At 36.3% G+C, this 72,089-nt stretch overlaps 2 pseudogenes; one reads left to right on the forward strand and one right to left on the reverse strand.

Annotated features, from left to right (window-relative positions):
• The first annotated feature begins 2,380 nt into the window (after window positions 1-2,380).
• On the forward strand, window positions 2,381-2,479 carry LOC132287320 (small nucleolar RNA R71; annotated as a pseudogene).
• A 29,377-nt stretch (window positions 2,480-31,856) lies between these two features.
• On the reverse strand, window positions 31,857-31,954 carry LOC132287502 (small nucleolar RNA R71; annotated as a pseudogene).
• Between the last annotated feature and the right edge of the window lie 40,135 nt (window positions 31,955-72,089).

A 72,089-nucleotide genomic window follows, 5' to 3' on the forward strand; every position in this document is an offset into this window, starting at 1 on the left:
AAAAATGATTTTAGGGTTGGAAACCCAACGGCTAAATCAAGTCTCGGAATTTCAAAAGACGTAATTTCGATCGATCGAGGGGGTCTTCGATTGATCGATCACTTACTTCGATCGAAACTTTACTGGAAATGCATGAAATGCAAGAAACTGCCCGGAAACTGGATTTATCAATTCAAATCATATCTAGACGACGCAGAAAATAACAAAACAAGAAATGAGGGAGGAAGGTTGGAAAACCCGACGAAGCACTAGTCTTTAACGTCTCTAACAAGACGTTGGTCTCTTTTAGCCTGGATCAAAGGATCTTGTTAGACATCCCCTTCTCAATAGGGTGAATAGAACTTTGAACCCCACCCAACAAACTATTACCTAAGGAATTTGTTAGATTTGGTTCAAGTGATTTCAATGGCTCTTGATTAACAAAACTTTTGGGCTTCCATGCCCGTTTAACATTGGAATTCAAGACATCTTTTGAAAAACCTTTCAAAGGCAAACCATTTGAATTTTCAACACAAAGTAAGGATTCATTCTTTTCAAATTCATTTGCAAAATATTTTTCAACAACACAAATGTCTTCATGTTTGTCCATAAAATTGGGGGTTGGATTAAAAATGTTCAACTTCACTTTCATGTGGCCAAAAGAGATCTTCATTATCCCCATCCTACAATTGATGTTGGCATTAGCGGTAGCCAAGAAAGGACGCCAAGGATAACGGAAATTTGGCTCTTAGGATTTGGGACTGGTTCCGTATCGATGACAACGAAATCAACCGGAAAGAAGAACTTATCAATTTTAATCAAAACATCCTCTATAGTACCCCGAGGCTTCTTAATGGATTGGCCGGCTTACAAAACTACCAATGTCGGTTTCAAATCACCTAAGCCCAATTGAACATAAACCGAATAGGGGAGAAGATTCACACTCACCCCTAAATCCAACAGAGGCCGATTGATAACATGGTCACCTAGAGTGCATGAAGTAGTGGGTGAACTGGGGTCCTTGAATTTTAGGAGGGTGTTCTGTTGCAAGATAGAGCTCACTTGCTCGGTAAGAATAACTTTTCTCAGTGCTTGGCTTTTGTTCTTCCTCTTTAAAGTGCAAAGATCTTTTAAAAATTTGGTATAAGCCGGAATTAGTCAAATTACATCCAAGAGAGGAAGATTGATTTTAACTTGCCTAAACACATCAATGATTTCATTAGCTTTGCTTTGTTGCTTTTCAAAAGATGTGGATGCTTTCAAAGCATCCGAAAATGGAGCCTTTGGCTCAAAAGATTTTTCAAAAACATTCTTTAAAACATTTTCAACAATATAGTCTTTTACACTTAATGAAGGAGGAATATGATGTGAAACGGGACGGGTGTCAGCACTAGGTTGCACCGGTTCACTTTTTTCATTAAAAACACCAACTTGGTTGTCAACCAACTTTCCACTTCTCAAAGTGGTCACCACATTCACATGTTCAAGTGTATGACCTTCCGAAGGGGGAGTGGTCTCCACAACAAATTGTTGCTTCGATGGTAGATTGAGAGGCATTTTTCCTTTCACTCTCGCATTCAACGTGCTAGCTATTTGCCCTACTTGGGTTTCTAGCTTTGCAATTGATTGGGAATGAGAATGAAATAATTGAGTATTTGCCTCCAAAGTACCCAAAGTGGATAAAACTTTCTCTTCAAATGCGAGACTTCTTGAATTACATTGAGAATATGATGATTGATTTGGAAAATGAGAGTTTGAAAATTGATTTCCATTTGGTGCTTGGTAAGATGAACGATAACCTTGGGAACCTTGGCTTTGCATAGGGAGTGGAACATACTTGTTTTGGAAACCACTTTGGGGAGGGTTTGAGCCTTCCCCTTGGCTTTTCCAATAGAAATTTGGATGGTTCCTCCACCCGGGATTATAATGAGTGCCATAGGGATTATTCCCTTGATTAACAAAAGCGACATTCACTTGTTCATGGTGTTCACTATGCGCATGTCCATGACGACAATTGGAAGTAGAATGCAACACACTACAACAATTCATGCAAGATTCATTGGAATGATGATGATTATGATTAGCGGAGGAAGATACTTGATGGGCCGAATTTTGGTTAATCAAAAATTAATCAAACCTTTGAGATAGAGACTTCACTTCGGCAACTATGTTATTAGAATTATCAACTTGATATAAGCTTGCATTCTTTCTTCCACCTACATTTTTACCATTTTTAGAAGATAAAAATCAGTGCATTGAGTGTTCACTCATGCTCTCATATAAGCACCACACATCATCTTCATACTTGTCTAAATAGGAACCTCTCATTGAGGCATCAACCATGCCTTTATGGTTATCTGACAAACTTTCAAAGAAATATTGAACTAATTGCCACTTAGGAATGTCATGATATGGACATTTCCTAAGCAAATCATTCAAACGTTCCGATGCCTCATGAAACATTTCCCCATCCCCTTGTGAAAATTCACAAATTGAAGTTTTCATGGCATTGGTTTTAGACATGGGATAGTACTTTCTCAAGAACTCTTGTTGTATTTCCGCCCAAGAAGTTATAGAAAAAGGTCTCAAATTGTTAAACCAATATTTTGCCTTATCTTTTAGGGTGAATGGGAAGAGTTTTAACCTCAAAACTTCTTCCGGCATGTCCATATATTTTATAGTGGAACAAACTTCAAGAAATTCATCCAAATGCTTATATAGTTCTTCATTAGGTAGCCCATGATAATTAGGAAGCATTTGAATAGTTTGTGGCTTGATTTCATAATGATGTGCTCTAAATAGAGGAAGTTGAATGCATATTGGTGCATTATACTCATTAGGCACATAGTGATATCTTAAAGTAATGGGAGGATTCACAATTGGTGGCTCTACATAAGCCCCATGATTTGCTTGAACAACAGGAGGTGGATATGGCACAAAGAATGGCCTTGGTGTTCCAATTGGAACTTGGCCTTGTGGTTGTGGAATAAAAGGTCTAGGCATGCCTAATGGAACTTGCATATTATCATGTTGTTGCTGCACATTAGGGTGAAGAATGCCTTGTTGGTCTATGTGACCAAGGTCTTCCACACGGTCCTCAATATGGTCGCCCATTGTTGAAATGGATTCACTTGAATTAACCCTTCCCCTTGGATTATGAATAATAGATTTAAGATTCAAATTCAATGAGACAAGAGGGTGATTTAGAGATCTACGACCATGCATGCACAATGCAAATTAACACAAACAACAACTCAACAAATAACAAATAGCAAACACTTCTCCTCCGCAACAAATCAATCAACAACAACAAACCTCTATATACATTGATCCCATGCTCCCATGCTTTTCAACAAATGCAAGAAATAAAATGCCTCCACGCGAGCTGATAATAAACAATGAAAATATAAATGCCTCTGTGCGGGCCGACGATTTAACTAAGCAAAAGGAGTTAGAATAGCTCACAATGGGTCCATAAGCAACTTCAAGAAATTTTTAGCTTTTTGCCTTGCTTTGCTTTTGCAATTTTTTTTTTATTTTTAGCTTTTTATGTTTTTTGCTTAGCTTAGCTTGCTTCCTTGCTTTGAAGTTCATTTGCTTTGCTTTTCTTGGCTTCAAGTACCCAGCTAATCAAGAACAAACATAATAAGTAAACTAAATAAAATAAAGTAAAAATAAGAATCAAAGAAGTACTAATTTCTAATCAATTCCAAATACGACGATGCTAATCCCCGGCAACGGCGCCAATACTTGGTCATAGAGTCATCGCTTGCATATGCCAAAATTTGTTTGTGTGATTGTGGCCAGGTTTAAATTTGTAAAATGCCACTACTACTACTAACTACTAACGTAGCAAGAGTGAGTAGGGATCATCCGAAGGGATTTGCAAGGTATTTTGGAATCAATGTTGGATTAGTATGTCAAATGATCAAATAGGGTTTGGTTGGTTGAATTACACTAATGGTTCAATTAAAACAATGCAAATTAACAACAATCTATAAATTAGGGAAAAGAGTATGAGAGAAAGGTCTTGGGGCTTAGAGTTCATCACTAAGCTTCACTTTAGCAATTGTAAATTAAAGAGGAAATTCATGTTGTAAATTGTGTGTGTATGTGTGTCATTAATTGAAAACTAAGCATGGATGACAAATAAGCATAGATTGTCTAATCAATCAAGTGAGTAGCACAACCTATCAAATAAGGCCATTAACCATTAAATGAAACCACAATTAATACACACACAAAAATCTAGAGAAATGTACTACTTGCACTCATAAGTATGGTTCATCAAACAACAAGAATAGATTATCCACCTATCTAGGAAATTAAAGCAATTACAGTAATGACCCGGTCATTTTCTTTCCTTTCCTTTTCTTAGATTTTCACGGATATTTTTTTCCCGTTGAAATTTTTTTTTTCCTTTCTGAGTTCGGTTTCTAGTCACTTAGTATCATCTTGAGTGCTCGGGGATAGTTTCCGAGACTCATTTCCGTGGATTGACGACTTCCTTTGAGGACCGAGTGATTTTCACATTTTCACTTTTGTGACACTATTCACTTTTCGTCTTTTTCTCGGTTGTCACTTTGTTGGCATAACCTCACTTTTCGTATTCGGATTTGATTCTGGTTTTGCATGCATCCACGATATTTAAATTCCATGCTATGTGTATTTTTACTTTTGTAGAAAAGCATGCTAATTGTGTACTTTCTTCCTTAGGGGTGTGATGCACACTTCTTTGGAATTTTCCTTTCTTTTGGGGTCATTTGTGTAATTACTTAAAGTAATTATTTTTTTTCTTAGGGACCATTTTATAATTTAATTTGGAAGATATTTTCAAAAAGGACCTTTTTGCAATTCCCGGAAAGTGTAATAAGTGTCACACTCTCATTGGTCCACTTGTTAACATTTGTGTGGAAACACTTTGAGGCCTTGGATGAGGACATGTGGAGGGTGGAGATTTAACCATTTGTTGGCCTAGGATTGGTGCACTTGTTGGCTTGGATGGTTGACAAGTGTAGATATGAGATTAAGCCTAGGATGGAGCCTTGGATTTGTGACAAGTGTAGGCACCAAATTTTTTCTTGTAATTAATTTTTGGGCCACTTTGGGATTATGGTTTTAAAGAAACGTTTTTGTGCAATTGACCATAGATGTGTGTATTGACCACGATGTAGGACCAGCTAGTGAGTGGGGGATTTCTAATTCCTCCACTCACACTTTTTCACATTATGTCATTAGCTTCCTAACCACAAACCCTAGCCTCCATGGATGAAGCTTAAAGCCTTAAGCTTTGACTTTGATTTTTGAGAGCCTTCCATTGATTTCCAAGCTTGACCTTGGGAATATTTTTTGTTCCCCTCATCCTCCTCTTCATAACCCTTGAAGGGTTTACCATTTTGTGTTGATTTGCCTTGGATTCAAGAGGAACAATCCTCTTGTGAGGTAGGGGGTGTTATAATTTATTTTTCCAATTGATTTTACTTGCTCTTGTATGAAATATAAGTTGTATGCATGACTTTTGTTAATTTGAGAAATTAAAGATTTATCTTAGCTTGCATATAACTCATTTTAGACTTGGTAAATGGCATGGCCATGAGTTGATCTTTGTTATATTTTAAATAGGGATGATTTAAATGAGGTTTCAAATCTAGAGATTAAATGGATTTAATTTGATTTAAATTCTAGTAAATTGTGTTTGGCTTGTATTCCATTTTAGACTTGATATATGGTATGACCATGACTTAGTATTTGATATATATTAATTTGAGATCATTTGAACAACTTTTGAAATCTAGAGATTTAATTGATTTAAATTAATTAAATTATATTTTATGATATCTTGCTCATCTTGCACTTTTGATTTGATATATATAAAGACCATGATATGTTGCTTAACATATATTAATTTGAGGTTATTTGAAATTGATTTGAAATCTAGAGAATTTAATCATCTTGTTTAATTAAATTCTATCTAATGGTTCCATGGATCTATTTGTGTTTTAGAAGTTGTTTCTATATTCAAATCATGAACTTGGACTTATTGTGTATGCACTTGTTTGTGTTTTGAGCATTAGATAACATTGTTGTTATATTTATATTCATGAGAACATGTTTTCTTCATGGAATATATTGTTGCCTTATGTAATGAATTACACACTTTGTATTTGACATTATATATGCCATCTTAGAATTTAAACTCTAAGGCATGGATTGTGTGGTTTCAACCTACTTATGCATGGAAGGTGGTTTCGTGCATTATATAAATTATGTATAAGTTGTGAACTTATTTGGTTTATTTTGAAGTCTCGGTACATTGTTACAAGTGATATGGCTAGAGTTTGGCTCTAGTGCTGGAGGTATGAGTTCTCCCTAATTGAGATAGTGCGCACTAGAGTGGTCTTCCCAACGCGTTAATGCCCGGAATAACCATTTCGATCTTGGTTTAGTCCGACACGTGATGTCCAAGTTTTCCATTATTTGATTTCGCATTCAATTCCAAGTTGACAATCATGTTTAATTGTGACTTGTGGTTTTGGCTATTGGCGAATTGATGTTGTTAAGTGAATCCATACTAAATTGTTATATTTAGTTATTTTTTACACTTTTAGATTTCAAGTCGATAACTTTGAGAATCTATGTCTTGATGCGTTGCGTTAGAAGTTCTAATTATGCTAAATTGTTATATTTGGTTGCTTTCGTATTTTAGATTTCATGTTGATAACCTTGAGAATCTATATCTTGTTGCTTTGTATAGCATATTCTTATGTTGTTTGGAATTGCATGCATGATGTGATTTATGCTAGAAATGTTCAAATGTAGCTTAGGAATGATCCTATAGATTCATTTGGAACATAGACGTTGGGTGGCATGACCCACTTTTGTCATTTTCGTATTTTAGATTCCAAGTTGATTACCTTGAGAATCTATATCTTGTTGCTTTGTATAGCATGTCCTTATGTTGTTTGGAATTGCATGAAGGGTGTGAATTATGCTAGAAATGAGCTAAGGTAGCTTAGGATGCTCCCTGAGTCTCACATTCGACATAGACGTTAGGTGGCATGACCCTTTTGAACTGTTTCATGTTAGTCTAAAAATCTCTAAAGAAATCGAGTCTATGCATGCTCATTCTCTAGGAGTAAACTTGTTTACTCACCCTGAAGTTACTGGAGGGTTGTTTCAGGTATGAAGACTTGGTGCGTGATGTTCATCATTGCTTGGATGATAGTTGACTTGATGGCTTTAATTTTTGAAAAGGTTGGCTTGAAATGCCACTTATAGCATCAGTTGCCAAAATGTGTATATTTGATTCCATATATGTAGTGTGTACATGAGTACACTCTTTACAATGTATTTGACATGTATGAGATGAGGCCAGAGGCCAATGACATGTATTTTGTATCCTATGTAATTTATGACTTCATGAAATATTATGAAATTATTCAAAAATGTTAAGTTATTGTCTCCCTATGTTTGCATCGGGTGTGGGAATTCCATTTTGATTCTTCCGTAGGATCTCATTAGTCATGTATGAGGTGTGGCCAAGGGCCAAATGGTCATTTGATGTCATTCGTTAATTTTGGATTTCAAAATTTCCATTTCAAGTTCATTTTTGCCTTTTTGGCCGTCGGGAGGTTGGATTTTGACTTAGCCATTTTCGGGAGCCGCGGATCATTCCCGCGCACTCAGAATCACTATTTACGTTTGTTTGAATGATCGTTTTCATGAAAAACCCTTTCGTTTGTGTTTTGAGCCTCCTATGGACTCATTTCACCCATTTGTTGAAAAATCTAACCTTAAGGGCATTTTGGGGATTTCCTTTGAGAAATAAATTCTGTTCTCAACTCCATCACATAGAAAATGTGATTTCGAGGGGAGTTTCTTCACGACATTTTTCCGAAAAATGTCGTCTTGGTATTGGAAACCGCGTTGCAAACCCATTTTCTGCTAAAAACACTTTTTCTGCATTTTTGGAAGTTCCAGCCCACGCCACTGCCGCATTTGACGGGCCCCAGCAGCTTTTGGGCTGGCGCCCGTGAGATTCTGCCACATTTGGCGGGCCCTCGCAGCTTTTGGGCGGGCGCTTGCGAGTACTGTTCCTTCTCTAGATACCTTCTTCAACGGGCCATATCTCACTCGTTTTAACTCCGAATTGGTCCGTTCTTGAGTCTAAACTGACCACGTCGAAATAAGCTTTCCAATGGTACTAATTAGAGTTTCATATTCTATTTTTAACTCAAGTTATTCATGTTTTAGTAAGGTAGTGTCAGAATTTGGTTCGAACCAGGATAGGGTTTCCATTCCTTCGACTTCAGGACTTGATATCTTTTCCGTCCGGACTCCGAATCAGGTGATTCTTGAGTCTAACTTTATTAATTTTTTGTTGTCTTTCCAATGGTATGCTTGGTAGCATCCATTTCTATATGGAATCACCATTTTTCCCCCAGGTTCATTCTTATCCGTTTCTGAAATGTCGCTTCCACATTTGTTATCTTTGGGTTTCGTGACCTCATTGAGGATCACATTGGTGTCCTAAAGACGTGTTGCATCTCTAGAGACCATGGTTTTATCTTTTACTTCCATATTCCATATTCGTCAACGGGTCTACGTTTGGTTCGTCACAGGACGCACTGGCCTAAAAACCAGGGTCGTCACAGGTGGTATAAGAGCTCCTGGGTTTGAATACCCTGGACGACGGGTTTTGGGTGCATATCATGCTTATATTGCTATGCTCTATATTTATATGCTTCATGATAACATGTTTTGGTTTGATAACATGTTTATATGCTTATGTGGTATATGTAGTATGCCGTTTGTTTAAGCATAATTTTATTCTAATGTAAAGAGCATGACATATAATGTATGTTGGGTTAGATTTGTATATACATAACTGTGTTGCATATTTGGCATGACATGGGATTGGTCATTGAGGCACGAGTTGAGGTTGATGGTGATTGTAGTCACAATTTTATGGTAATGTAGGTTATTTTTGACCTAGCATTGGTTTTGAGGAAGGTGGATAGTCACCTTTTTGTTTAAACTCTCGTGAGGTGAGTCATTTGGCATTGCTATAGTGCTGGATTTATTGGTTTTGGGCCATGATGAAGTTATGGACCTCTTAAGATCCTTGGTTGATCAGGATGATTCCTCTGGGATTACCATTTTTGTAGGTGGGTGCATGGCACTGTCATGCTACCGTACTGGCGAGCTACAAGTGCAGTTCGGATGGAATCAATGTTGGTTTTGTTTTGATAGGCATTGTCCTTTTTATCGATGATGATGATAGTTGTTTGAGGATCAGTCATAATGATTGATTTGGTTGTTGTTGGTATGGCTATAGTTTCCATTTTCTTTGAGTTTTCCTTGCGTGATGACGCTTTTGGGATCAAGTCGATTGATTGATGTTTTGAGTAGAGAGAACATTGCACTGTTAGTGTCACTTGTAGTGTCACCTCTAGATTCGGAGTTGGATTGTTAGAGTCTTACCATTATGGTAAGGGCTCACGTTTGTTTTGAGATAGGTTGTTGTCGCATTGGTTTTTGGAGTCAGTTTATGGATAGGACTGGTCTTTCCTTTTACCTAGACACTCTATGTCCATATGGTTCATTGTTGCATCATTTTATCTTCTGTAGTTTCGTTTACTACCATGTTAGTAGTATGATTTATGATATTGTGATGCATAAGTAGGTGGAAGTGTATCCACATTTGTTTCCTTGTTGTATGGCATTAGCATAACTTCTTTATATGCTTTAGGATGCCATGTTGTTACTGTGCTTTAGTGATATGATATTGTGCTTACGTGGAGACGTGCTACATGTACCCTTGATTTTTATCTATGTGAGTAGAATTATTTATTTGGTAGTTGCATTCCTTGACATATGTATGACTTCCATCTTTGGTTCTCCCTTTTGTTCCCTTTTCGTGTTTGTCGTGTTGACATTTGTGAGAGAATAGGGTTTCTTCTCTTTCTTGGTTCGAGTAAGGGACTTCACAAGGAGTGAGTCTCTTCTCTTCGTTGCCTTATGCACGGTTTTGGGGTTGGTTGGTCCGTGAGGATCACCATTGTTGTTTTGAGTCCTTGGTGAGGGTTTGGTTGATTTTGGTCGACTTACTTCCATGTAGGGGGTGAAGTTTTTGACCTTGTCGTCTTTTGTTTCAGAGACTGAGTCATGGTGTTGTCCTTTTTAGGACTGGTGGTTCCCTTTCTTTCATATCTTCCCTTGGGGAGTTTTGCCATGGTTGTTGACAGGTTGTGGTGCTCAGTGTGAGTGGATTGGTGTGAGATCATTTTATGGGGACTTGTGTCCATTTGATTGAGGATTTGGTTGACTCATTGTGTGAGTTTGACGCTATTTAGGGATGTCTTTTGGAGACTTGTTTCAGTTTTGGAGACCTTGATGTGGTTGACTCTTAGGAGGAGTTTTGAAGGATCGTTATTGGATATGGCTTATTTGTGGAGTCATCTCATCCTAGTTGTGACTAGGTATAGTTTTGAGGAGTCGTAGTTCCAGTGGTTGTTTATGGATCGATGGAAATTGAGGGATTTTGATTTAGCTTGGTGTTGCCAAGTACGGTTTTGAGAGATTCATTTTGTGACCTTGGTTGTCAGGATTTTAATATGTGTGCCACTTGGGGGACTTGTATTTCGAGGATTTAGTTATCCATGATAGGGATGTGGATCTGATGTTTAACTGCGGTGTGATCTTGTAGTTGATCTGTTTCAGGGAGATATGAAGGACTTTCAATGGAATGTCTTGTAACGAGGTTCGTTTTGATTTCTAGAGGTTTCGATTTGCTTCATCGGCTTTCGATTCTTGATTAATGTTGTTGGTAGTAATATTATGAGACATTGAAGTTATTGGTTTTGTTGTATTGAGGATTGAGACCTTAAGCTGGAAGGTACGTGTAACATTGCCGTCAGGATTTTGAGAATGGCCGGGTTGTCGACGTCTTTAGACCATGTCTCAACTCTTGCAGAATGCTGAGTTACCGGATTGCTTTTGGTAATGATGATTTACGACATTGATGTCATTTGTATCAAGAGGTTTCATGGGTAGACCTAATGGGGAGCAGTTTATGAACTAGTGCCTTATATTGTCATGCTACCATACAAAGTTGTGTGTTGTGGGCGAGTGCTAGTTTCCATCGATGCTACCTTACTGATGAGTAAATGTGGGCGGGCACTAGGTACTGCCATTGCTACCACACATTTGAGTACTCGTGGGTAGGTTCTGGTCGCTATTCGTGCTGCCACGTCGTCTTTGTTCAGTACCTTGATTTGATACGTAGATATCTTGGAGTTCTTTTGGTGGTTGTTTTCAGATCCATATGATAGTTCGTCAGGAGGGATGCTTACGGTTGTGGTCTTCCGTTCCTTTGTTTGACCTTGAGTTCTGTGTGTGAGTTCTAACTTGTTGTGTGGCCGAGTGGTCACTTTTCTTTTAAGAGGTTGTCCTATCATGCGCACGTGGGTGCGAATGATATTTCCGGGTCATTTCAGTTCTGGGATTGCTTTTGTAGCATGTTGTGTAGGATACTCGGAAATATACTCCGTAGTTATCCTGGTTCCGCTTTTTGTTTTGTTGGGGCTAGATTTCGGGGACAAAATCCCTTTTTAGGTGGGAAGGTTGTAATGACCCGGTCATTTTCTTTCCTTTCCTTTTCTCAGATTTTCACGGATATTTTTTTTCCGTTGATTTTTTTTTTTCCCTTTCTGAGTTCAGTTTCTCATCAATTAATGTCATCTTGAGTGCTCGGGGATGGTTTCCGAGACTCTTTTCCATAGATTGACGACTTCCTTTGAGGACCGAGTCATTTTCACATTTTCACTTTTGTGACACTATTCACTTTTCGTCTTTTTCTCGGTTGTCACTTTGTTGGCATAACCTCACTTTTTGTGTTCGGATTTGATTCTAGTTTTGCATGCATCCACGATATTTAAACTCCATGCTATGTGTATTTTTACTTTTGTAGAAAAGTATGCTAGTTGTGTACTTTCTTCTTTAGGGGTGTGGATACACACTTCTTGGGAATTTTCCTTTCTTTTGGGGTCATTTGTGTAATTACTGTAAAGTAATTATTTTTTATCTTAGGGACCATTTTGCAATTTAATTTGGAAGATATTTTCAAAAAGGACCATTTTGCAATTCCCGGAAAGTGTGACAAGTGTCACACTCTCATTGGTCCACTTATTGACATTTGTGTGGAAACACTTTGAGGCCTTGGATGAGGACATGTGGAGGGTGGAGATTTAATCACTTGTTGGCCTAGGATTGGTGCACTTGTAGGCTCTGATGGTTGACAAGTGTAGGTTTGAGATTAAGCCTAGGATGGAGCCTAGGCACCAAATTTTGTCTTGCAATTAATTTTTGGGCCACTTTGGGATTATGGTTTTAAAGAAGGGTTTTTGTGCAATTGACCATAGATGTGTGTGTTGACCATGGTGTAGGATCACCTAGTGAGTGGAGGATTTCTAATTCATCCACTCACACTTTTTCACATTATGTCATTAGCTTCCTCACCACAAACCCTAGCCTCCATGGATGAAGCTTAAAGCCTTAAGCTTTGACTTTGATTTTTGAGAGCCTTCCATTGATTTCCAAGCTTGACCTTGGGAATATTTTTTGTTCCCCTCATCCTCCTCTTCATAACCCTAGAAGGGTTTATCATTTTGTGTTGATTTGCCTTGGATTCAAGAGGAACAATCCTCTTGTGAGGTAGGGGGTGTTATAATTTATTTTTCCAAATGATTTTACTTGCTATTGTATGAAATATAAGTAGTATGCATGACTTTTGTTAATTTGAGAAATTAAAGATTTATCTTAGCTTGCATATAACTCATTTTAGACTTGGTAAATGGCATGGCCATTAGTTGATCTTTGTTATATTTTAAATAGGGATGATTTAAATGAGGTTTCAAATCTAGAGATTAAATAGATTTAATTTGATTTAAATTCTAGTAAATTGTGTTTGGCGTGTATTCCATTTTAGACTTGATATATGGTATGACCATGACTTAGTGCTTGATATATATTAATTTGAGATCATTTGAACAACTTTTAAAATCTAGAGATTTAATTGATTTAAATTAATTAAATTCTATTTGATGATATATTGGTTATCTTGCACTTTTGATTTGATATATGTAAAGACCATGATATGTTGCTTAACATATATTAATTTGAGGTTATTTGAAATTGATTTGAAATCTAGAGAATTTAATCATCTTGTTTAATTAAATTCTATCTAGTGGCTCCATGAATCTATTTGTGTTTTAAAAGTTGTTTCTATATTCAAATTATGGACTTAGACTTATTGTGTATTCACTTGTTTGTGTTTTGAACATTGGATAACATTGTTGTTATATTTATATTCATGAGAACATGTTTTCTTCATGGAATATATTGTTGCTTTATGTAATGAATTGTACACTTTGTATTTGACATTATATATGCCATCTTAGAATTTAAACTCTAAGGCATGGATTGTGTGGTTTCAACCTACTTGTGCATGGAAGGTGGTGTCGTGCATTATATAAATTATGTATAAGTTGTGAACTTATTTGGTTTATTTTAGAGTCTCGGGACATTGTTACAAGTGATATGGCTAGAGTTTGGCTTTAGTGCGGGAGGTATGAGTTCTCTCCAATTGAGATAGTGCGCACTAGGGTGGTCTTCCCAGCGGGTTAATGCCCAGAATCATCATTTTAATCTTGGTTTAGTCCGAGACGTGATGTCCAAGTTTTCCATTATTTGATTTCACATTCAATTCCAAGTTGACAATCATGTTTAATTGTGACTTATGGTTTTGGCTATTGGCGAATTGATGTTGTTAAGTGCATCCATGCTAAATTGTTATATTTAGTTATTTTTCGCACTTTTAGATTTCAAGTCGATAACTTTGAGAATCTATGTATTGATGCGTTGTGTTAGAAGTTCTAATTATGCTAAATTGTTATATTTGGTTGCTTTCATATTTTATATTTCAAGTTGATAACCTTGAGAATCTATATCTTGTTGCTTTGTATAACATGTTCTTATGTTGTTTGGAATTGTATGCATAATGTGATTTGTGCTAGATATGTTCAAATGTAGCTTAGGAAAGATCCTATAGATTCATTTGGAATACAGACGTTAGGTGGCATGACCCACTTTGTCATTTTCGTAGAGAATCTATATCTTGTTGCTTTGTATAGCATGTTCTTATGTTGTTTGGAATTGCATAAAGGGTGTGAATTATGCTAGAAATGAGCTAAGGTAGCTTAGGATGCTCCCTGAGTCTCACATTCGACATAGACGTTAGGTGGCATGACCTTTTTCAACTGTTTCATATTGGTCTAAAAATCTCTAAAGAAATCGAGTCTATGCATGCTCATTCTCTATAAGTAAACTTGTTTACTCACCCCGAAGTTACTGGGGGGCTATTTCAGGTACGAAGACTTGGTGCGTGATGTTTATCATTGCTTGGATGATAGTTGACTTGAAGGCTTTAATTTTTGTAAAGGTTGGCTTGAAATGTAACTTGTAGCATCAGTTGTCAAAATGTGTATATTTGATTCCATATATATAGTGTGTACATGAGTACGCTCTTTACAATGTATTTGATATGTATGAGATGAGGCCGGAGGCCAATGACATGTATTTTGTATCCTATGTAATTTATGACTTCATGAAATATTATGAAATTATTGAAAAATGTTAAGTTATTGTCTCTATATGTTTGCATTGTGTGTGGGAATTCCATTTTGATTCTTTCGTAGGATCTCATTAGTCATGTATGAGGTGTGGCCAAGGGCCAAATGGTCATTTGATGTCATTCGTTAATTTTGGATTTCAAAATTTCCATTTCAAGTTCATTTTTGCCTTTTTGGTCGTCGGGGGGTCGGATTTTGACTCGGCCATTTTTGGGAGCCGCGGATAATTTCCGTGCGCTTAGAATCACTATTTACGTTTGTGTGAGTGATCGTTTTCATGAAAAACCCTTTCATTTGTGTTTTGAGCCTCCTATGGACTCATTTCATGCATTTGTTGAAAAATCTGACCTTAAGGGCATTTTGGGGATTTCCTTTAAGAAATAAATTTCGTTCTTGACTCCGTCACATAGAAAATGTGATTTCGAGGGGAGTTTCTTTATGACATTTTTTTGAAAAATGTCGTCTTGGTGTTGGAAACCGCGTTGCAAACCCATTTTCTGCTAAAAACACTGTTTCTACATTTTTGAGGTTCCAGCCCACGCCACTACCGCATTTGGCGGGCCCCCACAGCTTTTGGGCGGGTGCCCGCAAGATTTTGCCACATTTAGCGGGCCCTCGCAGCTTTTGGGTGGGCGCACGCGAGTACTGTTCCTGCTCCAAACACCTTTCTTCAACGGGCTATATCTCACTCGTTTTAACTCCGAATTGTTCCGTTCTTGAGTCTAAACTGACCGCGTCGAAGTAAGTTTTCCAATGGTACCAATTAGTGTGTCCAATTCCATTTTTAAATCAATTTATTCATGTTTTAGTAAGGTAGTGTCAGAATTTGGTTCGAACCAGGATAAGGTTTCCCTTTCTTCGACTTCAGGACTTGATATCTTTTCCGTCCAGACTCCGAATTAGGTGATTCTTAAGGCTAACTTCATTAATTTTTCATTTTCTTTATAATGGTATACTTGGTAGCATCCATTTCTATATAGAATGACCATTTTTCCCCCAGGTTCATTCTTATCCGTTTCTAAAATGTCGCTTCCGCATTTGTTATCTTTGGGTTTCGTGACCTCATTAAGGATCACATTGGTGTCCTAGAGATGTGTTGCATCTCTAGAGACCATGGTTTTATCTTTTGCTTCCGCATTCCGTATTCATCAACAGGTCTACGTTCGGTTCATTATAGGACGCACTGGCCAAAAAACTAGGGTCATCACAATTACACTACAAATATGCTAATAACATAGAAATTAAACTAATTAAGCTAAAGAGGTAGCACAATCCATCAAGAAATAAGCATGATCCATCAAACAATCCACAAGAGTAATCAATTAAGCACCATGCCTTAACCATCATTAGATTTATAATTCTAACACACATAGACATGCATCAAACTCATAAAACCTTGAGAAAAGCATATGAACATTTATTCTAGCATACATAGACATATGGATGGAAATATATGATCAATTGAAAGCATTAATTCATACAAATCATGTAAAAACACAATATCTATATTTATTCATAGTTAAAACATCAATTACAACTAAAATTCCCAAAAATCACAAAATGCTAGGTTTAGGAAGCAAGCCTAGGGGCTATCTCTAGCCCCAAGAGAAGGATTTAGCCATTCATGGTAGTGGCCTCAAGGGTTGTCTTCAAGGTTGGCACTATCTTCTTCCTCCTTGCTTTCTTCCCAAAACCCTAGTTCTAGAGAGAGAAACTATCTATTCTATAATTGGTAAAAAATATCAACTAGAGGAACTCTATACAAATTGGTACATTTAGTTTATATACAAGCCTCTTTGAGTAGGGAACAAGTCAGAAATAAGGCTTTTGAGTGGTGAAAACTCGCAGTTACAAAAGTTGGTAGAGTCTAGGTGCGCTTAGGAATTAGACAGCACACTACCAGCAGTCACTTTGATCGATCGAACAGGACTTCGATCGATCCAACACTTGCTTCGATCAATCAAAGCTGACATGGCAAGATATTTTTGACAGCTGGAATCCATTGAGCTGGCACCGCCTTAATCTCGATCGATTGTAGATATCTTCGATCAATCGAAGTTCCTTCAGTACAATTTTTGTGACTTCTTCTGGGTCTTTTCCTTAGCTCCAAAATTGAGCTAAAAGGTTCTTTTTAGCCTGTTTGAACCTTATTGACCTAAAATAGACAAAAACACAAATAAGTACTAAAACATGAAAGTAAGATAGATGATTGGACTAAAATACCCTAACTTAGGTGCTAAAATGCATCATATTTGAGCACTTATCAGACTTGATAATGGTGATTGAGATATTTGTATTGTTGGAGTTCTCATATGATAGTGGTATTTGGAGTTCGACCTGAGGACAAGAACAACATGGATGTTAGGGTCAGATTAATTGGGAAGGAAATGGGCCTGATCAGACATTTCTTTTTGAATCAATTTTGTTCTAATAGATTGTTGGGTCTAAGGTCAATGATTATTCAATTGGGAAGTGATCGTGAGAGAGTGGGATTGAATATTATAATGGTTCGACTGAGTGAATTCCTTTAGAGATGGTTATGTTTTTAGAGAATTGATTTTCTTTAAGGATTTTGAGTTAACGAATTGTCGTGGGCAAACTAAATGAATTATGATTCTGATGAGTTTGTGAGACTTAATCTGATTGGTTCTTGAACTATGGTTTAGAGACTTGTGTTTGCGTACTTCTTAGTACCCTTGGGAATTTAAGTGATCTTTTGATCGTGATCTTGATCAAGGATTTGCCTTCCTTTGATATTATTTGAGAAGATGCGTTCGAGAGACGAATTTTTTTTGCCATTGATGAAAGGTTGTGTGGTCATGTGGTTGTATGACTTGGTTTTCCATGGGGTTGGTTGAGAGACTTTAGTGTCTCAAGATTTGATGTGCTGGGTGATGATAGAGAGATTTTTTCTTGGGTGGTATGCACCTTTGGGATTGTGTTAGGTGTTTGAGTTTGGATGTGTAATGTGGCCATGTGGTCATCATTTTTTTGAAAATGTGTCATGTCATGAATACCTAGGTATGATTGGCATTGGGATGGGTCCGTCCTTGCAGTTTTTGGGTAAGAGCTATCATGTGCATGGTCTCAGAAGCATTGTGCTGTGAATGACACAAGGGATGTTCAGTTTCTTTCAGTTCTGGGATTGGTGATGTAGCGTGTTGTGTGGGATACTCGGAGATGTACTTCGTAGCTATCCTGGGTTGGCTTTTTGATTTGATAAGGCCGGATTTCGAGGACGAAATCCCTTTAAGGTAGGGAGGTTGTGATGATCGTGTCGTCTTTTCCTTTTTCGGCATTATTTATTTATATATTTATTTATTTTATGCTATTTTATTTTATTTCTTTTTCATCTTCAGGTCAAGTGGGCCCAAGACCTAGTCAAGTGTTTGGGAATGGTTCCTGACACTTCATTCATTTCATCCTTACATATTTTACCCTCATGTCATTATGGATTTATATTGCACTTGTATGCATTTTTAACTCTTGTTACTTAGGGTTATTTATGCGATTATGTTTTGGGGATATTTTTATTTTTGGGGTTCTTTGTGCAAATATCTGTTGAAGTTATTTTTATTTGGGGCAATAGTGCGATTATCTTTAAAAGATATTTCTTAGAGGGACTTTTGTGCAATTTAGAAAAAGCTAGGAAAAGTGTCTTGTTTTCATTGGACCATGTGTTGAAGGGGATTGGTGACATGTGGAGAGCTAAGATGATGACAAGTAGAGGGTGTGGATGGTGGTATGTGAGAGAGGTTGTGTTATGGTAAGTGTTTGTGATATATGATACCCCCGATTGTCTCCTCAAAACCAACCACAGTAACTATTAGTTGATGATACCCAGTCGGTCACTTGAGTCACTTTTCTCAAGGTAACCTACACATCTAGTCAAAGAAACCTCACGCACTAGCATCAACATCATTGCCTTCCCTTCCACCGATCCCTGAAGTACTCTTAGCCCCAACAAAAGAATCAAATGGGGCAACCTACTAAGCCTATGAGATCATCCTCATCCTGAATCACTTCAATCAACAATTAACCATCCTGGATCCTCAAACAACTAGAGTACCACCCCTTGTAACGACCCGGTCATTTGCCTTCCTTTCCTTTTTCTTGAGATTTTACGAATAAATTTTTTTCGTTTAATTTTCTTCTCTGAGCTCTGTTTCGTGTCGCTTAGTGTCATCTCGAGTGCTCAGAATTGGTTTCTGAGACTCTTTCATGTGAATTGACAACTTCCTTTAAGGACCGAGTCATTTTCGCATCTTTCGTTTTTCGGACACTATGCGCTATTTCGTCTTTTCCCTATTCTGTCATTTTTCCTATTTTGTCTTATCTCCGTTTGTCAGTTTTTGGCACAACCTCACTTCTCATGCTCAGAGTTGGTTTTTGACTTCACGTGCCTTCATCTTGAGTGATTTCCTCAAAATACGTATCTTTACTTTTGCAAGAAAGTACTCTGGTTGCTCCCGGTGTCCATAGGGGCATAGATGCACAATTCTTCAGAATCTTTTTCATATCATAGGGTGTTTTTCGTAAATATCTTTTAAAGATATTTTATTTCAAGGGCATCTAAGAAAATATCTTTTGGAAGATATTTTCATTCTGGGGCAATTTCGCAGTTAACCCTTTTTGTAGGGGCCATTGTGCAATTAACGAAAGTTATTGCAAAAATGTCTCGTCTGGAGCCTGAATCCTCGTACAGGATTCATTTTCACATTTCGTCGAGTCGTGGACTCTTAGAATTCCGTTCTGGTCGTTTTTCTCCAGTTTCAGAATTTCTGGACCCAGTTGCCGCTGAACTTGTTCGGGGCATAACTTTCTGCTCAGGACTCAGTTTTCGACGCCGTTTCTTCCGCTATTCATATTTTCTCATTTTAAATCTTTTTTGTTCATAGATTTTTGCCATTTGAGTGCATTTTCTCAAAATTCACTTTTCCGGACCCGGCGTGGCCCTTTCGGGGCAGTTTTTGAGACTTATTATAAATAGGATGCCCTAAAGTGAAAAATCAGATTTTGGTCATCTTCCCCACCTCTCTTGGCCAGATCTCCTAGCAGCCATGGCTGCCACTTTATCTCTCCTCCTTTGGTCCACTTTTCCTTGGTAGAAATCCTTCGGCCTTAGCATTTATTGCTTCCCTCGACGTACTCTACCTTTTGCCCTTATTAGAATCCATTTTCGACGATTTTTTGAGTTTAGGTTTGGAGTCAAGTTGAGATTTTCATGGGGCTTCTTGCGGATTCTTGTTCACGGTGTTGTCCCCAACAAAACCTCTCGGTATCGTCGAATTTGGGGCACTTTTATTTTGGTGGACCTTTGGGATTTTCATCTCAAATTGAGGTAGGGGGTGTTTTAGGTTATATTCTTGCTATCTTGTATACTATTGATGTTTATAAAACTCATATGCTCACTTTTGGTTCAAGATCTAGAAATTGATTTAAATGTGATTTAAATTCTACTTAATTGGACCATGCTTGTTTTCCAATTTTGACTTGATATATAGCATGACCATGACTTAATCCTTGATATATATTAATTTGAGATCATTTGAATAACCTTTGAAATCTAGAGATTTAGTAAATTTTAAATTAATTAAATTATACATGATGATAGCTTGCTCACTTTGTGAAATTGATATGATATTTGCAATCACCATGAAATGGACATTCACATATATTATTTTGAGAAATTTTGGACAAGTTTGATTTCTAGAGAAATTAATTAATTAGCTTAATTAATTTCTACTTAGTAATCTAAAGAATTAGACTTGTATTGTGTTCTTAAATCAAGTTATGACATATTGTATAACATATATTAAATTGGGATTTATTGCATGAGAATTGCAACTTTTGTTTTATATTTAACTTTAGTGAAAGTTTAATTCGCATGATCGTGAATTGAATGAAATAAACTTGTAATGTGATATTACATTAGTCCTTGGCGTGTTATCTACGATATGTTAAATTGAGAGCATTTTGTTAAGTTTGAAAATCTAGAGATTTTAATTAAAAGAATTAATTAAAATCTATTTCGTGGTCCCATTAGCTTAATTAAGGTTTTAACTTGATATTTGTATTGGTCATGACTTGTTTGCTAGTATATATTAATTTGGGACTATCTGAAGTTGCTTTAGAACCTTGGGATTTAAATTAGCATGATTTAATTAAAGTTCTACTTTGTTGTTCTAACAACCTAATTGAGTTTTAGAATGGATATAGGTGATGACCTTACCATGTCCTTTAACATGTATTAAATTGAGGTTAATTGGAATTGAATCGAAATCTAGAGAATTTAATTGTGTTTATCTATTTAAATTCTATCAATTTGCTCCATGATCTAGTTGTGTTTTAGAAGTGGTTTCTATATTCAAATCATGGACTTAGACTTGTTGCATATTCATTTGGTTATGTTTTGAACATTGGATAACATAGTTGCTATGTTTGTACTCATGAGAATATGTTTTTCTTATTGAATATATTGTTGCCTTGTGTAATGATTTGCACATTTCGTGTTTAACATCTTTCATGCATAGCGTGTAACGAATCGCACACTGAAGATTCGACATTCATTATATCATATTAGTTGTGGATTTAGAGCATGTATTGTATAGGTTTCCAAATTTGGTTGTGCTTGGTAGATAGTTGATTATCTTGCATATTCCTGTTGATATATGCATTGTTGCACAACTTGTTAATTTTGGAAACTTGGGGATGTCGTTGTTTGACTATGGCTAGGACGTGGTTCTAGTATAGGGGATAGTCCCTCTATATAGTCTAGTGCGCACATAGGGAGGTTACCCATGGGCTAGTAACCCTAAAGTAACTATGTTGTCGGTCTGATCCGGCGTGACGTCCGAGTATCCACTTTGTTTGATTTCACATTTCATTTTCAAGTTGATAACTAGGTGATGTTGTAGCTTGTTGTTTCTTAATTGTCGTTCCATTTTAAGTTACAGGATGTTAACTTTGCAAAATTGTGCTTTATGCGTTGTATTGGAAGTTCCAATGTTTGTTAGACTGCATCGATATTGAAAATTGTGTTTTGATGTTCTAACAAAGCTTAGGATTGATCCTATTGATTCATTTAGAACTTAAACGTTAGGTGGCATACTGATATTTTGTGCTTACGATTCTAAGTTGATGGCTTTGAGAACTTATACCTTGTTGCATTGTATAACATGCTCTTTTGTTGTTGAATTGCATGGATAATGTGATTCTTGTTAACTTGTATTCAAATATGCTTTCGTCATGTTGAATGGATTACTCTAGACCTAGTTCAATTGTATTGAAAATGCAATTCATGTTAATCTATGCTCAAGCATTTTTCTAGTTGTGTTCTTTGGATTATCCCAACCATGATTCGTTTCATACACGTATGTATATTATGATTCTTGTTGCTTAGACTCTAAGGTAGCTTAGGATGCTCCCCGAGTCTCACTTGGACATAGACGTTAGGTGGTATGAGCCCCTTTAACATGTTTCACCTTAAGGTGATAAATTTGTAAAATACTAGGTCGATGCATGCTCATTTCCTACGAGTAGCTTTATGTTACTCACCCCTACGATACTGGGGCATATTTCAGGTACAAGAATCAAAGTTGAGGTCTTCATTATGCTTAGATGGTTTGTGGACTTGGAGACTTCCATTTTTGTGAAGGTTGGCTTGGAATGCCAATTGTAGTCTTATATGTCAACATGTGTACATTTGATTCCTTATATGTAATGTGTACTTAAGTACACTTCTTTCAATGTATTTGATATGTATGAGATGAGGCCGGAGGCCAATGACATGTATATTGTATTCTATGCAACTTTTTAACTTCATGAAATGTTATGAAAACCTTGAAAAATCGCAAGTCATTACTTCACCATGGTTGCATCGGGTGTGGGAATTCCATTTTCATTCTTTCATAGGGTCTCATTAATCTTGTATGAAGTGTGGCCAAGGGCCAAACGGTCAATTGACTCCATTTTATATTTTTGGATTCCATGTTTTCCATTCCAAGTCCATTTTGCCTTTTTGCCCGTTGGGGGGTCAGATTTTGCATCGGCTATATTTTTAAGCCATGGACTATTGTAGTGCATCTAAATAGGTAAGTTACGTTTGTGTGCATAGTCGTTTCTAGGCAAAACCTCATCGTTTGTGTTTTGAGCCTCCAACGGACTCATTTTGCGTTTTTGTTGCATATTCTGATCTAGGGGTATTCTAGACTTTTGAATTCAGTTTTTTTTTCTTATTTCAACATGGTTGAATAGAAAACATGATTTTAGGGGGGGTTTCTTTTTTGTGTTTTTCCAGAAAATGCCATCTTGGCATTGGAAATCACATCCGAAGTTCAGCTCTCAGTTTTTAAATTTAGCAGCTTTTTGGACCCTCTGGACCAGTTTTCTTAGGAGGGCATTTTGGGCATTTCACAGTGAGTTTTTTTTTTCTCTCTTACAAGTTGAGTAGAAAACTCGATTTTGAGGGGGGTTTCTTCTTTAAGTTTTTCCAGAAAATGTCATCTTGGCTCTCAAATTTCCATTTTTCTCTGAAAAACCCCTGTTGCCAGGTTTTTAGGCTGCCCATTCTGCCTCCTTCACATGTAAACGGTTACGAGGGGTTTCGTAACCGGTTACATGTGCATGGGCAGTGTTTTTGGCAAGATTTTTGGCCTCCTAACCGGTTAGGAAGGTTTCCTAACCGGTTAGATGATCTAGGGTTTGCACTTTTTGACCGTTTTGCCAATTCTTCTTCCGTTAGCCATATCTTCTTCATCCGGACTCCGAATCAAGTGATTCTTGAGTCTAAATTCATTAATTTTTCGTTGTCTTTCCAATGGTGTGCTTGGTGGCACCCAATTTTAAGCTAGAAATGACAATTTTTCCCCTAGGTTTATTCTTGTTCGTTTTTGAAACGTTGCTTCCCCATTTATTTCCTTTGGGTTCCGTGACCTCATTAAGTGTCACATTGGTGTCTTAGGGATGTGTTGTGTCTCTTGAGACCATTGTTTTATTTTTTTCTTCCGCATCTCGGATCCGGTTCGGGTCATCACAGGACACACTGGGTTGAAAAATCCAAGGTCGTCACACCCCTCAATACCCTAGGCACATCCGAATTACAAGTGCAACTCATAGCTCTTTGATTCTCTACCCCATCCATAAACAACTGAACACTTCAACAACCATTTACCACCTACATAGCACAATTTTGCATTGACTAGCTAAAACTAACCACCATGCCAACCTACAGGCTCACTCAATAATTGTGCCATCCAATCAATCTCACCGGAAGCTGAATACCAATAATGTCTTCCCATAGGTCTCAAAAATGGAAATCACTTCTCAACCAACCGGTCTCCAAAACAATCCCTCATAAGAATATCAAAAGAATCACATTCCCAAGTAGGTCACCCGGCATTGATATGCCCCCAATTAATACCCAAGTCAATCTGAGTCTCTTTAAAAACTATAGCTAACACGCCTCATCAGATACACGAAATATACATCCATAACCCTTAGACCATACTCGTGATTCCACCAATCTCTATCACACCTACCACAAACCGGTCTGAAGAGAACCGTCATACCAAATCATGACCTAAAGCATAGGCACCGACTTTTCAAAATCATAGGTCTACCGCAAAATCTTATACAGTAATCCTGACTCCCATGGTCACAAGACCCCGTACTTTAACGCATAAAACCCACACAAGACATGGACACCATGCCATGCAACCTGAACTCGTTCTAAGGTCATGCCCCATGCACTACACTATAAAAACAACAAGAGGATCGGAATGACCACACATCAATAGCTCGATAAGAACCAGTACCCAAACAAACTCCAAAACAATCTAATTCCCCGCCTGCTCAGGTCATGACCCACACAATAAACTACATCGTAACAAGTACTCGACTATAATAGTAACCATCACATACCTGTCCACATACATACATACATATATATATATATAATAATCGTAACACACATCTTGACACAACCGTGTCCCTTCACTTTAAATTTAGATCTCATGCCCATTTAATCATCATTTTACCATGCACAACACACTTGCATAAACCATACTCACTACTTGCCATTTTATTATGGATAATCATGCTTTCATCATTAATAAGTAACTTAACAAGTAAACACGTAGTCCAATGATCATGTTTTACAAGACTAATTATTTTTAATAATCACATAAACCATTCACACATAAGCATTTTATATATATGGCTATGTAATCATCATATATCAACACTTAAGTATATAAGCACGTAGCAGATAAGCATGTTTCTCAAAACATTAAACACTTTAGCACGAAACACATAGTCAATGAAAGTCAACCTTATAGCCTATCTAGGTAAGCCACTACCCATCGTCCATAAGGTTTTTGAACCATGCTCTGATACAAAATCTGTAATGACCCGAATCCAAGGGTCCAAATCGCTAACCGGGTCCTTACCTGAACCCGAGGACACTTAAGGAAAAAATGGTCATTATTCACCTTACTATGTGTTAAGAGTCATAATGGAGTCATACTAGTCATTTATAACCATAATGTATCGTTAAAGAATGGTAACTCCGACTTCGGGTTCATGTTGGAACCCTAGGCTGACGAAGGGTAAAATAGTCATTTCAAGTTAAAATTATAAAATAAAGTTTATGTTAATGGAACATTGGCTCAAAATGCATCAATCTAAACTTAAGAATGGCTTAATTTGTGTTAGAAATGACCAAGTTATGATTGATTAAAGTTTGGTCAATTCGAACGATTTAGACAACCTCAATTTTCTAAGTATGGGAAAACCCAATCGATCGGATTGAAATCCAATGGATCGACCGAGAGCAAATTTCTGGAGGCCTTTCAAAATATCTTAAGTATGGGAAAACTCGATTGATCTGACTAAACCCAGAATGTGGACATGGGCTCTTAAGGGAGCTCTAGTTTGATTATAACTTGAAATTATGGTAATGTACACATTCATACAACTCAAAACTTGTCCCAAAACTTCCATATACATAGTACACTTCCAAAATAGCATCCCAACAATACAATGATTCAAATTACATCATTTAACTTCACATCATCCCAAAACTCCTATTTGTGAATATAGTTGTTATTTACATGCCCAATTATACAAAATAACATCCTAAAAGAATAAGTCACAAGCTTGAAACCCTTAAGGTCTTAAATACAATGCTTTTTACATAAATGATCGGACTATGATCATTATACAAAAATAGTCATCATCAGGAGCATTTTTTACAAAATTTACAAAAAAAAAAAAAAAAAAAAAAAAAAAAAAAAAAATGATTCTTCATTAATATCTAAGATGGTGCGTCGTCCATAACGTCCTTGCCATGTCCTGAAAATATATATTAGAGGAAGGGGTGAGCATGAAGGCTCAATAGAAGATGCCTAAGGTGCCAACTTTGGACTCCATTGAGCCATACATCACACAATGGGGATAAAAGTGAACCGAGTTCATACATTGAGAATTTTACGAAATTTAAGCCACATTTCAATCCAATCAATGGCATAGATACAACTCATCAAAATATTGCATAGGAATGTAATGCAATGTACAACCATCCCCAAACTTGGTCTCTACTAACCCTAACTCACACTGAAAACCACTAACCAACTTTGATTTATTATCCCTGGTTCCAAATCCGACAACCATTTGGGGCATAGTAATAAACTTTACATGTCCAAAATTGACACGCGTTCCCTCTAGGTCGAATTAGCACCAGACTCACGAAATTTGATTTATTTTATAAAATCCATTTCATGCCTTTTCTCAATATCCCTTCCCGCCATGCCATGCACGTTAATCAAATTCATCAATTTAACTTCATTTCCATTCATATGACAACAATGAGATAAACATGGCATTCTCTTGAAATTAAGCACAAGCATAGAATTTTCGTAAACCAACTACAAGCATGACATTCTCTATGAAATAAACACAAGCATGACCTTCTATAGAAATCAACTACAAGCATGCCCATCATAAAATTTTCATCATCACAATCATGCTAGCGTTTACAATTTAGCATTCCTACAACTTAGAAATAGCATGCTTCACACTTAGTATATAAGGCACATTTAATACCACACATAAGCATGCTTTCATTATATCATCTCCAGAATAATTGAAGGATCAAGCAAATGTTACTCAATAAAAAGGCAAAGTTTGAGGCATTAGAAATCCCTGCCTCAAAATGTGCTAGCCAAACAAGGCCTTATGCAAGACTTAATTTTGAATCCCTCCAAACCCATGCAATAGTGGGGTCAAATGGAAGCCCTTGCTATACTCTCCAATTTCTCCTTCTATGGCTTATTCAAATTCCCACTATAAACCCTTCAAATCTTGGCCTTAAACATATAAATGTATACGTGTGTATAGATATAGAGAGAGAAAGAGAAAGTTTAGAGCGAGAGGGAGAGTTAGCTGAATGAGGAGGAAGAGAAGGGGGGGGGGTAGGCAATGTCTTTAAATTGGAGTTGTGGTCCCCCTTGTGACACTTGTCACCCTTTGGTTAATTCTAAATTTATGCCAAGTTAATCTTTTGCCCTTACTCATCCATGCGTTGCTAAACTAATCCCCAAAATATCTTCCCAATATCTAGATATATGTCTATGTGTGTGTGTATATATATATGTGTGTGTGTGTGTGTGTGAAAAGACCACAATGCCCCTCAATGCAAATGGCAAAACCGGGACAAGTTTCCAAGCCGAGAAATCGTCCTGACTTCTGAAAAATTCTAAAATTAATCTTGTCACCTCTAATTGACTTAATATGATTAAAAACACATTTCTAAAACCCCTGGCTTGAGAAATAACCTAAAGGCCCTTGGGGCCCGCGTGGCACGCAAAACAATGCACAAAAATAAATAGATAAAAATTCAAAAAAGTCCGGGACATTACACGTTTTGGTTCTGTTTGTTTGGGATCGATCCCACACTAGCACAGGGATCGATCCCAGGTTCTGTGGGATCGATCCCACCTTCTTCTTAGCATTGTAGTGTTAACTTTATATGATTATATATATTTCGTTTTAAACCCGATTTAGGTTATTCTTGAGCCTAAATTTATTATTTTTGAGTTGGCTATGGTCCATACCCCATTCCCTATTTTTTCATGAAGTGACCATTTTACCCTTAGTTTCACATTATGTTTGTTTTGACCTTAGCTTCCGCATTTTAGATACGGTGTTGAGTCGGGGTTTGGGACTATTCCTATTGATTTTTTGAATTTTAGAATTTAGGGCATCACATTAATCCTCCATTGAATATCAAACAAGAAAAAGAGAATCCTTTTTTCAAAGAAGGAGTTTCGGATAAGCGCCGAAGATTGCATATTCAAGTGCCCTTATTTGCATTAGTTAAGTCCATTAGTTGATCATATTGTATAATTAACTTCATTTGCATGTTTTTGTTTACTTTCAGGTTGGTTCCCCAAAGATAGTTAAAAGTAAGGCTTTGTTGAGTTCTTGAAGAATTAAAGCATCTCGTTGCTGGGAACCTTCATTTTGCCCAAGCCAGTGACCCATTGAACTCATGGTTATCCCTGCAAAAAGGGCTAAGGAGGATGATCCCGTCATCGGGCCGAGCAATGATCAAATCATGAAGCAAAGTGGTGTAAGGTTGTAGCATTGCGGGCGCCCACCAAATAAGGTAGAAAGATTGCAAAAATGCGGTGCCCTGCCATGAGCTACGGGCCCCAGCCGTGTGCCACCACCAAGCAACCATGACACCATACGCGCGCCTGCCATTTTGCAGACAGCAGGCCACTAACTGCTTTGTTTCACCCAATGTTGTCCCCTTGACCCAATGTGTAGTTCTGCAATCTTCTAGGGATGGTGAGCCACGAAATTAGGGTGGTCGGAAGGCTATCTTTGATATATAGAAGGCTTGTATGGTTATAAAAAGATATATCCCAATTTTTGTAGGGTTTCTAGGGAGAGAAATATTGGGTTCAAGAGGGTTTGTGTTGTTCTTGACCTCTAGGTGCGAAAATGGAAGGGTTAGCTGATGAGCGTTAAAAAATGCGCATTTAAACCCCTTAAGCTCGAGTATTCTAGGACCTTTATCTATCTTACTTTTCTGTTTTAGACTAATTTCATATTATTACCCTTTTTAGGTGTTTATCCCAAAAATAAGTTAATTCATCCAAATAAGAGCATTAAAGAAGTTATCTCAAGCTGAATGGAAGAAATGAGCAAAGTGGAAGCAAAATGAAGCAAAGTGTGGAAAATCAGCAAGTTCGATCGATCTCAACATTCCTTCGATCGATCAGAGCAACATCGATCTGGACACTTCAAGATGGATCCAAGCCTTTGTCCTTATCCAAAAGATTCCACCATGTTCGATCGATCCAACTTATCTTCGATCGATCGAAATTATTCGATTTTATCCACACCTACCACCCCACCTACCACTTTTGTCTCTTTCCCAAAATATTCCAAAATATCTCAGAGATTTGTCTTTATTCAAAAAGGCGCCACCAAGGATGATTGATCTCTGCAGCATTCGATGGATCTCACCAATGTTCGATCGATCTCAACACAGTTTGATCGATCGAAACTCCTCAAGTCCGAAATAAAATAAATTCCAGCTCATTGAAAGTTGGCTCATGGTGCAATCATTGCAAGGACCCTAGTGCACGAATCCAGACCATTGGGTGTGACACTTGAGCCTCTTATATAAGGATTTTAAGCCATTCATATCATGGGTGGATTGAAAAAAGAATTAAAGATAGCATATACATCTCATATCTTGGAAAGGAGGCTAAATACTAGAGAGTTTTTACATATCTTTGGGAGTTCTTCCATTCTTCTAGGGTTTCCATCAAGAAGGAGGTCATGCCTACCATGGAGATAGCCCTTGAGGGTTGGATAACTATTTTAATGAGTGGCTAGACATCTACTTGGGGCTAGAGTAGCCCCTAAGTTTGCTTTCTAGACCTAGTGTTTTGTATATTTTTGGGGATTTACTTGTAATAAATGTTTTGATCTTGGATTTATATATATATATATATATATATATATCTTGTGGTTTCTACTTAATGTGTATGGATTAATGCTTCCAATTGATTATCTATTTCTAATCATATGTCTATATATGCTAGAATGGATGATTCATGTGCTTTTCTCTAGATTTAATAGAATTTATGTATGTCTATGTGTATGGATGAAGTTAATCTAGTGATGATCAAAACATAGTGCTTAATTGAACACTCTTGCAATTTATTTGATGGTTCACACTTGTTCCTTGATAGATTGTGCCACACCTTTAGCTTACTTAGTTTAATTTCCATGTCTTTAGTGTAGTTGTAGTGTAGTTGCTTTAGATTCATAGATAGGTGGACAATCTTTTCTTGTTCCTTGGTGTTCCATACTTATGAATGCAAAGGGTGTATGTTTTTAGATAGTTGTGTGTACATAAATTGTGGTTTCATTGAATGGATTTTGGTCTCATTTGATAGGTTGTGCTTTCCATTTGAATTGGCTAGACAATCTATACTTATTTACCATCCATACCTAATTTCAATTAATGTCACACACACATACACACAAGTTACAATTCAATTTCCCCATTGAAATACAATTGCTAGTGTCTAATGAAGTAAAGCTTAGTGGTGAGCTCTTATACCCCAAGTCCTCTCCTCTATATCTTTTTCTCTATCTTATAAATCATTGTATTTTGTTTGCTTCAATTAATTTGCATAGTAGTTTAATCAATCAATCTAACCATGTTTTGATCACTCAACCTACTAACCCTATACCTTGTTTCCATTGCAAACACGCCCGCAATCCCTTAGGACGATCCCTACTCACCCTAGCTATATTTTTAGTTAGAGGTAGTAGTGACTTTTATAAATTTAAAACTTGGCCACATTGCACACTCATACTCTTTTGCACAAATTTGGAGTCATCGCGACGGACTACACCAAGTTTTTGGCGCTGTTGCCGGAGATTGAATTGGCAACGCCGTATTATTTTGGAAACAAATAGGAATTAGTACTCTTTTGATCGTGTCTTTACTTTATTTTGTTTTTTGTTACTTATTGTGTTTGTTCTTGATTGGCTAGGTGCATTGAGCTAAGAGAGTAAAGCAAAGGGAATTAAAGAGCAAAGGAAGTAAGGAAGCCAAGTGAAGCTAAGCAAAAGCATAAAGAGCTAAAATTTAAAATTTGAAAAGCATAGCAAGGCTTGAAAATTGAAAATGAATTAAAGTTGCTTAAGGACCCTTTGTAAGATCTTTCTAACTCAATCTCTAGTTAAATCGTCAGCCCACGTGGTGGTAAGTTTTTCATTTTATAGATAGATCGTGAGTCTGCGTGGAGGCAATTTACTTTTCTTTGCATATTGCTCTAACATGGGAGTATGGGACCAATGTATGTGGAGAATGTTTGTTGATTGATTTGTTGTGGGGGCAAAGTGATTGCTAATTGCTTGTTATTGTTTTGCTAGTGCATGCATAGTCGTAGGTCATTGAATCCTACTCTTGTCCCTCCTAATTTGTATCTTGAATCGGTTGTTCGTAATCCTAGGGGAAGAGTTAGTTCTCATCACTCCATTTCACCAATAGAGGAATTGAATGACGACCATGTGGAGGACCTTGATCACATAGACCAACAAGGCATCCTCCACCCTAATGTGCATCATGAAAATATTCAAGTACCATTAGGCATGCCGAGACCATTCATCCTACCACAACAACAAGGCCAAATTCCATTAGGAATGCCTCGGCCAATTTTTGCTCCACAACCTCCCATTATGCAACGCAACCAAGGTGTTCGAGTGGCACCGCCGATTGTGAATCCTCCCATTGCTTTAAGAGACCATTATGTGCCTAATGAATACAATGTACCTACATGAATTCAATTGCCACCATTTAGAGCACATCACTTTGACATTAAACCACAAACCATTCAAATGTTTCCCAACTATCATGGACTTCCAAGTGAACAACCTTATAAGCATTTGGATGAGTTTCTTGAATTGTGTTCCACCGTGAAATACACGGACATGCCGGAAGAAGTGTTAAGACTTAAACTTTTTCATTTTACCCTTAAAGATAAGGCAAAATATCGGTTTAACAATCTTAGGCCTTTTTCGATAACTTCTTGGGCAGAAATGCAACAAGAGTCCTTGAAGAAGTACTACCCGGTATCAAAGACTAATGCTATGAGAACTTTCATTCATGAATTTTCTCAAGGGGATGGGGAAATGTTTCATGAGGCATGGGAAAGGTTTAATGACTTGCTTAGGAAGTGCCTACATCATGACATACCTAAGTGGCAACTAGTTCAATATTTCTTTGAAAGTTTACCGGATAGTCACAAGGGTATGGTTGATGCATCTATGGGTGGTTCTTATCTTGATAAACATGAGGATGATGTGTGGCAATTGTATGAAAGCATGAGTGAGAATTCAATGCATAGATCTTTGTCCTCTAAAAATGGTAGAAATTTAGGTGGAAGGAAGAATGTTGGCTTATATCAAGTTGACAATTCCAACGATATAACCGCCGAGATGAAATCCTTATCTCAAAGGTTTGATCAATTTTTTATCAACCAAACTTCGGCGAATCAAATGTCTTCCTCCCCTAACCATTCTCATCATGCATCTAATTAATCTTGCATGACTTGTTCAAGTATTTTACATTCTACTTCCAATTGTCCCCATGGACATGTGCCAAGTGAAAACCATGAGCAAGTTAATACTACATTTGTCAACCAAGGGAATAATCCCTATGGCACTCATTACAATTCAAGTTGGAGGAATCATCCAAACTTCTCTTGGGAAAGCCAAGGGGAAGACTCAAACCCTCCCTAAGGTGGTTTTCAAAACAAGTATGTTCCACCACCGATGCAAAGCCAAGGTTCCTAAGGTTATAGATTTTCTTTTTAATCATCACATGGAAATTAATTCTCTAATTCTCATTTCCCTAACCAATCATCGTATTCCCAAGGAAATTCTAGGAGTTTCGCTTTTGAGAAGAAAGTGTTGACCGCCCTAGGCACTCTAGAGGTGAACACTCAATTGTTTCATTCCCATTCCCAATCCATTGTTAAGCTAGAAACCCAAGTCGGGTAAATAGCTGGTACTTTGAATGCTAAAAAAAAGGGGAAAATACCTTTGAATGCCCCACCAAAGCAACAATGTGTTGTGGAGACTCATTCTTCATCAGAAGGCCACACAATTGAACATGTCAATGCGGTGACAACCTTGAGAAGTGGGAGAATTGTGGACAACCAAGTGAGTATGTCCAATGAAGAGAGTGAACCGGTGCAACCAAAAATTGACACCCATCCCGTTTTACATCCTATTCCTCCTTCATTGCATTTGCATAACCCCTTTTTTGAAAAATAATGGAAAATGATTTGAACAAAGTTTTGAAAGATGATTTGAAAAATTTTTGTGACAGTTTGAAAAATTCTTATGTTGAAGATTCTTCAAAGAAAAATTTTGAAAAAGCTTTTGAGCCTAAAGCTCTATTTTCGGATGCCTTGAAAGGATCCATTTCTCTTGACAAACAAAAGTCCAAGACTAAGGAAATCATTGATGTGTTTAGGTAAGTGAAAATTAATCTTTCGCTTTTGGATGCAATCAAACAAATTCCAGCTTATGCCAAATTTTTTAAAGATCTTTGCACCCAAAAGAGGAAGAACAAAAGCCAAGCACCAAGGAAAGTGGTCTTAACAGAGCAAGTGAGCTCCATTTTGCAATATAACACTCTCCCAAAGTTTAAGGACCCCGGTTCACCTACTACTTCTTGCATCATTGGTGACCATGTCATTAATTGGGCTCTTCTAGACTTAGGAGCAAATGTTAACCTTCTTCCATATTCAGTTTATGTCAAATTGGGCTTAAGAGGCTTGAAACCGACGTCGGTGGTTTTACAACTTGCCAACTGATCCATCAAAAAGCCCCGGGGTATCATTTGAGGATGCTTTGATTAAGATTGATAAGTTTTCCTTCCCTGTTGATTTCGTTGTCATAGACACGAAACCAATTCCGAATCCTAAGAGCCAAATTCCAGTTTCCCTTGGCCGTCCCTTGTTGGCAACTGCAAATGCCAACATCAATTGTAGGACGGGGATAATGAAAATCTCATTTGGCCACATAAAGGTGAAGTTGAACATCTTTAATCCAACCCCGAATTCAATAGACAAGCATAAAGAAGTGTGTGTTGTTAAAAAATGCATAGCCAATGAACTTGATAAAGTTGAGTCTTTGCTTGGAAATGGAAGTTCTAAGAGTTCATCTTCAAACTTGAATTCAAGAATTGTTGTTTTAAAACCTTGTGTTGAAAGGGCATGGAAGCCCAAGAGTTGCATAGACCACGAACCATCAGTGTCTTTTGAATCAAATCCAACAAGTGCTCTAGAGAACCATTTGTTGGGTGGGATTCAAAAATCCATTCACCCCGTCAAGGAGGGGATGCATAATAAGATATTTGATCCCGGCTAAAAGAGCCCAACGTCTTACTAGAGACGTTAAAGACTAGTGAATTCGTAGGGTTTATAACCTTATTCCTCCCTCATTTCTATTTTACCTTTCATTTCTTGCATCGTCTAGATATATTCTGGGTTTATACACATGGCTAGGAACTGTGATTGAGAATGCATGCACTTTCATTCTGAAAATAGGTATTTTGCACTTGTTCGATCAATCTCAAAAGAGGTTCGATCGATCGAACATCCATTCCTGCATCTAATCAGCTCTCAATCCCATCGATCCAGAATTTCCTGCATATTTCAGCTCTCTGTGTATCGAGCGAACTTCAGTTCAGATCGATCTGAGTGCTCCAAGATCAATCAAAATTTTCCTCAGATCGATCTTCATTCCATACTTAGAAATTTTTTTGAATCCCATGAAAATCACCTCTCTGTGTATTGATCGAACTTGTCTGCAGGTTTTTACCTGTTCGATCGATCAAAGTATCTTCCAGATCGATCTTGGAATGATCGATCTATGTCCTTTTGTTGACTTTGACTTTGATTGCCCTTTTTGAATTTTGAATTTTGAATTTTTTTTTTTAAAAAAAATTCAAAAATTTCAAAAATACTGTGTCGTTTTGAGCTTAGATCAATCTGTGTTCTTAAAGATCGATCTATGTTCGATCAATCTGAGATTTTCATGATTGATTGATTTACACATCGATCTCAACCCTAGCTCCCTTTTACCACTGCAACCCTTCTTCCCAACCTCCGTTGAGCTTCCCAAGCTTTGACACTTCATCTCTCGTCTCAGATTTCATCTCTCTCCTTCGTCTCCACTTCTCTCACCCGATTTGGTAAGTTTTGCATTTTATTGTTGAATCAGAAGCTTCATTTCTATATTTGAGACTTGCCATGATAGATCTGAGATTCTATGTTAGATTTCTTGTTATTTTTTATGATTTTGAGCATGTATATATATATGTATATATTTGTATATAGTTTTGTATATATTTTGATTTTAATTTAGATTTAGGGGGTTGCGTGCCTATTCAAGTGACCATTCTTATGTTGTTGAGGTGTAGAGGGACCCACAAGCTTGCTTGGGTGCCCCCCGTGTCATCCACGTCACAGATCTGTGACTTTTCAAATTTCTCACAGTAGTTCGATCAATCGAAGTTTCCTCTGATCGATCAGAGAAAACTCGATCAAACTTTGTCCTGATCGATCTGAGAGAGATCAATCTCACTCAAGTCATGATCGATCGAACTTCACAGATTTGCATATGCACACTTCACACACCATCCATAGTGTTCATGCTAGTTTTTTGATGCCCAATGCCTGTGTTTTCCACATTGGATGCATTCCATACGTACACTATTTAGCATGTTTCACTTAGTCACTATTGATTTGGCTGCGTCATCACTTGCATAGATTCATATCAATTATTCTGAGTTGTCTATCGTACTTGACATACATGTTTCTATATACTGTGCTTCAATTCTCCATTATCTGCTACTGACTTATTTTGCAAGTGTTTCTTTTCTGTTTTGCAGGCCATAGCACGGGTTAAGACAGTTGCCCGTTGATAAGTGCTGAAAAGTACACATTTAAACCCCTTAAGCTTGAGTATTGTAGGACCTTTATCTATCTTATTTTCCCGTCTTATACTAATTTTGTGTTTTTGTCTATTTCAGGTCAATAATGTTAAAATGGGCTAAAAATGGTTTCTTAAGGCCTTTTTGAAGTCAAACTAAGTCTTAGTGATGATCCGGAGCAAAAAGAGGTTGATTTGGAGCAAAAAGAGGCTGATGCTGAAAATTTGCCAAGTTGGATCGATCCAAATTTTTCTGAGATCGATCGCTTTTTCTAAGATCGATCAAAGTTGGATCGATCGAAAATCAAAGTTGGATCAATCAAACTTTTCTCTGATTGATCAAACTTTTTCTCTAATCGATCGAACTTTTACTGGCAGCGAGCTGTCTTATTCCCGTGCGCACCCAAAAGTCCACCTACCATAGTACGGGATTAGATATTTTTGGGGCTATATTCCTGACTTAGTGACTAAGAAAAGGACCTTTTATATTAAGGGAAGTGACCCATTTGTAAAAAGATTTTATCATTTTAGTTCTATATTGTAATTTTACTTTATCTCTCTAGAAAGTTAGAGATTAGGGTTAGAAAAAAAGAGGGAAGAGGAGGCACATCTCAAGAACACATCTCTAGCTCCAATCTCTCTCCATCTCTAGAGCTTTAAAGAAGAAGAAGAAGAATATGAAGAAGAAGAAGATGGAGCCATGTTTGGAGCTTGATTCCATGACCACATCTACCTCCTCCATGATTGGCTAGATCTACACTTTGGGCTTGGATGAGCCCTAAGTCTTGTGTAATCTAAACCCTTGTACTTCTATTTTTGGGGATTTATATATATATTGTTGTGATTAGTGCTCTAGCCTTGTGAATTTAATGAATCTTGGTCCATTTATATGATTTCTATGGTTTAATTCTTCCTATTAATTCTCTAGTTTATTTACATGTCTATGTGTGATTAAATTAGGAATTATGTCTCACATAATTCATATGATTTAATTCTTCCTATTGATTCTCTTTGTAATTACATGTTGTCTTATGTGTGATTATTTGGGAATTGATCTCTACACTAGTTTTTCTATATTAATTGCATGTCTATGTATGGTTGATTGCAAATCTAGTGATGGCTAAGCGTGGTTTTCATTGAATGGGTTTGTCAATTAATTTGATGGTTTATACTTATGCTTGATTGGTTGTTCTACAATTTAATTTATGCTTGTAGATAGGTAGACAATCTATGCTTGCTTAGATATTCCATGACTTATTATTGCAAATTCCATGATTCTCTAGATTGATGTGTGCTACAATTGTTGCTACTTAGATGGGTCATGCTTAAAATTGATGGGTTGTGCTACACTTAGTTTAGGTAGACAATTCATACATAAATTAGATGGTTCATGCTTAATATTGCAATTGGTAGTCGCATTTTGTTCACAACAATGTATTCCCCATTAATGGAAAGTAACTGATTAATTACACAAGCTTAGTGGTGATTCTAACACCCTAAGTCCTCTCTTCATATCTCTTAAATCCCTATCTCAACTTAGTTTTATTTTAATTGCATTTTAATTTTCTTGCATCCTAGTTTAATCAACCAATCTCTCTCTTTGCAATCTTATGATACATTAGAGTCAAAGTTAAATTCCAACACATATAATCCCTTGGGACAATCCCTACTCCCTCTTGCTACATTAGTAGTAGTGTTGGTAGTGGTTTTTATAAATTTAAATTTGACCTAAAATGCTTTTCTTGAACCACACATTCACTACATTATTTTGGCGTATATCAAGCGGCCTCGTCAAATTTTGGCGTCGTTGCCGGGGATTAACGGTTTTGTTGGAATTAAAATAGACAATAGTGTTCATTTGATTGCTTCTATTTTTATTTTATTTTTCATTGTATATTCTTTTGTCTTGTTCTCATTATTATTTGTTCAATTAGGTACTTGACTACAAGAAAGGAAAACTTTGGAACTTGAAGCAATCATTGGAGCTTAAAGCTAAAATTAAAATTTGAAGTTGCTTAAGGAGCGTTGGGAGCAATTCTTGGAACTCTTGTATTTTAATTGTTTTACTTCTTTGCATGCTTGTGATAGCCCTTGTTGAGGCTTATTCTATTGCTTTATTTTAAGTCCAAGCATAGGCCCTTGTGGAGGCCAATTTTTTTCTTGCATTTGGATTTTGATTATGAATGGAGGAATTATTTGATCCAAGTTTGGGGGGAAATTATATCTCTTCACCTTATGCTCTTCCATCATATTTTAATCTTTATGAGATTGAGTCCAATTCATTTCATGCATCATCTTATTATGGACTTAATCACTCATTTAATTCTTCTTATGACTATTGCCCTCCCCCACCATTTTATGAAGAACCAAATCCACCACCTTCTGGGTACTCACCCGAATTTGAAGAAAAAATGTTAGCTTTACTTGATGTGCATATTTCACAAACTCCACTTATTAATTCTCATTCTCAAACTTTAGCCAAGCTTGAAGCTCAAGTTGAGCAAATTGCAAGTACTCTTTCTCGTCAAGAGGAGGAGGAAGAGGCAAATGAAAAAATGGCAAGAACTTTAATGTATATAAATGAGGATGATGAGAGTGAAGAGGCTGAAACAAGTGAGCTAATGCCTAGCACTCTATCTTGTATAGAGGAGGAAGTGGCAAGTGAGTTAGTAGCTAATCCAATAGAGCATAACATAATTAATGAGGACTTTCCTTGTTTTGATTATGATTTTATCTCAGATATTGCTACTCTAGAGAGTGAGGAGATGTTAACCACACTTGAGGTAGGAGAGAAGGAGGAGGAACTTGTTGAAGAGGGCCTTCCTTCTATTATCTCCAATGACCCTCTTGAGACATGCCTTTTTGAAATGTATAAAAATTCTGGTGTTAACCTTGAAAGCTCCAAAAATGAAATAAACTCTCTAATAGACTCCTTAGCTAACTTGGAAGGTGAGGAGATGGTTATTTTTGAGGAAGAGAAGAGGGATGAAGAGAAGGTGTTTATTGATATTCCAAATGAGTCTTTGAAAGACAATGCCTCACCAATTATCAAAGTGAATGATCCTTTGAATGTGCTTCAAGAGCACAAAAATGAGGCAAGAACAACCATGATTGATTTAGTTTTCAAGATAGTGGATGAAAGGAACAATATCATCTCTTTCATTTCTTTTCAAGTCATTCTTTTAGAGGATGATTTCATTATTGTAAGTGGGACATTAAATGAGAAAAGTGAAAAGAGGATCAATAAGGATGTTTCATATCCGGTTTTTGATTCTTTTAATTAGTGAGTTGACCCAACGTCTTGCTAGAGACGTTAAACACTAGAATTCGTAGAGTTTCAAAACTCTATTCCTCCCTTATTTCTTTTTATTTTTATTTTTTGTTTTTGTGTACATTCTTCTATCCATTTTTCAATCTCTTTTTTTGTTACCATCATTGGGGCTTAACATAGGGTTTTCTGCACTTTTATGAGAGTTCGATCGATCTCAAATGAGAGTTTGATCGATCGAACTTCATTCCTGCAGCAAACCTGCATCCAAATCACTCTCTGTCTCATCGATTCAAGAAAATCTTCAGATCTCAATTCTCAGTTAGATCGATCAGAAGACCTTCGATCGATCTAAACATCAAGTTCGATTGATCTGTAGTTTCAACACTTAGAAAAATTTTGAGCCTGCATCAACCTGCATGTTTTAGCTCTCTGTCAGATCGATCGAAAACATTCTTAGATCGATCTAAAGTTCTTCGATCGATCCAACTTCATTATTGGATCGATCGAGATTCCATACTTAGAAAATATTTCAAAGCACTGCAAATTTCATACTCTCTATGCCATCGTGCGAGCATAGATCGATCATAGCTTTGCCCCTTTGAATTTTTGACTTTTTCTTCTTTCTATTTTTATTTTATTTTATTTTTCATCTTCTTTGACTTTTGTTATTTCTTTTATTTATTTACTCTCTTTTCTCTTATAAAAAAAAAAAGTTTTAAAATTTGTTAAAAATATAAAAATATTTTTGTTTATTTTATTTTATTTTCGAAAACTCCAAAAAGATTTTTATTTTCATTTTTACTTTCAAGATTTATTTTTTATTTCAAATTTTTAAAAAAAAAATCCCAAAAATATTTTTCTTTTATTTTATTTTATTTTATTTCCTTTTATCCTAATTCCAAAAAAATCCAAAAATATTTTGTTTAACTTTAATTTTTAATTTTTAATTTCAAAAAAATATATATACATAAATATAAATAAATAAATAAAAATTATTTCTTTACATTTTTTACTTCTTGCATTTTTATTTACTTATTTTTTTTATTTTTGTTTGTGTACATATTTGTTTTGTCTTTAAAAAACAAAAACAAAAAAAAAAAAAAAAAAAAAAAAAAAAAAAAAAAAGTATTATTGCATTGTACATATTATTTTTCATTTCTTGCATTGTATATATTCTTTCATTACATTTTAACTTCTTTATTTTTCTTTTTGTATTTTGTTCATGCATTTTATTTTTTGTTTTTCTTGCATTTTGTATATACTTGTTTTCATTAAATGAAAAATATATAAAATAAATAAATAAAAAAATTGTGCCCTTATGTATAGTCATGCATACTTTATGATTTATTTTGGGCTTGATCTCATATCTCTCTTTCATCTTGTACTATATTGCCTTAGATTACATGATTTGATTATTCTTATCCCATTTGATATTTGATGTGAGTTGTTAGTGTGGTTATTTGAGTAGGTTGTTGATTCCAAGTTTGGGGGAGACGTCTTTCAAATTAGATCACTACCGGGCTTCATGCTTTCGCCATCACGGTATATTCTTTCCATCTTTTCCATTGTTCTTATTGCACATTGAGGACAATGTGAAGTTTAAGTTTGGGGGTAAGGTGTCTTGTTGCATTTTACTTAAAGTTGAACTTTAAATGCATAATTGAGATTTGAGATCCATGTTAGCGATGATTTTGATCTTTTGAGGACTATATTGCTTAGAATTTAAAAATTGCATGACTTGAGAGCTCAATACTCCTTGTATGCCTTGTAGATGCCATTTAGGAGTAAATTTTTCGAAAAATTGATATCTTGCTTACATTTGTGGTCCACATCATCTTGATCTTGTGATTGTTTTGAGATTCACTCTAGGATTCTACACTAGCACAGGCGCACACTAGCATTCATTTGTGGGGTACATGCTTTGTTGACTATTGAATTGGTTATATCCCAATTGAGTTAGTAGTGCATTGAAAGCTTTCATTCTTGATAAAGGTGGATAACAACCCCTTTTCACTAAGTAGCCGGGATTCTAGCTTCATCAAGCACTGAATTTCTTGTGCCGAAAGGTGGAGGGCCCAAACTCTAGGTTAATAATTGAATTAAAAAAAAATTACAAAAGCAATAAAAAAGTGAGGACTTCTCTCAAAAGGTGAGAAATGGGAAATGATTAGATGGAGGTTGTCTTGATTTGTAACCTATTTGATTTGAGCTTGTAAGTCCGTAAGGGTGTTTGAACGTCTAATGCCCTAAAGCCGTCCGGTTTGGGAGTCATTGACCTAACACTCGACCTCATGAATCGCTAGAAAGCTTAATAGATCAACACATTGCACCATGCTTCTATTTTTGATCCTTAGGATTAGAAAAAAAAATAAAAATAAAATAAAAAAATGATGAGTGAAAAGAATAAGCGCACCTAGATCAATAAAGTTTTAATAAAATGTCCATTTTTTTGTCTTGATGATCGGTACTAGATTTGTGTGCTAGTTTGAAGGTAAGGATGTGATCATTTTTTTAGTTGGCTAAGATAGCAACATATTTGATGCCGGTCCACTCAAAAAGAATTCTAGAGTTGTTTTGATTTGCATACTCATTTTCTTGATGTGTGGAGGACCATACTTGCTTGCTTGATGTTGAGATTTTGGGAGATTGCTTGGAAAGGGTTGAAAAATTGCATACTTGAGGTAGTTTTCTCCCAATGCTTGTTTGCAATATTAGTGTCTCTTTAGTGAGAAAGAGCTTAATGTTTATGGGTATCATTTCTGGAAACCCTCACGAGACTTCACTCGTCCACTAAGGGTAACCTAGGGGTTTAAAAGGCTTGTTGCATGTGCTAAGTGCAATCGTGTTCCCTACGAAAGTGGCGTTATCCTTTTATTGCTTTCTAGTTATAGTTGTTTAGTTGTTCATTTCATTTCTTTACTTTGTAGATCATTGCTAGGGACTAGCAATATTTAAGTTTGGGGGTGTGATAAGTGCTGAAAAGTACACATTTAAACCTCTTAAGCTTGAGTATTGTAGGACCTTTGTCTATTTCAGGTCAATAATGTTAAAATGGGCTTAAAATGGTTTCTTGAGGCTTTTTTTGGAGTCAAACTAAGTCTTAGTGATGATCTGGAGAAAAAAGAGGCTGATTTGGAGCGAAAAAAGGCTGATGCTAAAAATCTGCCAAGTTGGATCGATCCAACTTTTTCTGAGATCGATCGCTTTTTCTGAGATCGATCAAAGTTGGATCGATCGAACTTTTGCTGGCAGCGAGCTGTCTTATTCCCGTGCGCGCCCAAAAGTCCACCTACCACATAGTACGGGATTAGATATTTTTGGGGTTATATTCCTGACTTAGTGACTAAGAAAATGACCTTCTATATAAAGAAAAGTGACCCATTTGTAAAAAAGCTTTTATCATTTTATTTCTACATTGTAATTTTACTTTATCTCTCTAGAAAGTTAGAGATTAGGGTTAGAAGAAAAGAGGGAAGTGGAGGCACATCCCAAGAACACATCTCTAGCTCTAATCTCTCTCCATCTCTAGAGCTTCAAAGAAGAAGAAGAAGAAGAGGAAGAAGAAGATGGAGCCATGTTTGGAGCTTGATTCCATGACCACATCTACCTCCTCCATGATTGGCTAGATCTACACTTAGGGCTTAGATGAGCCCTAAGTCTTGTGTAATCTAAACCCTTGTATTTCTATTTTTGGGGTTTTATATATATATTGTTGTGATTAGTGCTCTAGCCTTGTGAATTTAATGAATCTTGGTCCATTTATATGATTTCTATGGTTTAATTCTTCCTATTAATTCTCTAGTTTATTTACATGTCTATGTGTGATTAAATTAGGAATTATGTCTCACATGATTCATATGATTTAATTCTTCCTATTGATTCTCTTTGTAATTACATGTTGTCTTATGTGTGATTATTTGGGAATTGATCTTTATACTAGTTTTTCTATATTAATTGCATGTCTATATGTGGTTGATTGAAAATCTAATAATGGCAAAGTATGGGTTTTCATTGAATAGGTTTGTCAATTAATTTGATGGTTTATACTTATGCTTGATGGGTTGTTCTACAATTTAATTCATGCTTCTAGGTAGGTAGACAATCTATGCTTGCTTAGATATTCCATGGCTTATTATTGCAAATTCCATGATTCTCTAGATTGATGTGTGCTACAATTGTTACTACTTAGATGGGTCATGCTTAAAATTGATAGGTTGTGCTACACTTAGTTTAGGTAGACAATTCATACATAAATTAGATGGTCCATGCTTAATATTGCAATTGATAGTCGCATTTTGTTCACAACAATGTATTCCCCATTAATGGAAAGCAAGTGGTTAATTACATGAGCTTAGTGGTGATTCCAACACCCTAAGTCCTCTCTTCATATCTCTTAAATCCCTATCTCAACTTAGTTTTATTTTAATTGCATTTTAATTTTCTTGCATCCTAGTTTAATCAACCAATCTCTCTCTTTGCAATCTTATGATACATTAGAGTCAAAATTAAATTCCAACACATATAATCCCTTGGGACGATCCCTACTCACTCTTGTTACGTTAGTAGTAGTGGTGGTAGTGGTTTTTATAAATTTAAACTTGACCCAAAAGGCTTTTCTTGAACCGCACATTCACTACATTATTTTGGCGTATACAAGCGGCCTCGTCACCCGTCGACAGTATGAGAGGAGAGTACGACAGAGAGTAGAGGATCCAGTTAAGTCTTCTCATGCCCAGGATCCAAAGCAGGTTGAGCTGGCTTAGCAGCCTGAACAATTACAGCAGTATAAGGAGCCAGCTCCAGCTCAGTCTGACCGCTCTGCCTCTATTACTTCTGCATCTTCATCCTATTCTGATGAGGATGAGCATATGTCTTCTCCCTTTCCACCACCGGCACAGCCTGGCCAGGTCCAAGATCGACCTATTTGGAAGTTCAGACGCCTTTCGGTGTCCCATGAGTCCATATTTGATATAACTTTCTTCTCCAGGTCAGTCTTGACCCGGGCAGCTTTTCACGATATTGAGCAGCGCAGCATTTTAGCCATTCTGGCACCAGTTACTTATCCTATTTTCCCACGGCTTGTTTGGATGTTCTACCAGAACTTTCGGCCAGCCCCAAGTAATCTGTCAGAGCTGCGGACTACTATTGATGGCCACCCTATCATCATCACAGTCGACACTTTGGCCACTTCTTCTTGGTGCCCCCATGTCTGCCCTCCTGATCTTGATTATCCTATTCTGAGGAGGCCTTCTGATGCAGACATGGCCGTTGCCTTGACTTTCCATTACGTAGATAGCGAGACTTTCGCCACTCGGACTTATCTGCCCGATGACCTATGGTTTTTCGATTCGGTCTTGTACCGAAATATGTTTATAGCAGGGCATAAGATCCAAAGGCATTCTAATTTTCTGGCAGCTCTTTATGTTTTCTACACCGGGCACTGGTTCTCCATTCCTGCACTCTATTGGAGTGTTATGATGAAGTTGTACACAGATTACATCAGCAAGGCCAAGCCCAAGCGGGCTAAGTATCTCCCCTTCGCTCATCTTATTACTCAGATCCTGCGGGACCAGCGCTACCCTTTCCATCCACAGGAGTGTTTTGAGTCAGGGGCTTGCCACTACAGCAAGAAGGACTGGAACAAGAGCTACAATGCTCTTATCAAGAGCTTGGAGGAGGACGCTATTTTAGCAGCTGAGGAGGCTACAAAGGCTGAGGAGGCAGAGATAGCAGCAGCAGCAATAGCAGGGAATGATCCAGTAGTCGCACCGGCGGCTGCAGCACATATAGATATAGACCTGGAGCAGCAGCCTCCAGAGGAGTTACAGCATCACTCTCTAGCTGGGTCGCCAGTTCATTTCTAGGAACAGGGTCAAGATGTACCACAGTTTCATGATCCAGTCATACCTGAGGCTCCAGTTCCGACACCCGGCCTAGGAGAGCGTGTCCAGTCATTGGAAGATGCAGTAGTCTCTCTCAGAGCAGACAATTCTACTCTCCGTGCGGATGTCTTAGCTACGCTGCATGACATATCCAGAGATATCCAGGGATCACGCCCTGCTCACCCTACCTCCTCTACCTGATTTCTCTATCTCTTTACTCTCCTCATTTGATATATCTGTGATACATTACTGTTACATTGCTACTGATATGATATTTTTGCGGCCAGTCTGTTGGCCCTGATACTGTGATGTGCTGTACATTATTTCTCTTTTTTTATGCATGATATTTTGGGATGTATAGATTTTATATTGATACATTTATCTGTGATTGACTCCATTTATCAGGTACATCCCAGTGACTTCAGTGAGAGAGAATGCTGCCCAAATTTTTCAGGACCATCCTTTTTCCTCTCTCCTTAGTTCATTTCTTATCCCATTTACACTTGCATGTCCACTGTGCATTGTTATTATCCCCTTTATTTTCTGATGAGTTTTATCTAAGTGCCATCTTTTCAGAACTGCAGTCAATTCCAAGTTTGGGGGGTTTATACCACGCACTTTAGATATTTATGTCCCAACCATTCTTTACCTTAGTTGCACTGGTATACTCTTTCCTTTTGTTCTCTTTGCACATTGAGGACACTGTGCCATTTAAGTTTGGGGGTAATGGGTGTTAATTGAAGTAATTGCTTTTAATTCAAAATTTTAAGCATGACTTGCGTATTTGAGAGATTTTCTATGATTGGTCCATAACTAGCTGTGATTTTGATCTTTTGAGGACTATATTGCTTAAAATTTAAAAATTGCTTGACTTAAGAGTCCAATACTCCTTGTATGCCCTGTGAATGCCATTTAGGAGTATATTTTTTGAAAGATTGATATCATGCATGCACTTGTGGTCCACATCATCCTGATTTTGTGATTATTTTGAGATTCACTTTAGGATTTTACACTAGCACAGGTGCACACTAGCATTCATTTGTGGGTACATGCTTTGTTGATTATTGAATTGGTTATATCCCAATTAGGCTAGTAGTGCATTGAAAGCTTTCATTCTTGATAAAGGTGGATAACAAACTCTTTTCATTGAGTGGCCGGGATTCTAACATCATCAAGCACTGAATTTCTCACGCCGAAAGGTGGAAGGCCCAAACTCTAGGTTAATAATTGAATGTTTAAAAAAAAAAGGTTGCAAATGCAAATAAAAAAGTGAGGACTTCTCCTAAAAGGTGAGAAGTGGGAAATGATTAGATGGAGGTTGTTTTGATTTATAGCCTAGTTGATTTGAGCTTGTAAGTCCTTATGGGTGTTTCAACAGTCGTCTGGTTTGGGAGTCATTGACCTAACGCTCGACCTCATAGATCGCTAGAAAGCTTAATAGATCAACACATTGCACAATGCTTCCATCTTTGATCTTTAGAGATAAAAGATTAAAATAAATAAATAAATAATGGGTAAAAAGAATAAGCGCACCTAGATCAATAAAGTTTTAATAAAAGGTCCACTCTTTGTTTTGATGATCGGGACTAGATTTGTGTGCTAGTTTGAGGGTAAGGATGTGATCACTTCTTTAGTTGGCTTAGATAGCAATATACTTGATGCCGATCCACTCAAAAAGGATTCTAGAGTTATTTTGATTTGCATGATCATTTTCTTGATGCGTGGAGGACCATGCTTGATTGTTGTTGAAATTTTGGGAGATTGCTTGGAAATGGTTGAAAAATTGCATTTTGAGGTAGTTTTCTCCCAATGCTTGTTTGCAATATTGGTGCCTCTTTTGTGATAATGAGCTTAATGTTTGTGGGTATCATTTGTGGAAACCCTCACGAGACTTCACTCATCCACTAGGGGTAATCTAGGGGTTTAAAAGGCTTGTTGCATATGCTAAATGCAATCGTGTTCCCTACGAAAATAGCGTTATCAATTTGTTGCTTTCTAATTCATAGTTGTTTAGTTGTTCATTTCATTCCTTTACTTCGTAGTTCATTGATAGGGACAATCAATATTTAAGTTTGGGGGTGTGATGAGCGTTGAAAAGTGCGCATTTAAACCCCTTAAGCTCAAGTATTCTAGGACCTTTATCTATCTTACTTTCCTGTTTTAGACTAATTTCATGTTATCGCCCTTTTCAGATGCTTATCCTAAAGAAGTTATCTCAAGCTGAATGGAAGAAAGGAGCAAAGTGGAAGCAAAATGAAGCAAAGTTTGGAAAATCACCAAGTTCGATTGATCTCAACATTCCTTTGATCGATCAGAACAACATCGATCTGGACACTTCAAGATGGATCCAAGCCTTTGTCCTTATCCAAAAGATTCCACCATGTTCGATCGATCCAACTTATCTTCGATCGATCGAAATTATTCGATCTTATCCACACCTACCACCCCACCTACCACTTTTGTCTCTTTCCCAATATATCCCAAAATATCTCAGAGATTTGTCTTTATTCAAAAAAGTGCCACCAAGGATGATCGATCTCTGTAGCATTCAATGGATCTCACCAACGTTCGATCGATCTCAACACAGTTTGATCGATCGAACCTCCTCAAGTTCGAAATAAAATAAATTCCAGCTTATTAAAAGTTGGCTCATGGTGCAATCATTGCAAGGACCTTAGTGCACGAATCCAGACCATTGGGTGTGACACTTGAGCCTCCTATATAAGGATTTTGAGCCATCATATTATGGGGGGGGATTGAAAAAAGAATTGAAGATAGCATATACATCTTATATCTTGGAGAGGAGGCTAAAGGCTAGAGACTAGAGAGTTTTTACACATCTTTGGGAGTTCTTCCATTCTTCTAGGGTTTCCATCAAGAAGGAGGTCATGCCCACCATGGAGATATCCCTTGAGGGTTGGATGACTACTTCAATGAGTGGCTAGACATTTACTTGGGGCTAAAGTAGCCCATAAGTTTACTTCCTAGACCTAATGTTTTATATATTTTTGGGGATTTACTTGTAATAAATGTTTTGATCTTGGATTTATATATATATATATCTTGTGGTTTCTACTTGTTGTGTATGGATTAATGCTTCCAATTGATTATCTATTTCTAATCATGTGTCTATATATGCTAGAATGGATGATTAATGTGATTTTCTCTAGATTTATTAGAATTTATGCATGTCTATGTGTATGGATGAAGTTAATCTAGTGATGATCAAAACATAGTGCTTAATTGAACACTCTTACAATTTATTTGATGGTTCACACTTATTTCTTGATAGATTGTGCCACACCTTTAGCTTACTTAGTTTAATTTCCATATCTTTAGTGTAGGTGTAGTGTAGTTGCTTTAGATTCATAGATAGGTGGACAATCTTTTCTTATTCCTTGGTGTTCCATACTTATGAATGCAAAGGGTGTATGTTTTTAGATAGTTGTGTGTGCATAAATTATGGTTTCATTGAATGGATTTTGGTCTCATTTGATAGGTTGTGCTTTCCATTTGAATTGGCTAGACAATCTATACTTATTTGCCATCCATGCCTAGTTTCAATTAATGTCACACACACACACACACACAAGTTACAACTCAATTTACCCATTGAAATACAATTGCTAGTGTCTAGTGAAGTAAAACTTAGTGGTGAGCTCTAGTACCCCAAGTCCTCTCCTCTATATCTTTTTCTCAATCTTCTAAATCATTGTATTTTGTTTGCTTCAATTAATTTGCATAGTAGTTTAATCAATCAATCAATCCAACCATCTTTTGATCAATCGACATACTAACCCTATACCTTGTTTCCATTGCAAACACGCCCACAATCCCTTGAGACGATCCCTACTTACCCTAGCTATATTTTTAGTTAGAGGTAGTAGTGGCTTTTATAAATTTAAAACTTGGCCACATTGCACACTCACACTTTTTTGCACAAATTTGGAGTCATCGCGACAGACTGCACCATTGGCCATCTCTACTCCTTCCTCCCTTGCTTCTATGGCTAACTAACTCCCTTACTAGGGAGGTGATGAAGCCCTTCCTTGTAAGCATGCCTTAGTTTTGGTTCAATTTGGGGAATGATGTATATTTATGGTAGTTTCATAATCTAGAGTTTTGCACTTGATGTAATGGACCTAAATTTCTATAAATGATCATGTTGAATCTATTATCTTGTCTTAGATTGTATGTTTTCGTGGTTATATGGCTTCCATTTTCATGGTGAGAATGGAAATGAGATTGTGAAATGGTTTTAATGGCATGTTGCTTGAGAAGCTTGATAGTCCATAGCTTAGGTCCTTCCTTTGATGGTCTATTCTTGATTTTTAACTTCATGTGCTTTTATCATTTGATTGAGGGTTTGATAATCTCTAGCTTAGTGAGCATGTCTAAGGTTACACCCTAGTTTAGGTAGTTTAAGCATGTAAAACTTTGATAGGTCATTCTTGCCTCTTGATTTCATGAATTTCTTAAAGATAATGTAGCAACCATGTGTTGCTACATATCAGGGCCACTTATATATTTTGTTTCCCCAAGTTAATCATAATCTAACATGTTTATATGGTAGGTAGTGGATTCACTTCCCTAGTCCTCTCTACCTAATTCTTTTTCCTTTTAATCTCCTTCAATTTATTGTTTTATGCAATTTTAAATTCTAGTTTCTAAATAACAAACAAAACCCCACATTACACCTCTTTCATCAAACTAACAGTGATTTTAAAGACCTTGGTTGCCATAAACTAGCAGTCCTTATGGTGAGACTTACCCCTACGATAGCCCTATTTTACAATGATTTGTGTTATTGCAAGGGTTGATTATAATTGACACCTATCAATTTTTGGCACCGTTACCGGGATTGCAAACGGTTTTGTAACCGAGGTTCAGAGATTAACTTGGGTTTAATTGTGAATATTGTGTTTTGTGTATATTTTCTTGTTCGGTTTCGGTAATATCATGTTTTAAGTATTCTCGTGAGTTTCTAGGGACTCAAGGCTTGCCAAGGGAAAAATTGAAAATATCGTAAGTCTAGAGGACTCCAAGTAAGTTTTTTGAAGTTCTAGTTCAAAATTATGAATATCTTGCATGTGTTTAACTTAGTGATATTTAACTTGTGAAGCCCTTGTCGAGGCTATACCTGTTTTACTGTTTTACAAAGCATCGGTCCTTGTCGTGGCTATTTATTTTTTGTCTTGTTGATAATTGAGGAGAAAGGGAACATTGTATGTGGATGTTATGGTGAAGAAATGTTGTGTTTGTTGTGAGTTGTGTTGTTAATGTTGGGATGTAGGTCATTATCTTTGCCTACTGTTGAAGCCCCAATTGATATTAATTCACTTGAAAAGACTCTTAAAAGAAACCTTAGGGAATCTGAAAATATAAGAGAAATTGTACTTGAATTTAATACAATGGCAAGAAATGAAGGAAATGTCGGGAATGAGGGAATCAATAATGATAGGGCCAAAATTCCAAATATTGTACCTATGACTTTTAGGGACTATTTCATTCCAAAAATCACGGGAAATTCAGACCCCAAGAATTAGCGCTTTTGCAAATGAGCTCCGAATCCCATTCCGAGGGTTCTACAAGATGTCTAGGGTCTATAGGAGCTTACGTTTCTAATTGGAGAATTTTTTTACCCTAGCCCAGCCTCCGTTCGGCCAAAATGGCATGGCAACCACTTTCCAAAATTGCGGGCTCCCGCCAATCCTTGCGGGGCCTGTTGAGTGCCAATGGGGCCTTCCAGCGCCACATCTTGACACCATGCAGGTGCCCGCCACTGCTTCGGCCTTTCATTAAAGGGCCATCTCAAAGCCCATTTTAAAATTTTAACTTCCCCCTCTCTCTCTCTTTCACCCCACTCTCTCCTTTCCAAATCCTTCTTCTTTTTCTCCCTTATTCTACCTCACTTTTCTCTTTCCGTCATCCATCTCCATCAACCTTCTTCCATTTTCCTCATCTCTACCGTTTTGCACCAACCAAGAAGGGGTTTTTTGTTCTTCACTTTGGGGTAAGTTTCCTTCTCTCTTTCTCTTAATTTTTGATCAATGGAGGACGGGATTTATGGTGTTGAGGATTTGTAGTTGTTTGGGCTTGTATATTCTTGATTACAGGACAAATTTTTTGGGATTTCACATCTCTAATCAACCTTTGGCCCTCTTTCTTTTTGTCTTGCACACCAGGTGTTTGATAAATTGCCTAAGCCAACTTCTTCTTCCAAATGGCGCCCAAAACCTTCTCCAAGCGCGCTCGCTTCTCCGAGGGTCCATTCAAGGAAGCTCCCATGCCAAATTGGGCTGAGTGGCCCATTGAAACCGAATGCCAAATTTGTCATTAAAGATGGGTTCGAAGAAAATCTAGAAACGGCGTGGGTGGTCAAAGAATTGAAGGACCGTGGCCTAAAAGCTCTATTCAAACCACGCGTTAGCTCTTACTATCCACACATAGTCCGCCAATTCTGCTCCAACATGTTTTATTCATGTGTGGAGCCGGAGGTCATTAAAACCAACATTGATGGCACACCTTTTGAATTCACCATTCATGATCTTGCTACGGCTTTGGAATGTCTATTGGTATCTCCCTTGGATGACAAGGACCAGCCTCTATACGATGCTCCTCCTGAGGAACTGAAATTGTCAGAAATTGTCGAGGAAATATGCCACAACATGTATACTGGCAGTCATAAATTAGGCACGAATAAATCATTCCTCCCGTGCCGACTGTGGTTCTTAGACTCCGTCCTTGCCAAAAATGTCCTTCCTGTTCCTAAGCATTTTAAGCGTAAAGGGATTTTTCTGCACACCCTTTATGCCACTGAGAAGGGATATTGGTTTTGTGTCCCACAGCTCATCTGGGACCAGTTTCTTAAGGTCTACAATGATCTTTTTGTGACGCAGTCGGACAATGCCCTCACTTGGGCACTTCCTTTTCCATACTTGGTCACCAAGCTATAAGAAGTTCAAAGTCCCCCAAAGAGAAGAGAAGAGCACTGAGGTTTTCTTTTTTGACATTGGTGCATGGAAGTCAAGCACTGTCCAGCTTAAGACTTCTTGTCAAGCCCACATTGGTGGTGTGTTTGATTGGGGAGGTCCCGTTGTCCCTGTTGCTCCTGCGCCGGCTGCTCCTGCACCTGTTGCGCCACCACCACCTACTATGTCCCGTGCGGACTACGACTCTCTCAGCACCCGTCTTGATACCATTCAGCTGCGAGTCAACCCTTATGGACCTTCTTAAGGAGACTAGGGAGGGACAGCAGCTATTGCAGAACATGCTGCAATCTTTGATTGACCGACCTCTAGGCGGCACCGGTGGCTCATCCTCTACGGCGATAATGGAGTGATTTTATGCTTTCAGTTTCTATTTTCATTTTCAGTAGTACTCTTTTGCTTTGTTTTGGGCCGCGTTTGACATTACTTTCGGTTCCTATTTTGAACTTATAACTGCAATTCTTTTTGCTATTTTGCATAACTTCTCGGTTTTTAGTTAAATAAAATTGCAGTTGTTTATTTTTATCTCTGTCTGGATTTATTTGATGCTTGTTGTGCATAGATGCGTTTTGATAGGTTTTTAGAATCAAGTTTGGGGGCGTGCTTTTGGAATTCATATGGTGGCATATTTTTACACGGCCACTGAAACTCTTTCTCCACTTGGTAATATTGTTCTTGTTACCTTCTCTATTTTTCATTAATCATTCTTTATCTTCTCACATTGAGGATAATGTGACATTCAAGTTTGGGGGTATATTTTTGGTATGCATTTTTGCTTTTTATATGCATTTTTGTTTGCATGCACTAATTGTTCATGTAAAGTAATAAAATCATTTTTTGGAAAGTAATGATTCTATAATTTGGAACTTGTTGAAGATTGAAGCATATGTTTAATACTTTGTGTATATAAGAAAATGATAGTTTTGAAAATAAAGAAAAATCTGAAATAATCATGTTGATTCAAACCAGTTTGTATAAATGTTTCAATTAGATTTTCGTCGGATTTCATACTCTTTTATGCTTCACACTTCACAGATGCACACTGGAAACTTAATTGTGAGGCATGTAACTTGATTTACCTTGACCATGACCAATTGATTTGAACTGGTGACCCTAATGAATGGATATCTTTGGCATTGATCTAAAAAAAAACAAAAAAAAAAAAAATATATATATATATATATATATATATGAATAATGATAATGACTAGTTTAAGTTCGTAGCCTTGCTAACTTGAGTTATTAAGCCCTTGGAGTGTCCTTACACTTAGCATCCTAAAGCCATCCGGTTTGGGAGTTGCTGGCCTAACACTTGCTACATAGGTTAGTTAGAAAGCTTAAGGGATTTAGGCATTGCACGGTCATTCACGAAATAAAAATAAATAAATATAGTTCGTTGGAGTTTGTAGCCTTGCCAACTCGAGTTATTAAGCCATTGGAGTTCCTTTACACTTAGCACCCTAAAGCCATCCGGTTTGGGAATTGCTGGCCTAAACTTGTTACATGGGTTGGTTTGAAAGCTTAAAGGACTTCGGCATTGCACGACCATAATATGTATGTAAAAAAAAAAAAAAAAAAAAAAAAAAAAAAAAGCAATAAAAATGTGTGTTTTAAATAAATCATGCCTTAGCGACTTCATTTAAAAGGGAAATTCAATAATTTGAAGACTTGTGTTTTGAAATTGGAAGAAGAATGTAAAAGCCGCATATTGGGAATCCGGTTCACTTTCATTGAAGTTAAAGTTGATTTCTATTAAAGAGATGACAATTGAAGTATTTATATGGACTATAATATTGATGCATGAGAATTGAAATATGTTTAACTATTGTGTTATATCAGGGCTTCATATACACAAGGCAGTCTGCAAAATGATTCCATCTCCAATATTCTGTCTGTTCCAAGTTGCAAATGAGCTTGTGTGTATTTTCTTGCACCATAGTTGATGTATGTTGATAGCATTACAAATGTTGTCATTTTTATTAAGATCTTCATTTTTTGGTTTTGCTATAGGACTAGCAAAATGTAAGTTTGGGGGTGTGATAAACGCTAAATATTACATATTCAAGCACCCTTATTTGCATTAGTTAAGTCCATTAGTTGATCATATTGTATATATTAGTTTTATTTGCATGTTTTTGTTTACTTTCAGGTTGGTTCCCCAAAGATAGTTAAAAGTGAGGCTTTGTTGAGTTCATGAAGAATCAAAGCATGCCGTTGCCAAGAACCTTCATTTTGCCCAAGCCAGTGACCCATTGAACTCATGGTTATCCCTGCAAAAAGCACTAATGAGGATGATCGCGTCATCGGGCCGAGCAAAGATCAGATCATGAAGCAAAATGGTGAAAGGCTATAGCATTGCGGGCATCCGCCAAATAAGACCAAAAGATTGCAAAAATACGGGGCCCCGGGCGCCCGCCATTTTGTAGACAACAGGCTACTAACTACTTTGTTTCACCCAATACTGTCCCCTTGACCCAATGTGTGCTTCTGCAATCTTCTAAGGATGGTGAGCCACGAAATTAGGGTGGTTGGGAGGCTATCTTTGATATATAGAAGGCTTGTATGGTTGTAAAAAGATATATCTCAATTTTTGTAAGGTTTCTAGGGAGAGAAATATTGGGTTCAAAAGGGTTTGTGTTGTTTTTGGCCTCTAGGTGCGAAAATGGAAGGGTTGTCCATCTTTACTCCTTCCTCCCTTGCTTCTATGGGTAACTAACTTCCTTTGTAGGGAGGTGATGAAGCCCTTCCTTGTAAGCATGCCTTAGTTTTGGTTCAATTTAAGGAATGATGTCTTTTTATCGTAATTTCATAATCTAGAGCTTTGCACTTGATGTAATGGACCTAAATTTCTATAAATGATCATGTTGAATCTATTATCTTGTCTTAGATTGTATGTTCTCATGGTTGTATGGCTTGCATTTTCATGGTGAGAATGGAAATGAGATTGTGAAATGGTTTTAATGGCATGTTGCTTGAGAAGCTTAATAGTCCATGGCTTAGGTCCTTCCTTTGATGGTCTATTCTTGATTCCTAATTTCATGTGCTTTTATCATTTGATTAAGGGTTTGATAATTTCTAGCTTAGTGAGTATGTCTAAGGCTACACCCTAATTTAGGTAGTTCAAGTATGTAAAACTTTTATAGGTTATTCTTGCCTCTTGATTTCATGAATTTCTTGAAGATAATGTAGCAACCACGTGTTGCTACATATCAGGGCCACTTATATATGTTGTTTCCCCAAGTTAATCATAATCTAGCACGTTTATATGGTAAGTAGTGCATTCACTTCCTTAATCCTCTCTACCTAATTCTCTTTCCTTTTAATCTCCTTCAATTTATTGTTTTATGCAATTTTAAATTCTAGTTTCTAAGTAACAAACAAAACCCAACATTACACCTCTTTCATCAAACTAAAAGTGATTTTAAAAATCTTGGTTGTCATAAACTAGCAGTCTTTATGGTTCGACTTACCCCTACAATAGCCCTATTTTATAATGATTTGTGCTATTGTAAGGGTTGATTATAATTGACACCCATCAGTTTCCAACACTTGAAGATGTGGGTTGAAATAAGCCGATCCGATCAAATAAAGTCTATTGTTCTTATTTTTATTTTTAGAAGACCCAATGTAAGGTTATTAAACCTTTTTCTTCTCTACACTCCCCTTTCTGTAGTTGCATCTTTAGGTTTTTCTATTTTGACTTTTTTTATTTCTCCTTTTTGTATATTATCCATCTTCTACTTTTTTTTTTCTTTTTGTATATTTTGACCCATATCTTGTGCAAGTACCTTTGCTCGCCAATATTTTCACAGTAGGTTGGAATGTCGTACATCCCACTTGCCGTATCACGAGGGGGTTCGACACATGTCGAAAGAGAGGTGAGCACATCCCTCAACCAACTATTTATTTATTTATTTTTAACCCTAGAACACCTTAGGTTTTTTATCCCCAAAAAATATATATTTGTGTATGCATTCATGAGTTAATAAACTGACTTTGGTTGAAAAATCATGTTTGATTAATTTAGCATGTATTCATAAAATAAAAAGGAAACTATGTCAAAATTCTGTAAAAATTGGTTTAGAATGAACCATAGGCTAAAACCATTATTTTGATAATTTGATATAATGTATAGCATATTTATGTTAATTTAATCATTAGGATCATGCACTTTTAGGTCCATTCAATAGGCTAAGCTTTAGGACACTGCGTTGTTCTGCCAAAATTTGTGACAGAATCCGAAAGTCATCAATTTTGTTTATTTTGTAAATTCAATATTTTCAAATGGTTTTTCATGGTGTATTTAGACAAAATATTCATTCTACAAATTATTTTAAAACCTGCACTATTTATGAAAAGGGGGTGCGAGTGCTAATCATAGTTCCGCCCGCGACTGTGAAATCTCAATTGCTACTTTAGCTATGACAATCTTCTTTTCCCAAGACTTGTTACTTCCTATGTCAGATTTTGATTGGGTCTCTCATTTTCTGTAATTACCCTATTGTCCTCTTACCCTTTCCCCCAAAAAGGAAAACCATCCATATTTTTGCATCATCTTCCATAGTATATAGAGAGATTCTGTTGTTGCAGTAAGAAGTATGAACTCATTAAAAAGAAATAAGAAAAAAGATAATAATTCACAACCAAAAGGTGTCGTGAAATTGGGCAGAATCTGAAAAACCAAAGCTATAATTCAAATACAGAAACTATGAATTTGAAAAAATTAGATCTGAAGAGAATAGAAGCTGAAAGCTAGTTTTTTTAAAGAGAGAAAAGGACGGATACAAGAAAATCCGATTATACTTTTTTTTCATCTGATTTTATTTTTTTTATTTGAAAAACAAACGAATACTTCGGAATAGAGAATAGTGATCTAAAAAAATCATATTATACTTTTTTTTCATCATCTAATTTTTTTTTTTTTAATCTGAAAAACAAGCGAATACTTCGAAACAGAAAATAAGGATTTGAAAAAATCAAATAATTTTTGAGAGAAGACCAGATTATAATAATTTTTTCACTAATTTTTTTTTTAATTTTTTTTTAATCTGAAAAATCAGAACAATACTTCGAATATAAAGAATATGGATCTGAAAAAATTCAGATTTGAACTTCAAACATTTAGATATAGAATTTTGTTAAAAAGAAAATTTTAGAGTTGAAACTTCAAAAATTTAGATATGGACTTTTGTAAAAAATAAAATTTTAAAGTGAGATGGAACCGTGGAGGTTTCTGAAGAGAGAATTCCGCCAATGGTTTCTCAGTTTCTTTCCAAGGGTAGGAGGATAGTGTAGAAGGGTAGGAGGCTAGTGTAGTAATTACACATAATGAAAGACCCAAAAGGAAGTTAGCAGAAAAATAGTAATTAATTATTGGGAAAGGAAATACACACCTCAACAGCTAAAGTAGCAACTGAGATTCCGCAATTGCGCCGCGACTGTGATTAGCACCCCTCTTATGAAAATTGTCAAAACGGTTAAAAATTGTCAAAAAATCAATATTTTAAAAAATCAAACTATTTTTATTAAATTACCAATACTTTTTCAACTTAAAAAAATTCCGGGAATGATATTTTCTTTCTACCATGGGTTCAATCCAAGTTTTGTCCAAATTACGGCAGTGTCACTATTTTGCCTTATTTTTGTATTTTTAATCCTTTGTGTTAATTCACATTTTGGCATCTTATTTAATCATTTAGGATTCATTTATATTCTAAAAATCACAAAAAATAGTTTCATTGCGTTCACATGTACATATGTTAATTAAAAATGCTGCCGAAATCATGGAAGAGTCCATTTCCTACCAATAGAGTGTTCATTTCTAAATCTTTTCAAAATCAAATAATTTTTCATACTTTTCCAGCATTTTTACTGTTTATTTTGATTCTAAACAATTCTTTTTTTTTTTTTTGGCCCTTTCCAAATTCACAAATATTTACCAAAAATAAGAATTTTGGCAGCATTGTTGTTTAACATAACATGTATATTTTGAATAGTTTTAAATCAGTCATTAAGAGCATATTTATGACACATTCATAAACCTATTTAAGTGCACTTAGATTTGGTCACATCATTAATACATGGTTCTTAGGTCCCTAGGACGACTTTGGTCGGTAGCCTATCACAATTTCTTCAAAAGCTTTTTCAATGCATCTTAATGCACCCTTTCAAAACTTTCAGAAATTTTCTTAAACTTTACCAAGGGTCATCAATCTTCTCACATCAATTTTACATTTAAAAACATTCTTTTCAAAATTTTCAAGCACTAATTTCTCAAATCAAAACCTTATTGAAATCAACAGAGAGTATCCTTAGGTCAAAACATGTTTTTTTTTCGAATTACATTAGATCTGATTCTTTCCTTTTTCAAAGGAAGGATATGTAGGCAGCCTAAGGCCACCCTCCGGTTCGATTCTATCAATGAAACAACTTGGGTTTGTTTCAATTTTATTTAATAGTAGTTGCATTTTTCATTTTTCACATATAACGCTTATGTCATTTTTGGAGTAGGTTAATTCATATTGTGACTTTGTTCTAGTCTTAGGATAATGAGTCATTTACAATGCATCTAAAAAATGAGTTTAGTTCTTCATAGTAGATTTAATCTCTCTCTCTCTCTCTCTCTCTCTTACGCGCGCACAAAATCACATTGAATTTAGGCAACCCTACATAAGGATGGAAACATGGTGACACGTCTCGTCACAACCGTCAAATTAGGAGTGTGGTTTAAAAAGCCTTTTTCGTCAAATTTAAATTTATAAAACCACCACCACTACTACTATTAATGTAGCATAGAGAGTAGGGATCGTTCCAAGAGACTGCAAGCGTATTCGGAATTAAATTTAGATTAGTAGGTTGAATGATCAAGGAGGGGTTTGGTTGGTTTAATTAAATTACAATTGGATTGAAAGCATGCAATGTAAAAACAAGCTAAAATTGATTAAGGTGAGAGAATAGGAGAGAGGTCTTAGGGTATTGGAATCAATGCTAAGCTCTTCTTCTAACCCACTAGTCTTTGACAAATTTGGAAAAATTCAATGTTGTAAACCAAGTGTGTGCTAACAATTGAAACAATGAGTATGGATGACTAAACAAATGTGAATTGTCCACTTAGGCTAGTGTGTAGCACAACCCATTAAGTAAAGACATTAACCATTCAATAACCCACAATTGTAGCACATATCAATCTAGAGAAATGTACATCTTGTAACAATAAGCATGGATCATCAAATACAAGTATGGATTGTCTACATAGCTATATGGGAATTTAAATGCAATTACACTAATGACAAGGACATTAAGCTAATTAACTAAGGATGTAGAACAATCCATCAAACATAAGCATAACATATCAAATCAATCACAAGTGTAACCAATAAGCACTATGTATGACCATCACTAGATTCACAATTCAAACACACATAAACATGCATCAAATTTATAGAATCTAATGTAGAAACATATGTTGGGATTTATATGCCCTGGCATACCAAATTTCTATTTGGATTATAGTGACATATGTTCCTTACGTTTCTGAAATATTTATGCCTGATACAATTGGTGAATTCAATGTATTATGTTTCGATTCATTATAGAATTGATAGTGTCCACTAGATTACAAGAGATATTTATATATGTATGTGATGGCGATCAATACATGAATATAAATAGTAATCATAAATTGTTCATAGTCGGTAATTATAGATGGACTTATAATTAATTAAGACTTGAACTGGATCTACGTTAAGTTGAGATATATTGCGAAAGCCGTCGTATGCAATTACTCCCTATCACTGCCATGGCATTTGACTCTTAAGCATGAGAAAAGTATAAACTCTTTTATTAATTAATAATTACTTTGATTTGTTCAGCGGATACTTCGGAATCCTTAGACCGACACTTTGGGTAGTTATGTAATTAATAGTTAGAGGGTTATATTTTCAATATTTGCATCATTGTTACTTGTATTTATATTTTATTGATTATGGTTGATCACAAAGTGAATTTGAAGGCTTTCATGTGTTTTTAAACAAAATGATTTATTATATATTTATTTATTTAAATTATTATTTTTGTCAAACAAATGTTTTATTGTGATCGAGCCGGAAATAATCAAAGGTACCAAAATAAATATATTAATTAAGTAGTCAGATTGATGGCTTTATTTATCCGATAACTAATTATGCATAGAGGGGTTAAAGTGCAACATTGACTTAGATGTTATTTTTTATTTAATTGGAGTTCAATTAATTTCTTTTAGCGGAGTAGAAATTAATTTATGAATTAATTGAATTGGGTTCATGGACCGGGCTAATTATTAATTCATTGTAGCTAATAAAATAATAAGCCCAAAGAATTCTCACTCATAGCCCAACTTGATATTGGAATCCTATTAGATTTGAGACATGTGAATTAGAGATTGAGAAGGATTTATTGTTTCCTTTTCTTTATCTTTATGTTGTCTATATATATATACATGGTCTATGTATATTTTAGTGTGATTTTTTAGAAGAAGAAAAAAAGGAATATATTTTCTCTGTCTAGAAAATTAGGTTAGTGTTTTCATCTAATGGAGGCTCCCACAAGCCTAGTTTTCCAAGGTCATTCATAGAGGCTTATGAGTGATTCCTAAATGCAAAACAATTACCAAGAAAATGAAGATCCAAGTAAAATGCATCTTGCTAAGGGATTTACAATAAGTGAAAATATTCACTTTAGAGGAAAGATTTAAATGTTTATTCAGACCTTTGATATAAGTATTCAATCTGTTAATTGAATGATACATCATAATTTATTTTTGCATAAAACTTGTCTTTATGTGATGAATCAAGATCTATGAATGAAAATCCCTCGAAAAGTTTTTAAAACTTGCACGTTTCCCAATAGTAGTATCAGAGCATGGTTTGATTCATTACTAGAGATCATATTTTTATCAAAATCATCATCATGGATCCAAATTATATATATATATATATATATATATATATATATATATATATGTTGAAGTATGATTTAATATATTGATACATGATGATGTATGTATAATTATGAATGGATGATGATGTGTGTTTTGGCCATGAATGAAGCTTATAGGTTAATTTAATGTAATTTTATCTTTGGATGAATGTAATTAAGGCTTTAATTTAGCCGTTTGAAAGTTCAATGATGTAATTTAATTTTTTCCATTGTATTTCAAATTGTAAATATTTTTAAAGCCATGTAATCTTCATCAAATGATGCTATAAAGCTTCAAAAAGGTTAAATTAGGCTTCAGGAATTTTCTATAATTTTTTCGGAATTTTTCGAAATTTTTCGGGAATTTTTTGAGTTTAATTTATAATTTATGGGAATTTTTATTAATTTTTTGAAATTTTTCGGCGATCGGAGTTTCGCTGGCGGCAAGAGTCATTGCCGAAAAAGGACACGGGATCCAGTGCATTGCGATACACAATATTACCATGCAACCGGATCCATAACCGCTGGATCTAATCAAGTAGAGAGAGATGATCCGGTGTGGCAGCATCCATAAAGCGCGTGAGGAGCACGGGCTATGAAGCCATCAGCAGGTCAGCGCCCTTGCCGCGTGAACTACACGGGCTGACCAAGTCAGCCCGTGAGGAGCACGCGTCGATTGAATGCGGCGCCGTCAGGCGCGTCATGGCGTGTGGAACGCGCTGCACACTCCCACACACGCGTGGCAATGCGTGAAAGGCACCCTAACCTCCTCCCATTGCTTGCAGGCGCGTGGGAGCGCGTGACACGCGCTGGAAACCTCCAGGAGCGCGTGTAGGTGGTTCAGATGGGTTTTTGAGGCATCCAGTTGTGTCTGGTGGCACGTGGGATCGAGTTACAGCCTCCTGCAGGTGTATACAAGCCTATTTAGGACCCTCACGCAATAATTAGAGCATATAAATGTTAAAAGTTAAATCTATTGGCCATTTATTTGCTTTATCTGTCATTTACTGATGTATGTGATGCATGGAATAGATAATTGTTTATTAATTATTATTCATGCATTGGATCTATGGTATTTATTTAAATGACTTGATTTATATTAATTAAATTATGAAAATTAATTAGATTTGATTATTAATTAATTAAAGGGCACTAAAGGGGAAACGAAAAATTATTTTTTGTAAATTTTTTTTTTTTAAATGTGCCTCAAATTAAATATTAGTGAATCATTTAAAAGTCCAGATATTTTCTAAATTTAATTGGATTAAAATCAAGGCGTTTTGCATGCATTATATCATGTAAATGAATAAATTAAAAACCCTAATTATTAATGATTAAAAATTGAGTGGGAGCGGGAATTTTTATACATTACCCCATGGCCTTCGTTATTAAAATCATTGTAATTAGATCTTTAAAAATAAGGCCGCACGCATGATTTGAAGAGTCTTAATATTATAATAATGGTTGTCTCGTGAAGATAAAAATATTAAATGTTCATTGTAATTAGATGTTTAAAAATTGCATGATTTAAAGAGTCTAGATTATAATGACAAGATATTTAATGTTTTATTTTTCATTAGAACTTTAATAACGTTATACACTTAATCTAAAATCAATAGTGTTAGCTCCCCAACAGAGTGGTTTACATTAGGTGATTTTAGAAAGGCTAAACATAATCGGGAATCATTTCATATAGATAGACAAGGCATTGTCTTAAGAGATATGGAAATGATGGAATATGCCCGCCAATAGCAATAATGAACTTCGCCAACCGAATAAGTTATTGGCGTATTGGTTATCCGATTTTTCATGCAGTGGTTAAGGGACCCACATACCATTTTAATGGAGTGCTCACCTAATAGTAAATGAATCTCAACAATAGTAATAATAAATTCCTCCAACGGGATAAGTTATTGACATATTGATTGAGTGATTTATTATGCTATGAAGTTGAGGGACCCACATTAATTAAAAGGGATTGTTTACCAATAATGATAATGATCTCTTATTCTATTTGAGATTTATTATATTATGTGGTAAACACACTCATTTTAATTTTAAATATGCATGATAGTATTAATAATTCACCTTACATATTGTATGGATGCATTTATATTCAGATTAATTATGTCTAATCCATTTTATCTGCTTGCTTACATATTCAATGATACTGGACCTTATTAATATTGACTGGAAAAAGGAATTTAGATATTTTATTCACAACGTAGTGGTACAAAATATATTTACTACTCCTAAACCTAATCCTTTTACTTTAAGATACCTAAGAGAACATTAATACTATTAATAAGTGAATAAGGCAAATGATAGGATTATTTTATTTTCTTCAAGCATTATGTTAAATGTCAATGGGATGTTTTAGTGAGATTAGATAGAGGAGATGTCTAAATACTATGTCATACTTGAATACCATTAAGATAGCCTAAGGAACTCCAGTATGAGATCGTATTTTAAAAATGATTGTTTATTATTTAAAAATTAAACTGGAGGTCAATAGGGCTGACTGGAATGGTAAGTTTCAAATTGACATGATTATTGCCTTATTACCAAACTGGTTCGGCTCTTTCAGAGTAAACTAAATAAGGAATCAGTTTAAGTTCATACTCGCTGATATTCTTATAGAATTGGTAACAGATGAAGGAATAATTAATAATATGGGCATTCCTATCAATTTAACCTAGTCTATACCATCTTCTTCTAGGCCAAGTGGACGGGCAAAGGAAAGAAGAAGGATGATAATAGGACTAGGCTAGCACCAAAACATGGGTATCCAAAAAGGTTAAAAGGAATAAGGCAGTGTATGTTGAAGGCGAAGGAAACTGTTTCTTTTGCTACTGACTAAGACACTAAAGGACAAATTGTCTAAGCAATGACGTGGCATAGGAAAATATATATTTAATCATTGAGCCATGTTATGTGGTTGTATCTATTAATTCCCGATGGATAGATTCTAGAGCCACTAAACATGTTTGCAATTCGTTGCAAGGATTTCAGAAATCCAGAAGCCTCGATGATATGAAATATATTTGTACTTGACCTGATATCAAGGTTGTAGCTAAGTCAGTGAGAGTATTACATCTAAAATTAGAGAGTATGGGGATATTAGTATTAGAGAATTATCTTTATGCACAGATGTTAGACGCAATCTAATTCTTGTTTCACTTTTGGTTTATAAAAATTGTGTTATTTTTTTCTAAAATTGGTTTTCTAAAATTGGTTTTATAAAATTGATTAGATGTGCGATTGCTTCTGATGCATTGAAAGATAGTCAATATACTATAACCACAAGCTCTTAAATTTTGCAGGATGTAGAAACTAATATTGCATCTTCTAGATTGAATCTTAAGAGAAAATTTGTTATTCCGAACTCATTGTATTTTTAGTGTCTATTTTTTGGGTTGTAATCAGTCAAAATGAGATTCAAAGATTGGTCAAAGAAGGTTTATAACCTAGTGAGGCAGGGGAGCCTAAACCAAACTTATGAATCCTGTTTTGAAGGATAGATAACCCTAAGGGCTTAATCAGCCAAATGAAATAGACATAAAGAACAATTGGAGTCGGTACACACAGACACGTGTGGTCTTATGAACATCCAAGCAAGATTACTCACATTTTGGATAAATTTATCTGACGCGACACGAGTCTTAAACTTTTGGTATATTCTGAAAGTGTCAAGATTGATGTGGAGCACAGATCAGGTAAACTTATCAAAATAATTCGATTTGATCGTGGATGTATTTCTTGGGATAGTGCAAAGACTATATGGTCAATGAGGGTGCTGTGTACTAGTTTTCCGCAATTGACGCTCAATGAATTAAGGTGTCAAATAGGAATAACAGAATTCCGCTTAACATGGTTAGATCTATGATCAGTTATGCTACATTATCTCTTTCATTTTAGAGTTTAGCCTTAACAATATCAATGCACATTATGAACTGCATTCCATCTTAGTCTATCTCAAGGATACCGTTTGAGCTGTGTTTTTGACTAAATCTTAGTTTGAATCACATGCACATATGGGGTAGTCTTGCACATGTGCGCTTGATATGGGCAAGTAAGTTGGAAACAGATCATACGCATGATAGATTTGATAGCTAATCTAAAAAGCACTAGGATGGATTATTTTATGATCTCAATGATAAAAGTTGATTGTTTACACTCACTGTTTATCTTTAGGAGGATCATATTATAGATCATATACCTAGTAGAATAATGTTAGAAAATATGGTATGAGTACCAGATGTACCACATATGAACATACTTATTATAGAGATTAAGAATTATATATGAATTCCCTATTGGTGCGTTAGCATCATCTAGTACACAGATTCCTGCATCGATACTGATGTAGTGGGAGGATTATCATCCAATCCAATAGAATCATGTTTTTAGGTGAGACCGTTAAACATGAGTTGGATCCAGTGAGCTACATGGAAGCGTGAACCGATATGGATACAGATCGTTTTGGCAAGTTGCTATAAAATCAGAGTTGCAATCTATGTATTCTAATAAAATCTGGGATCTTATAAAACTTTCTAGTAGGGTGATACCTATAGAAGGCAAGTTAATCTACAAAAGGATACCAGAAGATTTCTTAGTGAATAAATCATGAGTGTACAAGGGAATGCCATTATTTTTCTAATTCTATATATATTGATGACATCCTACTCATTTAGTATGATATGGAAAGTTTTGTCATCAATAAAGAGGTAGTTGTTCAATTATTTTGAAATGAAGGATTTTCAAGATGTAAGCTATATTCCTAGGATCAAGCTTTTGCAAGATCAGGTTAAAAGGAAAATAGGCTTATCTTAATAATCCTACATTGATGAAGTTTTTACCAGGTTTGGTTTGTAAAACTCAAAGACTGAGTTATTGCATTATTGACATGGATTGCTCTCTCTAGTAAGTAGTTTTCTAAGACTATCAGAGGAGATTGAGCAAATGAGACTGGAACAATATGCTTAGGCATTTGGGAGTCTCATATATGCCATGGTCTATACCAAACAAGACATCCGCTATATGGTAGGGATAGTCAGTAGATATCAGTCCGAACTCGGACTTGATAAGTGGTCTGTTGTGAAAAATATTATAAAGTACCTTAGGAGAACCAATGATCTCATACTCATTTATGGATGTGATGATGTGGTTCCAGTCAGGTATGATAGTTCTGTTTTCAAATCAGAAGTAGATACTATGAGGTTCATGACTTAGTGTATATTCACTCAATGGAGGGGAAATCAATTAGTAGATTGTTAAGCAGATTTCAACTGCTGACTCAAACCTGAAGGTGAAGTACATTGCAGCCTTAATGGCAGCAAAGGAAGCCTTTTGGTTTGATCTCACTGATTTAGAGGTTATGGAGCATATTAGCCTGCCTATCGAGCTATATTGCGATAATAGTGCAGAAGTAGTCCAAAACAATGACCCAAGGTTCCATAGAGGAACAAGGTACACTGAGAGGAAAGTATCATGTTCTACATGATATTTTCCGGCAAGAAAATATGCTCATGGCTAGAACATTGCTTTGGAACACAACTTTGTTGATCCATTAACAAAGGTGTTATCGATCAATAGTTTTGATCATCGCCTGGATAACATTGGCGTTAGATGCAATTTGAATTGGCTATGAGGGCAAGTGGGAGCTATTGGGATTTATATGCCCTGGCATAGCAAATTCCTATTTGGATTATAGTGACATATGTTCCTGACGTTTTTGAAATATTTATGCCTGATACAATTGGTGAATTCAATGTATTATGTTTCGATTCATTATAGAATTGATAGTGTCCACTTGATTACAAAAGATATTTATATATGTATGTGATGGCGATCAATACATGAATATAAATAGTAATTATAAATTGTTCATAGTCGGTAATTATGGATGGACTCATAATTAATTAAGACTTAAACTGGATCCGCGTTAAGTTGAGATATATTGCAAGAGCCGTTGTATCCAATTGCTCCCTATCACTGTCATGGCATTTGATTCTTAAATATGAGAAAAGTATAAACTCTTTTATTAATTAATAATTACTTTGATTTGTTCGGCGGATACTTCGGAATCCTTAGACTGACACTTTAGGTAGTTACGTAATTAATAGTTAGAGGGTTATATTTTCAATATTTGCATCTGATAGGGAAAAATATAAACCGACCCTGCCCTCGATAAGATTGATTAGATTTCATTATTAAGGATAATGAAATCAAATCTGTCGTGGTTCAACAGGTAAGAATAATCCTACTATAACTGGAGGATGTCAAAAGGATTAAATCATATCCCGACAAATCTGGTAATAAATCTCCTATGATTTCGCACAAGCGGAAGATAAGGTCAACCATCGACATAAACGGAACGATTTTTGATTCCAATCGACAGCCATAAATAGGGCATCAAGCCATTAAAGAAGGTATGACGTAAAAACTATTATTAATCCCTGCCTTATTTTTAGACCTCCGTGACTAATCTGATCATCGGAGAGCTCTTGGCGGACACCACACCGGTGCCGTCAAGGTTCATCGATCTTCTCCTCTCTTCCTTGCAAGAAAATGGTATCGTATCGGACCACGCAAATTTCAGCCTCAACAGTTGGCGCTATCTGTGGGAACGACGATTCCCTTGAATCAATTAATTACTCGTTGGGTATATACGTTTGCAGTCCGGTATGGTTACCGAAGGAACACCGTCGCGGGGATCTGGTCAAAGGGTAGAGTCGGGTGAAAACCTGGACATCCCAAATGACCAGGCACGGCTTGCAGCGTTGGAACTACAGGTTCAAACTCTGAGTCAGGGTATGAACCAGTTGATCCAGCAAAATGCAACGCTCTTGCAACACCTTGTTCCACCGGTTCAACAAAACTTTCCAGGACAAGATCTCTCAAGTCCAAACGGAGGTAATGGGAATCTTGAAGAGAGGGATAATCATTCCCCCCAAAATGAGACTGAAGTGGAACAAAGCTAGGTGGGAACCCGACATAGAGAGGTGGTTCACCCATCTCTCCTACGGAGTTCCCGACCTCCTAAAAGCATAGCCTTCTGTCTTAAGGAAAAGACAAAGAAAGTTACCCATCTCAACTTGCAGATCAAGGATCTCAAGGGGAAAATGGAAGATGTAATGCAGGCTATGAAAGGGAAAGGTCCTGCCGTCGCAGATGACTTGGTACAAAGGACCAATTTACCTTTCAGCCTCGCTGTTATGAAATGTCCACTACCTAGCAAGTTCAGGATGCCCTCGTTCAAAAGCTTCGATGGGACCAAAGATCCCCTCGATCACCTAGAAACTTTTCAAGCTCTTATGCATTGACACGCTGTGCCAGATGAAATCATGTGCCGAGCTTTTCCCACTGCACTTAAAGGATCAACGAGAGTTTGGTTCAACAAGTTGAAGCTAGGAATCATCAACACCTTCGAAGAATTGAGTAAGCAGTTTGTGAGCCACTTCATTACAGGTCAGAGGCATAGGAGGCCGGCTACCTACCTGTTTACCGTGGAGCAACAAAAGGAAGAGTCGATTCGGGAATACATCACCTAATTCAACACAGAGATGTTGCAGGTAGAAGAGGCGGACGACAAGGTAGCTTTGACCGCTTTCATAGGAGGACTCCAAACCTCCAGATTCTTGTTCTCCTTATCAAACGAACCTCCCACCAGCATGATAGAGTTGTTGGTCAGAGCGCAAAAACACATCAACGCTGAAGACACTATGAGTGCACGGAAGGAAGGAGAGGACAAGAAGAGGCCATCCCCTCTCGCCAGGGATGAAAATAATACCAAATATAAGAAATCGTTCTTCAGCCAGAGTGACAGCACATATCATGAGAATGACTCAGATGAGTATACCGACTAGAAATTGTCCCGCGGCTGGAATTAGCCTTATCAAGTCATTCACATGGGGGCATCTTAGTTAATCATTTTAAATGGAGGGTAGCTCTATCACGTGTTATTTTGTTTTTAATAATGATGGTCTTTAATAAAATTCCTTTTAGTTTATACGTGTAGTATCCCCGTACTATAAGGGATAGTAAATGAGTGTCCTGTATTACAAGGACCCCGGCTGAGTGAATCCCGTAATTCGTATCCCCGTACTATAAGGGATAGTAGATGAGTGTCCTGTATTACAAGGACTCGGGCTGAGTGAATCCCGTAATTCGTATCCCCTTACTATAAAGGATAGTAAATGAGTGTCTTATATTACAAGGACCTGGGCTGAATGAATCCCGTAATCCATATCCCCGTAATATAAGGGATAATAAATGAATGTCCTGTACTACAAGGACCTGGGTTGGATGAATCCCGTAATTAATATCCCCTTACAATAAGGGATAGTAAATAAAAATCCTTTATTAAAGAAGTGAGCTGAGTAAAACTCGTAAAGTTCAATTCCCTTACTAAAGGGACGAGCTAAGTAAAACTCGTAAAGTTCAATTCCCTTATTAAGGAGTAAAACTCATATAATTTATTTTCTTATCAAAGGAAGAGTACTGTTCCCTTGGGTGCAAAAAAAAAAAAAAAAAAAAAAAAAAACTATTCATGAATAGTACCCGAGGGTACTGTTCCCTCGGGTGCCAAAAAAAAAAAATTCATGAGTTACTATTCACATGAATAGTGCCCGCTGGAATAGTATCCGCGGGTACTGTTCACAGGGGTATTAAATAAAATAAAATAAAATAAAATAAAAATAAAAATAAAAAAAAAAACCTATTTAGGAACAGTACCCCCGTTCCCTCGGGTGCAAAAAAAAAAAATTCCCGAGTTACTATTCACATGAATAGTGCCCACGAGAATAGTACCCGCAGGTATTGTTCACAGGGGTATTAAAAAATAAAATAAAATAAAATAAAATTCCCTAAGTTACTATTTACGTGAATAGTACCCGCGGGTACTGTTCACCGAGGTTAAAAAAAAATTATTATTATTATTATTTATTACATTCCCAAAGCTAGACGTGCAAGCTTGGGAATGGGGGGTAACTAATAGGGAAAAATATAAACCTACCCTACCCTTGATAAGATTGATTAGATTTCATTATCAAGGATAATGAAATCAAATCTAATGTGGTTCAACAGGTAAGAATAATCCTACTATAACTGGAGGAGGTCAAAAGGATTAAATCATATCCCGACAAATCTGATAATAAATCTCCTATGATTTTGCACAAGCGGAAGATAAGGTCAACCATCGACATAAACGGAACGATTTTTTATTCCAATCGACAGCCATAAATAGGGCATCAAGCCATTAAAGAAGGTACGACGTAAAAACTATTATTAATCCCTGCCTTATTTTTAGACCTCCATGACTAATTTGATCGTCGGAGAGCTCTTGGTGGGCACTACACCAGTGCCGTCAAGGTTCATCGATCTTCTCCTCTCTTCCTTACAAGAAAACAGTATCATATCGGACTGCGCGAATTTCAGCCTCAACAGCATCATTGCTACTTGTATTTATTTTTTATTGATTATGGTTTATCACAAAGTAAATTCGAAGGCATTCATGTGTTTTTAGACAAAATGATTTATTATATATTTATTTATTTAAATTATTATTTTTGTCAAACAAATGTTTTATTGTGATCGAGCTGGTAATAATCAAAGGTACCAAAATAAATATATTAATTAAGTAGTCAGATTGATGGCTTTATTTATCCGATAACTATTTATGCATAGAGGGGTCAAAGTGCAACATTGACTTAGATGTTATTTTTTTATTTAAGTGGAGTTCAATTAATTTCTTTTAGTGGAGTAGAAATTAATTTATGAATTAATTGAATTGGGTCCATGGACCGGGCTAATTATTAATTCATTGTAGCTAATAAAATAATAAGCCCAAAGAATTCTCACTCATAGCCCAACTTGATATTGGAATCCTATTAGATTTGAGACATGTGAATTAGAGATTGAGAAGGATTTATTATTTTCTTTTCTTTATCTTTATGTTGCCTACATATATACATGGTCTATGTATATTTTAGTGTGATTTTTTGGAAGAAGAAAAAAAGGAATATATTTTCTCTCTCTAGAAAATTAGGTTAGTGTTCTCGTCTAATGGAGGCTCCCACAAGCCTAGTTTTCCAAGGTCATTCATGGAGGCTTATGAGTGATTCCTAAGGGCAAAACAATTACCAAGAAAATAGAGATCTAAGGAAAATGCATCTTACTAAGGGATCTACAATAAGTGAGAACATTCACTTTAGAGAAAAGATTTAAAGGTTTACTCAGACCTTTGATGTAAGCATTCAATCTGTTAATTGAATGATACATCATATTTTATTTTTGCATAAAACTTGTCTTTATATGATGAATCAAGATCTGTGAATGAAAATCCCTCAAAAAGTTTTTAAAACTTGCACGTTTCCCAACAACATAACCATCCATTTCATCACACATAGACATGTAAACAAATTGGAAGAATTGAATCATGTAAATCACAAGGTCAATACATTATTTACAACAAAAATCCCCAAATAGGTCAAAGAACTAAAGTTTTGAAGGCAAGCCTATGGGCTCTTCCAAGCCCCAAGAAGAGGATCTAGCCACTCATGGATGTTGTCTTGCAACCCTCAAGGGCTTTCTTCATTGTTGAATTCATCTTCTTGCCTTTTCTTTTGCTTAAGAACCCTAATCTTTAAAGAGAGAAACTATATCTAGCTATGTAAAAATGTAACAAAACTTGGAACAAAACTTGGAATCCTATATAGTTGGTTCAATTTAATTTAAATACAAGCTCCTTTGTGTAGGCAACAAGTCAGAAAATAGCCTTCTAATTGGTTCAATCCCGTAGCCAAAAGTTAGGTGGAGTTCGGGCGCGCTCAGGAATAAAACAACTCACTGCCAGTAGGGGTGGCGATTAATCGCGGACTTCAGCAATCGATCGTCAACCTCGGTGATCGATTGTCAACCTTGGCGATCGATCACTAATGACATGGCAATCTTATCTTCACAATTGGCAACCTTATTTGCTTAGCTGGGGCTGACGTGGCACTACGAACGACTGCAGTTGGCTGCAATCGATCGTCACTTTGAACGAACGATGACGTGGTGCCTTATCCGATGCTGACGTGGCTCTGAACTGTTTTCCAGATTTCCTCCTTGATTCCAAAAAGGCTTAAGAGTTTGTTTTTAGCCCGTTTGAACTCTATTGACTTGAAATAGACAAAAACAAGAATTAGAACTAAAACAAGAAAGTAAAATAGATGAATGGACTAAAATACCCTAACTTAGGTGCTAAAATGTGCAACATTTTAATACTTATCACATGGGGTGCCTA

The sequence above is a fragment of the Cornus florida genome, unplaced genomic scaffold (genome assembly GCF_030987335.1).
Source record: "Cornus florida cultivar Cherokee Brave unplaced genomic scaffold, ASM3098733v1 CherokeeBrave_3.0.0_Hap2_Chr11, whole genome shotgun sequence".
In the NCBI taxonomy this organism is placed as follows: Eukaryota; Viridiplantae; Streptophyta; class Magnoliopsida; order Cornales; family Cornaceae; genus Cornus; species Cornus florida.